The sequence below is a fragment of the Procambarus clarkii genome, chromosome 22 (assembly GCF_040958095.1).
Source record: "Procambarus clarkii isolate CNS0578487 chromosome 22, FALCON_Pclarkii_2.0, whole genome shotgun sequence".
In the NCBI taxonomy this organism is placed as follows: Eukaryota; Metazoa; Arthropoda; class Malacostraca; order Decapoda; family Cambaridae; genus Procambarus; species Procambarus clarkii.
Window position 1 is genome coordinate 5,782,571 of NC_091171.1, and position 72,089 is coordinate 5,854,659.

General features: G+C 48.2%; 3 protein-coding genes across 3 annotated transcripts; 2 read left to right on the top strand and 1 right to left on the bottom strand.

Moving 5' to 3' along the window:
* The first annotated feature begins 3,949 nt into the window (after positions 1-3,949).
* Positions 3,950-14,008, top strand: LOC138367635 (nascent polypeptide-associated complex subunit alpha, muscle-specific form-like). The gene is made up of 4 exons (XM_069329360.1): positions 3,950-5,123; positions 6,119-6,405; positions 11,773-11,981; positions 13,906-14,008. The coding sequence occupies exons 1-4, from the start codon at positions 3,950-3,952 to the stop codon at positions 14,006-14,008; spliced, it is 1,773 nt and encodes a 590-aa protein (XP_069185461.1).
* Positions 14,009-15,670: 1,662 nt separating this feature from the next.
* Positions 15,671-33,245, top strand: LOC123756794 (mucin-17-like). Its single transcript, XM_069329362.1, has 4 exons — positions 15,671-15,767; positions 18,208-18,456; positions 18,750-18,980; positions 31,993-33,245. Exons 1-4 carry the CDS (start codon positions 15,671-15,673, stop codon positions 33,243-33,245), a joined length of 1,830 nt encoding a protein of 609 aa, XP_069185463.1.
* Positions 33,246-43,153: 9,908 nt separating this feature from the next.
* On the bottom strand, positions 43,154-43,936 carry LOC138367636 (putative uncharacterized protein FLJ46204). The gene has a single exon (XM_069329363.1). It carries the CDS (start codon positions 43,934-43,936, stop codon positions 43,154-43,156), a length of 783 nt encoding a protein of 260 aa, XP_069185464.1.
* Between the last annotated feature and the right edge of the window lie 28,153 nt (positions 43,937-72,089).

Below are 72,089 nucleotides of genomic sequence, written 5' to 3' on the forward strand. Positions count from 1 at the left end.
GTGTGTACATGTTGGACTTGTACACATATCCCTGTGTATGACACGTTGAGTGTGTACATGTTGGACTTGTACACATATCCCTGTGTATGACACGTTGAGTGTGTACATATTGGACTTGTACACATATCCCTGTGTATGACAGGTTGTGTGTACATGTTGGACTTGTACATATATCCCTGTGTATGACACGTTGAGTGTGTACATGTTGGACTTGTACACATATCCCTGTGTATGACAGGTTGTGTGTACATGTTGGACTTGTACATATATCCCTGTGTATGACACGTTGAGTGTGTACATGTTGGACTTATACAAATCTCCATAGCAACTTATCGACCAAAATCTAGCCCACAAAAGAGTGCAAAGCAACTTGCATATTAAATGGATTAGCACACACATTGTCCGGTTCAAAATAATTGAAAACACAGCAGTAGACGCCTTAACTACCTGACTCCTCTCCTCACTACCAGCATTAAATAGCTTGCAAGCAACTAACAATGTGCTTGTCTCCAAAGCCATAGACACAGACATATACCCATACACAGTAAGGGGGTGACATTAAAAATGCTGTGCATTCCCACTCACAGTTGACTGCAAGAACATGATAAGTTGACTCCCATAGTTAAGCTTGCACAAACTAATCACAATGTTGATCTTAATCTTAAGCTGTCAAATAGATGCCTTTAAAGGGTCGTAAAGACCAGAACTCTTGGATGATTCTGAAGAAAGTAGAACAGTGCAAACTGGAACTAGCAGGTCCATTGTTTATCACAATGAAATGAGTCAAGTAAAACACGTGTATGTGGCAAGTAAAACACGTGTATGTGGCAAGTAAAACACGTGTATGTGGCAAGTAAAACACGTGTATGTGGCAAGTAAAACACGTGTATGTGGCAAGTAACAACATAACCAGACTAACAGACGTTGTCACAGCTCGTATAAGACTTGGCTACAGTAACTTTGCCAGTTATGCTTGTTTAGGGCTCCAGATGACAGTGTTGACAAAGCCAGGGACACACACTCGAACACTACATCTTGGAGAGCAACACAAGAATCAGCCATTTAGACATAAATCTATACACAGGCTGCGTGCCTTGGCCAGCCATCTTATACAAATGAAAAAATATTATAAAATCCTTGCACTGTATCCTTGTCTCACTTCCGGTTGATGAATGACACACGCCAGATTAATGTATAAACTGTGTAGCGTGAATAATAATAATAATAATAATAATAATAATAATAATAATAATAACAACACAGCAGGTCTTCTATGATACCTTAATCTCCCATAACATTACATTTAATTTCACCAAAAAACTATATTTAATGTAGTAAACCCAAATATGCTGTGATGAGGCTTCGAACCTATGCGCTTAGTGTTCCCAAATGCAGACTCCAGACCACTACGCCACGTCATGGTCAAAAGAACTGTAACCTGGGGTACTACTGCACCCTCGAGGGATCCCGAGGCTCCCACTGAAGCCTAACCATAGTTTCACCCGCCCCCCCCATCCCTTCCATTCACTCTGGCTCTGTCGTCCAGTAGACGACCTCTGACGACCCTCCTCCAATACACACAGAAATCACGACATTCCTTTGACTGTGTCGTGGCGTACTGGTCTAGAGCGTGCATCTGGGATCACCCAACACATAGGTTCGAATCTGCATCACGGCTCCTGTGGATTTGCTCAATTGATCATGCGATTTACCTGTGAATATTTAATGGACAATAATTTATTTTCAATGTATACATATTTGTAATGTATACATATTTGTAATGTATACATATTTTTAATGTATACATATTTGTAATGTATACATATTTGTAATGTATACATATTTGTAATGTATACATATTTGTGATGCGCTGACTGTATGGATGTAATGTGCTCACCTAGTTGTGCTTGCAGGGGTTGAGCTTCGGCTCTTCGGCCCCGAGTGAGCGGCTTAGTGAATGCAGCTCAGATGAAGATATTAATGGAAAAATCACCACCGAGGCTTCACTAACCCCTTATGTGGCCTCTGTAACCCCTTATGTGCCCTCTGTAACCCCTTATGTGGCCTCTGTAACCCCTTATGTGGCCTCTGTAACCCCTTATGTGCCCTCTGTAACCCCTTATGTAGTCTCTGTAACCCCTTATGTGCCCTCTGTAACCCCTTATGTGCCCTCTGTAACCCCTTATGTGGCCTTTGTAACCCCTTATGTGGCCTCTGTAACCCCTTATGTGCCCTCTGTAACCCCTTATGTGCCCTCTGTAACCCCTTATGTGCCCTCTGTAACCCCTTATGTGCCCTCTGTAACCCCTTATGTGCCCTCTGTAACCCCTTATGTGCCCTCTGTAACCCCTTATGTGCCCTCTGTAACCCCTTATGTGCCCTCTGTAACCCCTTATGTACCCTCTGTAACCCATTATGTGCCCTCTGTAACCCCTTATGTGCCCTCTGTAACCCCTTATGTGGCCTCTGTAACCCCTTATGTGGCCTCTGTAACCCCTTATGTGCCCTCTGTAACACCTTATGTGCCCTCCGTAACCCCTTATGTGGCCTCTGTAACCCCCTTATGTGGCCTTTGTAACCCCTTATGTGGCCTTTGTAACCCCTTATGTGCCCTCTGTAACCCCTTATGTGGCCTCTGTAACCCCTTATGTGCCCTCTGTAACCCCTTATGTGCCCTCTGTAACCCCTTATGTGCCCTCTGTAACCCCTTATGTGGCCTCTGTAACCCCCTTATGTGGCCTTTGTAACCCCTTATGTGGCCTTTGTAACCCCTTATGTGCCCTCTGTAACCCCTTATGTGGCCTCTGTAACCCCTTATGTGCCCTCTGTAACCCCTTATGTGCCCTCTGTAACACCTTATGTGCCCTCTGTAACCCCTTATGTGCCCTCTGTAACACCTTATGTGCCCTCTGTAACCCCTTATGTGCCCTCTGTAACCCCTTATGTACCCTCTGTAACCCCTTATGTGGCCTTTGTAACCCCTTATGTGCCCTCTGTAACCCCTTATGTGGCCTCTGTAACCCCTTATGTGGCCTCTGTAACCCCTTATGTGGCCTTTGTAACCCCTTATGTGGCCTTTGTAACCCCTTATGTGGCCTTTGTAACCCCTTATGTGGCCTCTGTAACCCCTTATGTGGCCTCTGTAACCCCTTATGTGCCCTCTGTAACACCTTATGTGCCCTCTGTAACCCCTTATGTGCCCTCTGTAACCCCTTATGTGCCCTCTGTAACCCCTTATGTGCCCTCTGTAACCCCTTATGTGCCCTCTGTAACCCCTTATGTGGCCTTTGTAACCCCTTATGTGCCCTCTGTAACCCCTTATGTGGCCTCTGTAACCCCTTATGTGCCCTCTGTAACCCCTTATGTGCCCTCTGTAACCCCTTATGTGGCCTCTGTAACCCCTTATGTGGCCTTTGTAACCCCTTATGTGGCCTCTGTAACCCCTTATGTGCCCTCTGTAACCCCTTATGTGCCCTCTGTAACCCCTTATGTGGTCTCTGTAACCCCTTATGTGGCCTTTGTAACCCCTTATGTGCCCTCTGTAACCCCTTATGTGCCCTCTGTAACCCCTTATGTGCCCTCTGTAACCCCTTATGTGCCCTCTGTAACCCTTATGTGCCCTCTGTAACCCCTTATGTGGCCTTTGTAACCCCTTATGTGCCCTCTGTAACCCCTTATGTGCCCTCTGTAACCCCTTATGTGGCCTTTGTAACCCCTTATGTGCCCTCTGTAACCCCTTATGTGCCCTCTGTAACCCCTTATGTGCCCTCTGTAACCCCTTATGTGGCCTTTGTAACCCCTTATGTGCCCTCTGTAACCCCTTATGTGGCCTTTGTAACCCCTTATGTGCCCTCTGTAACCCCTTATGTGCCCTCTGTAACCCCTTATGTGCCCTCTGTAATCCCTTATGTGGCCTCTGTAACCCCTTATGTGCCCTCTGTAACCCCTTATGTGCCCTCTGTATGTAATCCCTTATGTGGCCTCTGTAACCCCTTATGTGCCCTCTGTAACCCCTTATGTGCCCTCTGTAACCCCTTATGTGCCCTCTGTAACCCCTTATGTGGCCTTTGTAACCCCTTATGTGCCCTCTGTAACCCCTTATGTGCCCTCTGTAACCCCTTATGTGGCCTCTGTAACCCCTTATGTGGCCTCTGTAACCCCTTATGTGGCCTTTGTAACCCCTTATGTGGCCTTTGTAACCCCTTATGTGGCCTCTGTAACCCCTTATGTGGCCTCTGTAACCCCTTATGTGCCCTCTGTAACACCTTATGTGCCCTCTGTAACACCTTATGTGCCCTCTGTAACCCCTTATGTGCCCTCTGTAACCCCTTATGTGCCCTCTGTAACCCCTTATGTGGCCTTTGTAACCCCTTATGTGCCCTCTGTAACCCCTTATGTGGCCTCTGTAACCCCTTATGTGCCCTCTGTAACCCCTTATGTGGCCTCTGTAACCCCTTATGTGGCCTTTGTAACCCCTTACGTGGCCTCTGTAACCCCTTATGTGCCCTTTGTAACCCCTTATGTGCCCTCTGTAACCCCTTATGTGGCCTCTGTGACCCCTTATGTGGCCTCTGTAACCCCTTATGTGCCCTCTGTAACCCCTTATGTGCCCTCTGTAACCCCTTATGTGCCCTCTGTAACCCCTTATGTGCCCTCTGTAACCCCTTATGTGGCCTTTGTAACCCCTTATGTGGCCTTTGTAACCCCTTATGTGCCCTCTGTAACCCCTTATGTGCCCTCTGTAACCCCTTATGTGGCCTTTGTAACCCCTTATGTGCCCTCTGTAACCCCTTATGTGCCCTCTGTAACCCCTTATGTGGCCTTTGTAACCCCTTATGTGCCCTCTGTAACCCCTTATGTGCCCTCTGTAACCCCTTATGTGCCCTCTGTAACCCCTTATGTGGCCTTTGTAACCCCTTATGTGCCCTCTGTAACCCCTTATGTGGCCTTTGTAACCCCTTATGTGCCCTCTGTAACCCCTTATGTGCCCTCTGTAACCCCTTATGTGCCCTCTGTAACCCCTTATGTGCCCTCTGTAATCCCTTATGTGGCCTCTGTAACCCCTTATGTGCCCTCTGTAACCCCTTATGTGCCCTCTGTATGTAATCCCTTATGTGGCCTCTGTAACCCCTTATGTGCCCTCTGTAACCCCTTATGTGCCCTCTGTAACCCCTTATGTGCCCTCTGTAACCCCTTATGTGCCCTCTGTAACCCCTTATGTGCCCTCTGTAATCCCTTATGTGCCCTCTGTAACCCCTTATGTGGCCTCTGTAACACCTTATGTGCCCTCTGTAACCCCTTATGTGCCCTCTGTAACCCGTTATGTGCCCTCTGTAACCCCTTATGTGCCCTCTGTAACCCCTTATGTGCCCTCTGTAACCCCTTATGTGCCCTCTGTAACCCCTTATGTGCCCTCTGTAACCCCTTATGTGCCATCTGTAACCCCTTATGTGCCCTCTGTAACCCCGCTCACAGGATGAGAATGGGGTGCAAAATAAACTACTGCAGGTAATCTTGGCCAGTACCCGCACGACCCCGCAGGTAGTCCTGGTCAGTACCCGCAGGTGGTCCTAGCCCGTACCCGCACGACTCCGCAGGTAGTCCTAGCCAGTACCCGCACGACCCCACAGGTGGTCCTGGCCAGTACCCGCAGGTAATCCTAGCCAGTACCCGCACGACCCCACATGAAGTCCTGGCCAGTTCCCACAGGTAGTTCTGACCAGTACCCGCACGACCCCGCAGGTGGTTCTGGCCAGTACCCGCAGGTAGTCCTGGCCAGTACCCGCACGACCCCACAGGTAGTCTTGGTCAGTACCCGCACGACCCTGCAGGTGGTTCTAGCCAGTACCCGCACGACCCCACAGGTAGTCCTGGCCAGAACCCGCACGACCCCACAGGTAGTCCTGGCCAGAACCCGCACGACCCCACAGGTAGTCCTGGCCAGAACCCGCACGACCTCGCAGGTAGTCCTGGCTAGAACCCGAACGACCCCGCAGGTAGTCCTGATCAGTACCCGCACGACCCCGCAGGTAGTCCTGATCAGTACCCGCACGACCCAACAGGTGGTCCTGGCCAGTACCCGCACGACCCGGCAGGTGATCCTGCCCAGTACCCGCAGGTAGTCCTAGCCAGTACCCGCACGACCCCGCAGGTGGTCTTAGCCAGTACCCGCACGACCCCGCAGATAGTCCTGGCCAGTACCCGCACGACCCCGCAGGTGGTCTTAGCCAGTACCCGCACGACCCCGCAGGAACTCCTGGCCAGTACCCGCACGACCCCGCAGGTAGTCCTAGCCAGTACCCGCACGACCCCGCAGGTGGTCCTAGCCAGTACCCGCACGACCCCGCAGGTGGTCCTGGCCAGTACCCGCATGACCCCGCAGGTGGTCCTGGCCAGTACCCGCAGGTAGTCCTGGCCAGTACCCGCACGAGCCCACAGGTAGTCTTGGCCAGTACCCGCACCACCCAGCAGGTGGTCTTTGTCAGTACCCGCACGACCCGCAGGTAGTCCTGGCCAGTACCCGCACGGGTTCTAGGCGGCACGGGCAGCGCAAGTGCCTACACGCGCCCTCCACCACATCCTCCTAAAAGCATTTACAAGTTGCCTGAGAGTCATCGTCTATCTGAAGCCTATGAGATTTTGGGACTCATTTTCGCGCGCGGCTGTTGTGCGATCCGCGAATCCGGGCTGCCATTTTTTGTTAGTTTACAGGTGCGTGGACGTGTCGGAGGGTCGCGGCCGGAACGGAGGGTCGCCGCCTGCTCCCCGCTTCTGTCAACACTACCCAGGGAAAAACTGGCCGATGCAGCGTCAAGGAACACAACAGTGTGTGTGGCGAGGCTGACGCCGTTTTCTCTGGTCGCCTCCATCTGTCCCCTGACCATCACCGGGGCCAGTCTGAGCTCCGTGTTCACTAGTCCTGTTTGATGGCTGAGGGCTATCCGGGCTAATCCCTGTCCTGCGTGATTGTAAATTTTTCTATGGCGCAATCTTTTCCCCGTCTTGCTGCGACATTGTTAAACCTCCTCCATCCTCCAGACGTCTTCAACTTTGGCCGGTCTACTACTGTAGTTCTCGAGTGCTACTTCCTTGTTTGTTTCGTCTAGATAAGTCTCCGCTGCATCATCTTCAGCTACCATTCTCCCGACTATTGACTCGTGATTTTCCTCTGTTTCCCCAGCTCACCTCGGTATGTTTCCTTTCACCTAATGCCTCTATCCATCTAGCAGAAAATAAGCATCCGTGAGTTAGGCAACTGTTGTGGGTTTGTGACCTGGAGAAGGTCAGTAGTTGTGTCAAGGTTCCCTCATGGTACAAGTTTGAACTGTTTACACACACAATTTTATATATATACTAGCAGTGCCCGGCCACGCGTTGCTGTGGCTCAGCACCGTGCAACCTTCCCTGTCCCTCCGTCCTCCCCATCATTCCCCCCTTCACCCGTCTCCTCGGCCTCCCAACCAATTCCCATTCCACCATCCCCTCTTCCTTCCCACCATACCCCACTCCGTTGTCCCTTTGTCCTCCCCACCATTCTCCATTCCCCCATCCCCTCGTCCCCACCATCCCAAACTCCCCCGTCCCCTCGTCCTTCCCCCACCATTACCCCCTCCCTTGTCCCCCCCGCCCCACCATCTCTCACTTCCGTCCCCTCGTCATCCCCACCATGTCTCACTTCCGTCCCCTCGTCATCCCCACCATGTCTCACTTCCGTCCCCTCGTCATCCCCACCATTCCCCACTCCCTCGTCCGATGCCTTCCCAAATGGTCTGATGTTCCCATCAGAAAATTGGGAACATGAAGTGATCTGATGTTCCCATCACTGAAATATAAGAAAAACAGTTAAAAAATGAAATGAAAATATAAAAAATAAAAACAAATAACTATACTCACAAAATGAATGGTATGGTAAACAACAAAGCTCAATTCCAATGCAATTCACACAAAATAATTAAATTAAAATGAAAATAAATCAAAATCTATGAAAATTCAATTTATCAATGGAATTGGAAAAATTTAAATGGAATTGTAACATATTTAGTTGCTCTTTAGTTGTTCTTGCTTGTTGCTCTTACATGCAACAGATGGCGCTGTTTTTCAAGAAAAACATAGTTTTACCTGTCACAGGTGTTGCATCTGTACTTATACTTACGAAATGAACGATATGGTAAACAACACAGCCTAATTCCAACACAATATCACACAAAATAATTAAAAAATAATAAAATATATCTAAATCGATGAAAATAAAATTTATCAATGCCATCGGAAACATTCAATTGGAATTCGTGACATATTTAGTATATCGTGCATGTCTCTATTATGTGCAACAGATGGCGCTGTTTTTCCAAAATGCATGTTTTTACCTGTCACAAGAGTGGCATCTATATAGTAGGAATATAAAAAGATGTTCCTATTCGAATGCAACGTTGTGTCAAAATTTCAAAGCAATTGGTAGAGTGTTTTCGAAGATGTCCCTCACATGAAAAACACAGTTTTTCAGAAAAAGCATTTTTTTTTTTTAGCATCACAGACGTGACATCTATATAGTATGTATATAAAAACCCGCTCGGATGCAAATGGAACGTTGTGTGAAAATTTCAAAGTAATCGGTGAACAACTTTCGGAAATTAGCAATTTTGAACAAACGAACATTTACATTTTTATTTATATAGATAGCATGTGTGTTCCTCTTACACGCAACAGATGGCGCTGTTTTTCAAGAAATGCATAATTTTACCTGTCACAGGTGTGGCATCTATACTAATACTTACGAATAAACAATATGGTAAATAACACAGCTCAATTCCAACACAATGTCACACAACATTATTCAATAAAAAATAAAATAAATCGAAATCTATGAAAATAAAATTTATTAATGCAATCGGAAACATTCAAATGGAATTCGTGACATATTTAGTGTAGCGTGCTTGTTGCTATTATGTGCAACAGATGGCGTTGTTTTTCAAAATCGCATGTTTTTACCTGTCACAGGGGTGGCATCTATATATTTTACATCTATATGGTAGGTATATAAAAAGACGCGCATATTCAAATGGAACGTTGTGTCAGAATTTCAAAGCAATCAGTGAAGAACTTTGGGAGATTACAGTGTGTGTTGCTCTTACATCCAACAGATGGCGAGGTTTTAAAAAAAAAAAAAAAAGTATGTTTTCTCCGGACACAGGTAAGACATGTATATAGTAAGTATATAGAAACACGGGCCTATTTGAATGCAATGTCGTGTCAAAATTTCAAAGAAATCGGTAAAGAAGTTTCGAAGATTTCTCTCATATGAAAAATACTTGAAAAACACAGTTTTTTTGTTTTTTTTTTTTAAAAAGCATGTTTTTTTCTGTCACAGACGTGACTTTTTTTTTATTAATGGTCTGACGCCTGAACGCGTTTCGTAATTTGTATTACATTTCAAAGACTTAATTTACACACAAATTCATCGTACTTATACTCTATTGGGTGAGGTGATATGATACAAAAGTTTTGGGTGAGGTGACAAATTTGAGACAAACACAAGACAGAACACGAAACAATGGGTATAACTTGGATATGAGAAAATAAGAATGGAAGTAACTGCAGAAGGCCTATTGGCCCATACTTCCTCTTGCTGCTTCCATATTGGTTCGGGGTCTTGAAGTGGGTAGAATATAGCTGTGCATTAATTGGCTGTTGAATGCTGGTGTTGACATTTTGATATGTAGTGCCTCGCTGATGTCGAGACGCCTGCTATCTCTGTACCTATTGATGATTTCTGTGTTGTTAAGATTTCCCTGGTGATGGTCTGGTTGTGAGAAGAGATTATATGTTTCTTGATGACGCCCTATTGCTTATGCATTGTTAGTAGCCTGGACAGAGACGTTGTTGTCTTGCCTATATACTGAGTTCTTTAGGGCTTAGTCTCCAAGTGGGCATTTAAAGGCATAGACGACGTTGGTCTCCTTCAAAGCATTCTGCTTGGTGTCTGGGGAGGTTTTCACGAGCAGATTGGCCATTTTTTTGGTTTTATAATAAATTATCAATTATATTTTCTGATTTTTGTCTGCAGGGATGACGTTTCTATCAACAATATCTTTCAAGACCCTTTCCTCTGTTTTATAAGCCGTCGAAAAGAAGTTCCTGTAAAATAGTCTAATTGGGGGTACAAGTGTTGTGTTGGTTGACTCTTCAGAGGTTGCATGGCGTTTCACCATTATTTGTATCATGTTTTCAACGAAACCGTTAGAGAAGCCGTTGTTGACTAGAACCTGCCTTACCCTACAGAGTTCTTCATCGACTTCTTTCCATCCTAAGCTGTGGCTGAGAGCACAGTCGACGTAAGCGTTGATAACACTCCTCTTGTACCTGTCTGGGCAGTCACTATTGGCATTGAGGCACATTCCTATGTTTGTTTCCTTCGTGTAGACTGTAGTATGGAAGCCTCCACTCCTTCCCATGACTTACATCCAGAAAGGGCAGCTTCCCATCCTTCTCCATCTCGTACGTGAAACTCAACACAGAATTCTGCTCGAATGCCTCCTTCAGCTGCTGCAGACATCTGGCATCAGGTACCTGTGTAAAAATGTCGTCAACATACCTGCAGTATATGGCGGGTCTGAAGTCCATGTCAACTAAGACCCTCCGCTCGATGGTGCCCATGTAGAAGTTCGCAAACAGGACACCTAGGGGAGAACCCATGGCGACCCCATCTACTTGCTAATATATGTGCCCATCTGGCCTCAAGAAGGGTGCCTCTTTAGTGCAGGCTTGAAGTAGTTTCAACATTATGCTTTCTGGCATGTCAAGAGGAGTTCAAGCCGGGTCACGATACACTCTGTCTGCTATCATCCCGATTGTTTCGTCCACAGGTACGTTGGTAAATAGTGACTTCACATCCAACGAGGCTCTTATCCCCGTGACCCGTGCTCTGCCCAGTAAGTCGACAAATTCCTTGGGAGACTTCAAGCTGAAAGCACAGGGTACATAAGGAGTCAGCAAGCAGTTGAGTCGCTTAGCCAGTCTGTATGTGGGTGTGGGTATCTGGCAGATGATTGGCCGAAGTGGGTTTCCAGGCTTGTTGGTCTTGACATTTCCATAGGCATACCCAGGTTTGTATTCCCCAACAACTTTTGGCAGGTGAAGTCTGGATTTCTTGGCGTTCACAGTTTCGATTAATCGAAACTGCTTTGATTGATAATAGGTGGTACCTATTGATGGGTTGATAATAGGTGGTACCTATTGATGGGTTGATAATAGGTGGTACCACCTCTGGTGCAAGTCTAGGGACCCACAGCCTCGAAGAAGAAAATAAGGAGAATTCAGAGAAGACCTTGTGGATTCTCACTGAGCACTTTAATCTTTTCTTCTCCTACTACCCCTATTCTTTTTGTATTTTGTTTTATTTTATTGCATTGCTACAGTTTACAGAGTACACACAGGCTCTCTAAGAGCCTCTCTGGATGTGGAGTTGCTGTTCACCAACATGCCTGAGGACGAAACAATCAGGATGATGATGATATAGTGTATCGTGATCCAGCTTATACTCCTCTGGACATACCAGAGAGCATACTAAGAAAGCTACTCCAAGCCTGCACTAAATAGGCACCCTTCTTGAGCCCAGATGGGCACATATATAAGCAAGTATATGGGGTCGCCATGGGTTCTCCCCTAGGTGTCCTGTTTGCCAACTTCTACATGGGCACCATCGAGCAGAGGGTCTTAGTTGACATGGACTTGAAACCCGCCATATACTGCAGGTACGTTGACATTTTTATCCAGGTACCTGATGTCAGACGTTTGCAGGAGCTGAAGGAGGCATTCGAGCAAAATTCGGTGTTAAGTTTTACTTTCGAGATGGAGAGTGATGGGAAGCTGCCCTTTTTAGATGTAACAGTCTTGGAAAGGAACGGAGTCTTCCATACTACAGTCTACACTAAGGAAACGAACATAGGAATATGCCTTAATGCCAATAGTGACTTCCCAGACAGGTATAAGAGGAGTGTTGTCAATGCTTACGTCGACCGATCTCTCACTCACAGCTCTCGTTGGAAGCAAGTCGATGAAGAACTCTGTAGAGTAAGGCAGGTCCTAGTCAACAACGGCTTCCCTAACGGTTGAAGACATCATTAAAAGAAAGGTGAAACGCCATGCAACCTCTGAAGAGTCAACTAACACAACACTTGTACCCCCTATTAGACTGTTTTACAGGAACTTCTTTTCGACGGCTCATAAAACAGAGAAAAGTGTCCTGAAAGATATTATTAATAGGAACGTTATCCCCACAGACACAAATCAGAAAATACAAATAACAATTTACTACAAAAACAAGAAAGCGGCCAACCTACTCATGAAGAACTCTCCAGACACCAAACAGAACGCCTTGAAGGACACCAACGTCGTCTATGCCTTCACATGTCCACTTGGGGACTGTCTGCCCCAAAGATCTCAGTATATAGGCAGGACAACAACGTCTCATTCTAGGCGATTAACAATGCACAAACAACAGGGCTCCATCAAGGAGCATATAATTTCCTCATACAACCAGACCATCACCACAGAAATCTTAACAAGCAACACAGAAATTATTGACAGATACAGCGACAACAGGAGGCTCGACATCAGCGAAGCACTACACATTAAAAAGTCAAAACCAGCAATCAACACCCAATTAACACATAACACGGGAGCTGGTCGGCCGAGCGGACAGTACACTGGTCTTGTGATCCTGTGGTCCCGGGTTCGATCCCGGGTGCCAGCGAGAAATGATGGGCAGAGTTTCCTTCACCCTATGCCCCTGTTACCTAGCAGTAAAATAGGTACCTGGGAGTTAGTCAGCTGTCACGGGCTGCTTCCTGGGGGTGGAGGCCTGGTCGAGGACCGGGCCGCGGGGACACTAAAGCCCCGAAATCATCTCAAGAAGAAGATACCCACTTCAAGACCCCGAACCAACACAGAAGAATGAAAATAAAACACGCAATATACCCATTGATTCATGGCCTATCACCTCACTCCCAAAAAATTAACAGAGTATATAAAATTGTCTTTGAAATGTACCCATTAATTCATGTCCTATCACCTCACCCAAAAACGAATATAAGCATTAACAGAGTATGTAAAATTGTCTTTGAAAACGTAAGAAGTGTCTTACGAAACGCTTCTAGGCGTCAGACCATAAATAAAAGGTGAAAATGAACTTTGGAGAGTTACACACACACACACACACATCCATTGCAACTACCAATGCAATTAACAATTACAAATTAGTGTTTTTTATCAAGATTCCTAGAGTCTACACTGATATAAAATTGTTTTAGTAATTTAGGAATTGAATTGAAATTATCAGGAAATAGCAGAACTATTGTGTTAATATTGACTTCCTTCTTTATCAAACCAAAGAAAGTGTTATGAACAATTTGGCTAACTTTATCAATAAATGACTTAGGGTATTGTAAATTGAACCCTAGACTATACATAGCAACGATTTCATCATGTATAGACTGAGGAGCACACACCCTTAGAGCCCTCAGAAACATGGAACAACACCCAGCTTGTTTTACTCTTGGATGATGAGTACAAGTGTACACAAGACCCAGTATTTGTTGGTTTTCTATATACAGAAAACTTGAAATTATTTTTACATTTATAATTATCACATTTAAGAATGGTAAAGTGTTGTCTTGTTCCATTTCCATTGTAAACGTAATAGATGGGGCTTAATTATTTAATTCTAACAGAATGCGTCCAGGTTTCTATTCTGAAGCGATAAGCAAAATACATCAAGATAACGAAACCATGTAACATTAGAAAACAACATTTTCCTCAATAGTAATTTTTCATAGAACTCCATATATATATAGATTGCTTTAAACTGGAGAAAGAAGGTTACCCTTAGCCATTATAAATTTTTGACAGCATTGTGAAAACAAAATTAGAGTTAAAACCAACAAAACACTCGGGTTTATCAATTTATCAGAGAGCGATAATTGAGTTTAGACAACATGAGAAAGTAATGTGAATAGATGAGCAAACATCAGCGCCCTAGGTAGTAAGGGACACGACCAAGAAAGTTATGGGGACTTAGGTATTCACCTCGGAGGTGAGAGATATGGGGCGACCAAGGCAACCGTCTCAAAGATTAACCCCAGATGTTCAGCGAAATCTTTATACATAAAGGGATCACCATAGAACGACAAAGAGGGAAGAAGATTGACATGTTTCCGAGTAAAAGTCACAGCGAGTCATCACCTTGACAGCTGATCGTCAACATATAGAGCTGATAAAATGCCAGAGGAAAGAAGACCATTGAGGGCAACCAGGAAAAGAGTAGTGCTCAGAACACTACCCTGGGGCACACCTTCGTACTGCCGAAAAGAGTCAGAGAGAGCGGGGTACCAAGCCTCACTCTAAAGGAACGACTAGAGGGGAAGCTTTACAGGCAGAGAAGGACATTAACACGAAGGCCAAAAGAACAGAGTTTTGGACAGAATATGGTATCACCAGGTGGTGTCATAAGCTAGGTCAAAAAAGGACAACAATGGAAGTCTTTGCATCAAAAGCAGTACGAATATAGACCTCCAAGTTCACTAATACATAAGTTGTGCCGTGACACTTGCGACTAACAACTTAAGAATGGGAAAAGTGGCGATAGTGTTCTAAGAACCACATCAGTCTGAGCAATGGGGCGGAAATCCTTAGAAGATGGACTTAGAGAACCTGGTTTCCAAATAGGAAGAACAAAAGCCTCGAGTCAGTCCTCGAGGATTGACTGAGACTGAATTCTCCCAGATACGGTCATTTGTACATTATTCAGTAAATCCTGAAATATGCATGGAGGGAGCTGAAGAAGCATCTTATAATTAATGCCATTTGAGCCCGCTGCCAAAGAACCTCAGAGGGTCAGAGCAGACAGGAGTTTCGAGAGAGAAAAGAGATCATTATAGGGAAGATGAAGACGGGTGCGAAAGTCTAAGGAACGAGATTCAAGAAAGGGCCAACGAGTAAGAAAATCGGGAGGACGGTGAGAACTGGAGCTAACGGTTGAAAAGTGCGAACACGGTTCGGATGTAATCAACACCAGATCACCACGACAGAACCATGGAGATAAAGGACTGGCTAGACGTCTGGAACAAACTTACCCACTATCTTACGGATTTTCTTCCGGATCTGGGGCAGAGGAGTGTCAACGGTAATGGTGGAGACATAAGATTTCCAACTCTCTCGCTGAGCCGTACGTATGGCCCTATGGGCCACGGCACTCGCCTTCCGAAACGAAATAAAAGAATCAGGAGTCTGTTGGCGTCGGTATTTTTTCCAGGCACATTCCCTGATGCACTTCCTGTGCATCAGAGAACGCACTTCCGCGTGCCCCGGGAGGTAGACCGAGGAACAGAGCGGAGGGCAGCGTTGAATATGGTGTCATGAAAAAGGAGGAGGGCTTGAGGGAGAGGCAGATCAGAGAGGTCGGAATGAGTAGCAGGTAAGGTGAAGAGGTTCCAGTCAGCCTTGGTAAACTGCCACCTAGAGAAGGAGAGGGGAGGGTGGAGAGAGAAACAGGTGACAAGGATGGGGAAACGGTCACTGTTATGGAGGTCATCAAGAACCCGCCACGTGAAATCTAAATAAAGAGAAGACGAGCAGAAAGATAAAGACAGGAGAGGGTCCGAGTGCGGGAGTCAAAATGAGTGGCTTCACCAGAATTCAGAAGAGACATAGAAGAGAGAACAAAAAGTTAAAGAAGGCAGCTATGGGTAATTGTCAGAGCATCACCCCAGAGGGTATGCCGACAGTTAAAATCATCCAACAGGAGAACGAGGCTCCGGTAAGGAGACCAACAGGTGTTTAAGATCAGCAAGAGAAAGCGGGACATTTGGGGGGAGATAAATGAAGCAGTATACCATTTATTCACAATGATACGAACATTAGAGGAATGAACACACGGCTGTAAAAGAAGGGGGACAAAGGGTATATCATTACAGATAAGAGAACAGCAAAGTTAAGGGTCGCAACAAAAGTTGGGGAGGGGGGGGGGAGGAGAGAAAGTAAACACCATGGAAGTGACCAAGACGAGCACCAAGCATCGCCTCCTGGAGACAGACACAAAGCGGTGAAAACCGTGTGATCAGAAGTTGGAGTTCGTGGAAGTTGGCATAAAAGCTACGAATATTCCACTGAAGAAAAAACAGTCAAAAACAGAAATAACAGAAACATGGAGAAGAAAAAACTAAGGCAAAGAAGAACACTGCATACTAGGGAGGATCACATGAAGAACACTGCATACTAGGGAGGATCACATGAAGAACACTGCATACTAGGGAGGATCACATGAAGAACACTGCATACTAGGGAGGATCACATGAAGAACACTGCATACTAGGGAGGATCACATGAAGAACACTGCATACTAGGGAGGATCACATGAAGAACACTGCATACTAGGGAGGATCACATGAAGAACACTACATACTAGGGAGGATCACATGAAGAAGAACACTACATACTAGGGAGGATCACATGAAGAACACTACATACTAGGGAGGATCACATGAAGAACACTACATACTAGGGAGGATCACATGAAGAACACTGCATACTAGGGAGGATCACATGAAGAACACTACATACTAGGGAGGATCACATGAAGAACAACACTGCATACTAGGGAGGATCACATGTAGTGGCACCAGGGTTATGGGGAACAGGTCAATGTTGCCAAGGTTATTGAGTACAAGGTGCAGTAGGATGGGCCACAGGCATACTGACACATTCTGAATTTAATATCCTCTTGGCAGTCTTTGAGGTTCCTTCTTGAGGTTATCTTGAGATGATTTCGGGGCTTAGCGTCCCTGCGGCCCGGTCCTCGACCAAACCTCCTCCTTGTTACAGACCCCCAGGAAGCAGCCCGTAGCAGCTGTCTAACTACCAGGTACCTATTTTACTGCTAGGTGAAGAGAGGCATCAGGGTGAAGGAAACTGTGCCCATTTGTTTTCGCCTCCACCGGAGATCGAACCCGAAACCTAATTACTACGAAACCAAAGCGCTGTCCACTCAGCTGCCAGGCCCCTGCCCTATCACCAGTCGTGACATAGTGCCGGAGAAGAACTGTGCCAGTGTTGGCACTTAACTGCGCATTTATGGAGATCCGAACTGGGATCTCACCAGTGCAAGACAACAAAGCCAGGCTGTTGACCACCTCTTCGGATGGGATGGCACCTACACATGTTCCAGTCTGGATGGGGTTAAAAGTGACAAAAATATCCACTGAATCAACTAGGTGGTTTATGGATGAATAAATCCTCAGGACGTGTACAAGCAATGTGACAAAAATCAAAACACTTAGTCCACTTAGCAGGATCAAACAAATCCTGAAACGTAGTAGATTGGAAAGGAATCATGCGCATGCGAGTGCAGAGGTGACGGCGCTGAGCACCCCTAGTAAGAGAGGGGGTAAAACACACTGTTGTTACAACGAGAGACATAGCCACTCCAGGGATGAGGTGGTCACCACTGGCGGCTTGGGGGGTCAATCCCACCACAGAGGTGGGAGGGAAGCAGAGAGAGAGGTAGTTGGGAAAGTGAGCAAAGTAGCTAAGTCTGGGCCCAATGTAATGGGGGATACAGCTGGGGGCCTTTCATCACAGTCAGATTCGGAGCCTCGTTACCCACCCTATGAGTTTGAAAAGTTAAATTAAGGTTAGAAGTGGGCACAGAACGATCAAGAAAAAATTTCATCCATGACTAAGCCACTAGACCCACCATGGAGCCACAATTAGATGACCGGGAACCCGACAAGACGGCCGCCCCCCCAGGGGTGCATCATGGATATAAAACCCCGCAATCGTCACTTCAGAACCATCAGTCGGTCGAGATCAGTTCAGTACCGAAGGTAAACTTTGACATACAAGCTTCCCCCTCGCTGGAACAAGTGAGGTACTCCAGTTCTATGGGCAGACGAGAGTGCCGTCTCAACTCGCCCTCCATCACACCATATGAAGCCAAACAACAAAAATAAAATATTTGAGATCAGAACCAAGTCATCAGGAAGCTGCATCTAGAAAGTAGAAGTGGAGAAGGAAAAAAAGAAATGAGGAAGAGATAAAGGTATTGAGTAAATATCTATTAGTAAAGAAGTATTAGTAAAGTATTGCTAGTAAAGTCTTAGAGTATTAGTAAAGAAGGTTACAGGAGCACAAGGCTCTCAGAACACATTCCACCAGCCGCCCACCAAGACCCTTCACACCCACCAAGATCCTTCACACCCACCAAGATCCTTCACACCCACCAAGATCCTTCACGCCCACCAAGATCCTTCACGCCCACCAAGATCCTTCACGCGCAGCAAGATCCTTCATGCCCACCAAGATCCTTCACGCGCACCAAGATCCTTCACGCCCACCAAGATCCTTCACGCCCACCAAGACCCTTCACGCCCACCAAGACCCTTCACACCCACAACGGGCTGGACAGCGAGACAATTTAATTTGAAAAAAAAAATGAAGTCAAAACCAAGAATACAATAGTTCTGCCATTTCATAAAAATTTCAATGAAATTCCTAAGTTACTAAAACAATTTAATGTCAATATCGCATTTAAGAATCTTGATATAATAAAAATATATATTACAAATTCCTCCCAGGTAAGTAAGTAATTATCAAAAGGCCCCAAGCCGGGAAGGCAATGTAGCTTCCTCCCAGGTAGTTACAATGGAGGTGTGTGTGTAAAGATCCATGTAATGATTGCAATATGTTTGGTCAAACAGGTAAACATCTTGGCCAGAGAATAAAAGAACATAAATATAGTATAAGAACAGGTCAAGAGTCCAATGCATTGTTTGTTGACTTAAGAGATTGTAATCATTCAATTGACTGGACTAATTCATGCAAGATTGTTGAGTGTAAATCAGTTACTGAAAGAAATATTATTGAATCTTCATTTATATCAAGTAGTGAATTACATAATATTAGAGTAAGTCCTGATAGCTTTATAATTGGTAAGAAATGTAATGGTTATAATATTACGTAAAGAATAATTATATGTAGTACATTCTAACAAATGGGGAATTCCCATTTAATCATCCCACCTTTTGTTTATGGCACTTAATGTACTCAGGTGTAGTGGGGGTATATAGTCTCAAACCCTCCTGGCTTCTCCATCTGTATTCCTTCATAATGTGTAAACACAAAAACCTTCAGAATTTTCATTTCATTTCCCTAGTTTGTACTTACCCTAAAGAGTATTCATGTCGGAGTAGTCATGATCACCTTACTTTAAAGAAACAAAAGAAGTTGCTGTGACGGTTGCAAGAATGATGACAGGTTGGATAACAAACTTCCGAAGAAGAGATGACACGCCAATGATGATACTTTAAGGCACTAGTGCTCTCTACAGTGGAATACTGTTGCACACTAACAGCCTCATTCAGAGCTGGAGAAATTGCTGACCTGCAAAGATCGTGCAAAGATCTTTTACTGCTAGAATCCACTGAACAAAACATGTAAATTATTGGGACTGTCTAAAACTCTCCCTAAATTTATATTCCCTAGATCGCAGGTAGGATAGATACATAATAATTTACACTTGGGAAATATTAGCGGGACTGGTTCCAAATCTGCCCACGGAAACACCACCACATGAGACCAGGAGGCATGGCAGGATGTGCACAACAGCCCCACTGAAGAGCAGAGGTGCAATTGGCACGCTGAGAGAGAACTCTATCACCATCAGAGGCCCCGACACTTTTCAATTCTTCCTGTACACATAACTGGCCGACCCCTCACAGTGTTCAAGAGCACCTTCGAAGGATACCTGATCAACCAGGCTGTGACTCATACGTCAGACTGCGAGCAGCCCCAACGAACAGTCTAGTTTATCACACCATCATCCTGAACGCATTGTCAGAGATCGGGCCGTGGGGACGTTGATCCTAGGAATCAACACATAGGGCATTGTGTGTAAAATTTATTGTTTTATATTGTTCAGTTGGAGAGGTTGTTGTGTGGTGTGAGTATTGTGTATCTTGCCCCATACATCTCCTGCTTTAATGGCACTGACGGCGGCTATGCTAGCAGTCATGTGCTTGTTTCTCTAATATTTTGTGCCCAGCTGTACTTACTTTAGCTGGGGTGTGTTGTGTGCCCAGCTGTACTAAGTTAGGGTGTGTTGTGTGCCCAGCTGTACTAAGTTAGGGTGTGTTGTGTGCCCAGCTGTACTTACTGAGTTAGGGTGTGTTGTGTGCCCAGCTGTACTTACTGAGTTAGGGTGTGTTGTGTGCCCAGCTGTACTAAGTTAGGGTGTGTTGTGTGCCTAGCTGTACTTACTAAGTTAGGGTGTGTTGTGTGCCCAGCTGTACTTACTTTAGCTGGGGTGTGTTGTGTGCCCAGCTGTACTAAGTTAGGGTGTGTTGTGTGCCCAGCTGTACTAAGTTAGGGTGTGTTGTGTGCCCAGCTGTACTTACTGAGTTAGGGTGTGTTGTGTGCCCAGCTGTACTTACTGAGTTAGGGTGTGTTGTGTGCCCAGCTGTACTTACTGAGTTAGGGTGTGTTGTGTGCCCAGCTGTACTAAGTTAGGGTGTGTTGTGTGCCCAGCTGTACTAAGTTAGGGTGTGTTGTGTGCCCAGCTGTACTAAGTTAGGGTGTGTTGTGTGCCCAGCTGTACTTACTAAGTTAGGGTGTGTTGTGTGCCCAGCTGTACTTACTGAGTTAGGGTGTGTTGTGTGCCCAGCTGTACTAAGTTAGGGTGTGTTGTGTGCCCAGCTGTACTAAGTTAGGGTGTGTTGTGTGCCCAGCTGTACTTACTAAGTTAGGGTGTGTTGTGTGCCCAGCTGTACTTACTGAGTTAGGGTGTGTTGTGTGCCCAGCTGTACTTACTGAGTTAGGGTGTGTTGTGTGCCCAGCTGTACTTACTGAGTTAGGGTGTGTTGTGTGCCCAGCTGTACTTACTTTAGCTGGGGTGTGTTGTGTGCCCAGCTGTACTAAGTTAGGGTGTGTTGTGTGCCCAGCTGTACTAAGTTAGGGTGTGTTGTGTGCCCAGCTGTACTTACTGAGTTAGGGTGTGTTGTGTGCCCAGCTGTACTTACTGAGTTAGGGTGTGTTGTGTGCCCAGCTGTACTTACTGAGTTAGGGTGTGTTGTGTGCCCAGCTGTACTAAGTTAGGGTGTGTTGTGTGCCCAGCTGTACTAAGTTAGGGTGTGTTGTGTGCCCAGCTGTACTAAGTTAGGGTGTGTTGTGTGCCCAGCTGTACTTACTAAGTTAGGGTGTGTTGTGTGCCCAGCTGTACTTACTGAGTTAGGGTGTGTTGTGTGCCCAGCTGTACTAAGTTAGGGTGTGTTGTGTGCCCAGCTGTACTAAGTTAGGGTGTGTTGTGTGCCCAGCTGTACTTACTAAGTTAGGGTGTGTTGTGTGCCCAGCTGTACTTACTGAGTTAGGGTGTGTTGTGTGCCCAGCTGTACTTACTGAGTTAGGGTGTGTTGTGTGCCCAGCTGTACTTACTGAGTTAGGGTGTGTTGTGTGCCCAGCTGTACTTACTGAGTTAGGGTGTGTTGTGTGCCCAGCTGTACTTACTGAGTTAGGGTGTGTTGTGTGCCCAGCTGTACTTACTAAGTTAGGGTGTGTTGTGTGCCCAGCTGTACTTACTGAGTTAGGGTGTGTTGTGTGCCCAGCTGTACTTACTGAGTTAGGGTGTGTTGTGTACCCAGCTGTACTTACTGAGTTAGGGTGTGTTGTGTGCCTAGCTGTACTTACTGAGTTAGGGTGTGTTGTGTGCCCAGCTGTATTTACTGAGTTAGGGTGTGTTGTGTGCCCAGCTGTACTTACTGAGTTAGGGTGTGTTGTGTACCCAGCTGTACTTACTGAGTTAGGGTGTGTTGTGTGCCTAGCTGTACTTACTGAGTTAGGGTGTGTTGTGTGCCTAGCTGTACTTACTAAGTTAGGGTGTGTTGTGTGCCTAGCTGTACTTACTGAGTTAGGGTGTGTTGTGTGCCTAGCTGTACTTACTGAGTTAGGGTGTGTTGTGTGCCTAGCTGTACTTACTGAGTTAGGGTGTGTTGTGTGCCCAGCTGTACTAAGTTAGGGTGTGTTGTGTGCCCAGCTGTACTTACTGAGTTAGGGTGTGTTGTGTGCCCAGCTGTACTAAGTTAGGGTGTGTTGTGTGCCTAGCTGTACTTACTAAGTTAGGGTGTGTTGTGTGCCTAGCTGTACTTACTGAGTTAGGGTGTGTTGTGTGCCTAGCTGTACTTACTGAGTTAGGGTGTGTTGTGTCCCCAGCTGTACTTACTGAGTTAGGGTGTGTTGTGTGCCTAGCTGTACTTACTGAGTTAGGGTGTGTTGTGTGCCTAGCTGTACTTACTGAGTTAGGGTGTGTTGTGTGCCCAGCTGTACTAAGTTAGGGTGTGTTGTGTGCCCAGCTGTACTTACTGAGTTAGGGTGTGTTGTGTGCCCAGCTGTACTAAGTTAGGGTGTGTTGTGTGCCTAGCTGTACTTACTAAGTTAGGGTGTGTTGTGTGCCTAGCTGTACTTACTGAGTTAGGGTGTGTTGTGTGCCTAGCTGTACTTACTGAGTTAGGGTGTGTTGTGTCCCCAGCTGTACTTACTGAGTTAGGGTGTGTTGTGTACCCAGCTGTACTTACTGAGTTAGGGTGTGTTGTGTGCCCAGCTGTACTTACTGAGTTAGGGTGTGTTGTGTGCCCAGCTGTACTTACTGAGTTAGGGTGTGTTGTGTGCCCAGCTGTACTTACTGAGTTAGGGTGTGTTGTGTGCCCAGCTGTACTTACTAAGTTAGGGTGTGTTGTGTGCCCAGCTGTACTAAGTTAGGGTGTGTTGTGTGCCTAGCTGTACTTACTAAGTTAGGGTGTGTTGTGTGCCTAGCTGTACTTACTGAGTTAGGGTGTGTTGTGTGCCCAGCTGTACTTACTGAGTTAGGGTGTGTTGTGTGCCCAGCTGTACTTACTGAGTTAGGGTGTGTTGTGTGCCCAGCTGTACTTACTGAGTTAGGGTGTGTTGTGTGCCCAGCTGTACTAAGTTAGGGTGTGTTGTGTGCCTAGCTGTACTTACTAAGTTAGGGTGTGTTGTGTGCCCAGCTGTACTTACTGAGTTAGGGTGTGTTGTGTGCCCAGCTGTACTTACTGAGTTAGGGTGTGTTGTGTGCCCAGCTGTACTAAGTTAGGGTGTGTTGTGTGCCTAGCTGTACTTACTAAGTTAGGGTGTGTTGTGTGCCCAGCTGTACTTACTAAGTTAGGGTGTGTTGTGTGCCTAGCTGCGTACTTAGCTACAATGTTGTGTAACTGCCAGTGTTCGTGTTTGTGTATGTAATTGTTGTGTGTTTTTGCTACACATTTTCATGTACTTTATTCGGACGTGTTTACTCCGGTGATTATAACGCTGCTAAAACTGTGTTGTGTTCCCGTTAAGGGGCTGTGTGATATATCTATCTATCTATCTATCTATCTATCTCTCTCTCTCTCTCTCTCTCTGGAACTATGTTGTGTAGTATTTCATTTGTAAATATTATTATTTTGTAAGCATATATAAGAAGATAGTTAATATGGGTTGGGAGTGTTCTGGAGAGGGGGGGGGGGGCAGGGGAAACGGGGGTTACAGGAAGGGCTTTGGGTAAGGGTGGGAAGGAGGGTTGGGACTGGGTGTGGTGGGGGGGTCAAGGAGTGCTTGGGGTAGGGAGGGTTTCAATGTGGGTGGAAGGAGCTCTGGGGTTTGCGGGACTGTTTGTGGAGGGTTGCCCACTCCCATCTAGGATTATTGGTTTTGGCAGCGAGGCTTCTTTTTTGGTCTTGTTCTTGAGTACAGTCTTCGTCAGTCGATCTCTGTTCTCGGGGTACCAGCCTAGCCTGTGTGTGTAATTACCTAAGTGTAATTACCTAAGTGTAGTTACAGGATGAGAGCTACGCTCGTGGTGTCCCGTCTTCCCAGCACTCTTTGTCATATAACGCTTTGAAACTACTGACGGTCTTGGCCTCCACCACCTTCTGTGTGTGTGTGTGTGTGTGTGTGTGTGTGTGTGCGTGTGTGTGTGTGTAATCACCTATTTGTGCTTGCGGGAGTTGAGCTCTGGCTCTTTGGTCCCGCCTCTCAACCGTCAATCAACAGGTGTACAGGTTTCTGAGCCTATTGGGCTCTATCATATCTACACTTGAAACTGTGTATGGAGTCAGCCTCCACCATATCACTTCCTAGTGCATTCCATTTGTCAACCACTCTGACACTAAAATAGTTCTTTCTAATATCTCTGTGGCTCATTTGGGCACTCAGTTTCCACCTGTGTCCCCTTGTGCGTGTGCCCCTTGTGTTAAATAGCATGCCCTTATCTATCCTATCAATTCCTTTAAGAATCTTGGATGTGGTGATCATATCCACCCTAACTCTTCTGTCTTTCAGCGACGTGAGGTGTAACACCCGTAGTCTCTCTTCGTAGCTCATACCTCTCAGCTCGGGTACTAGTCTGGTGGCAAACTTTTGAATCTTCTCCAGTTAAGTCTTATGCTTGACTAGATATGGATTCCCTGCTGGAGCTGCATACTCCAGGATTGGTCTGACATATGTGGTATACAAAGTTCTGAATGATTCCTTACACAAGTTTCTAAATGCCGTTCTTATGTTGGTCAACCTGACATATGCCGCTGATGTTATCCTCTTGATATGGGCTGCAGGGGAAAGGTCTGGCGTGATATCAACCCCCAGGTCTTTCTCTCTGACTCTTGAAGAATTTCATCTCCTAAATGATACCTTGTATCTGTTCTCTTGCTCCCTACACCTAACCTCATTACATTACATTTGCTGGGGTTAAACTCTAACAATCACTTGTTCGACTATTCCTTCAGTTTGTCTAAGTCTTCTTGAAGCCCCAAGCAGTCCTCCTCTGTCTTAATCCTTTTTATAATTTTGGCGTCGTCAGCAAACATTGAGAGAAATGAGTCTATACCCTCTGGGAGATCATTTACGTATATCAGAAACAAGATAGGACTCAGTACAGAGCCCTGTGGGACTCCACTGGTGACTTCACGCCAATCTGAGGTCTCACCCCTCACCGTAACTCTCTGCTTCCTATTGCTTAGGTACTCCCTTATCCACTGGAGCACCTTACCAGCTACACCTGCCTGTCTCTCCAGCTTATGTACCAGCCTCTTATGCGGTACTGTGTCAAAGGCTTTCCGACAGTCCAAGAGAATGCAGTCCGCCTTCTCTTTCTTGCTTAATCTTTGTCACCTGGTCGTAGAAGTCTATTAAGCCAGTCAGGCAAGAATTACCCTCCCTGAACCCATGTTGGCGATTTGTCACGAAGTCCCTTCTCTCCAGATGTGTTACCAGGTTTTTTCTCACGATCTTCTCCATCACCTTGCATGGTATACAAGTTAAGGACACTGGCCTGTAGTTCAGTGCCTCTTGTCTGTCACCTTTTTTGTATATTGGGACCACATTCGCCGTCTTCCATATTTCTGGTAGGTCTCCCGTCTCCAGTGACCTACTATACACTATGGAGAGTGGCAAGCAGAGTGCCTCTGCACACTCTTTCAATACCCCATGGTGAAATCCCGTCTAGACCAGCAGCCTCTCTCACATCCAGATCCAGCAGGTGTCTCTTGACCTCCTCTCTCGTAATTTCGAACCCTTCCAAGGCCGCCTGGTTTACTGCCCTCCTCTCCTAGCACAGTGACCCCACCTTGTTCTATTGTGAAGACCTCCTGGAACCTCTTGTTGAGTTCTTCCCACACCTCTTTGTCATTCTCTGTATACCTGTCTTCACCTGTTCTAAGTTTCAATGCCTGTTCTTTCACTGTTGTTTTCCTCCTGATGTGACTGTGGAGTAGTTTTGGTTCGGTCTTGGCTTTGCTTGCTATATCATTTTCATTAATTTTCTCTGCTTCTCTTCTCACACTGACATACTCATTCCTGGTTCTCTGGTATCTCTCTCTACTTTCTGGTGTTCTGTTATTCCGGAAGTTCCTCCACGCCCTTTTGTTCAGTACCTTTGCTTCCATACATGCCCTATTAAACCATAGATTTTTTATTTGCTTCTCGGATTTTTCCTTTTGTGCCGGAATGAACCTGTTTACTGCCTCCTGACACTTTTGGGTGACATAGTCCATCATGTCTTGTTCCGACTTAGCTCTGAGGTCTGTGTCCCATGGTATATCCCTTAGGAAACTTCTCATCTCCTCATAATTTCCCTCTCAGTATGCAAGCCGTTTTTTCCCTAGTTCTTTTTGGGGGAGATAATTCCTAGCTCTACCAGGTACTCAAAGATGAATACACTGTGATAATCATTCCCAAAGGCGCTTCCAACCTAACTTCCCTTCTCTTCCACTCATTTAGGGTAAATATCAGATCAAGCATTGCTGGTTCATCTTCCCCTCTCATTCTTGTCGGTCCATTGATGTGTTGACTTAGAAAGTTTCTTGTTGCCACGTCCAGCAGCTTAGCTCTCCATGTGTCCGGACCTCCATGTGAATCTCCGTTCTCCCAGTCTATCTTCCCATGGTTGAAGTCTCCCATGATTAGTAGTCTGGATTCACTCCTGCTAGCCACAGATGCTGCTCTGTTATGTTAATGGTGGCCATGTAGTTTCTATCATATTCAATTCCCATGTTTCTATCATGGGTCTTCTGTCATTTGGTGGTGGATTATATATGACTACTACTATAATTTTTTGTCCTCCAGTTGCTATGGTACCTGTTATGTACTCACTAAAAACTTCACAGCCCTGAATAACCATCTCAAAATCCCAGCCTTTTCTTACCAGCAGAGCTACACCACCACGTCCTCTTCCTTCTCTCTCTTTTTTCCATGGATTAGTAGTCTGGATAATAGTAGTCACACAGTAGTCACAGTAGGTGACTACTGTGTTAGTCACCTACTGTGGACTAACACAGTAGTCCTGTGTAAACACTGCATTTGTTATGGTTTTCGTTAGCTTTGTTTCTGTGAGTGCTATTATGTCTGGGTTTCTTCTAGTACCCATTCACCAAGTTCATTTGCTTTATTTGTAATCCCATCTATGTTAGTGTACATTGCCTTGAGGCTCACTTTCTTCTGTCCCTCATGTCCCCTTCTTGGTGAGTGTTCTGTTGATGGGGGGGGGGGGAATGTTCCATGGGTGTGAGGACTTGTGAGGTGGATAACAGGGTCTCAGAGGATACTGGGGTGAGGGGTCAAGTGAAGGGGGACAGGGAGGGTATGGGATGAAGTGGGAGGACAGCAAGGAAAAGGGGGGAGGGGGGAACATGGTGAGAGGAGGGGAGGGGTAGCTGGGTGGGAATGGGAGGAATCCAGTAACACCCCTCTGGTGTTACTGGAGTGATGGTTCTGGGTTCCCCCCTCACTTCTAAGGATGTGTTGGGGCTGTGTTTTCTTGGCTTTCTTCTCTGGCCCTGTGCTTCTTCATTGCTTCTACCGCCATGGCTGTGTGTGTGCGTGTGCGTGTGTGTGTGCGCGCGCGCGCGCATGCGAGCTGGCGACTAGAGCACTGGTTGGTGATGAGGTTCAGAAATTAGCATACCATCTCTCCAAGTTGTCTCTACTCATCTTTGAGTACCCGATAGAGCTAAGATTTATCTCCCCAAAAAAAGAACTACGGAAAAACAAGGCTGGCACACCGAAAGGGAAATTATGAGAAGAGAAAGAAGAGAAGTTTCCCAAGTGATATTCCATGGGACATAGAGCTACTAGCTAGCTATATATATATATATATATATATATATATATATATATATATATATATATATGTGTGTGTGTGTGTGTGTGTGTGTGTGTGTGTGTGTGTGTGTGTGTGTGTGTGTATTCACCTATTTGTGCTTGCGGGGGTTGAGCTCTGGCTCTTTGGTCCCGCCTCTCAACCGTCAATCAACAGGTGTACAGGTTCCTGAGCCTACTGGGCTCTATCATATCTACACTTGAAGCTGTGCATGGAGTCAGCCTCCACCACATCACTTCCTAGTGTGTGTATAACAAAAAATAAAATAAATAAATACTTTATATACCGCTGTGCTATATATAAAGTCCAATCCTTTGTCATCATTAACTTGTATGATGAATAACCATAATTTGAAGACTTTCTCCAATTACCCTTCAATTCATCCCCGGGGAACACACAGGATCCTCCCCCTTACACAAATTTCTATGGAAAGACATTCCAAAGAAACATTTTTATCTTGTAGAGTGGATTTAAATTTCAAATTGCAATATCCATAAATATTCTTGTGAGTTCCCGAGAGGATTATTAACTCGGGGAAGGTGTGGGTGGTGTTGGCCCGTATGGCCGGGCGCGGTAAGGGCGAGAGTCGTCAGCAAGGCGCCCGTGCGGCCTGCGCCTCTCTGGCCGTAACGGAATACGTCAGTGCCTGAGTGCTTGCGATGGCGGGAAAGGAAGCAATATTAGTTTTATTAATGTTTCTTGAGTTTTCTTGTTACTGGCGTCTTTGTTGCGTCCCCTCGCTCTTCTTCACTCACCCCCCCCCTTCCCCCCCTCCTCTCCTACCCTCTCCCCTCCCCAGCACACCCCCCCCTCCCCCCCTCCTCTCCTACCCTCTCCCCTCCCCAGCACCCCCCCCCCCTCCCACCATCTCTCCTGAAGACGATTCCCCTCTTTATATTCCCACACATCTTTCCCCCCAGACGCGCTAACACGCTGCTCGACTGTCTCTGTCTGTCTGTCTGTCTGTGTCTGTCTGTCATAGACGTAATGGGCAATTAGATATAATTTTGTACTACATTCACTTTATAATCCGACACAAAATAAAGCTATAATCGCGGACTAATATATAACATATATGTACTATAGTCGGCCTCAGATTGCATGTATTAGGCCAAAAATGGTTAGGCTTTATCAGCAACACACACAAAACCTTCCCCCTGTGTGGCCAAAACCTTCCCCCTGTGTGGCCAAAACCTTCCCCCTGTGTGGCCAAAACCTTCCCCCTGTGTGGCCAAAACCTTCCCCCTGTGTGGCCAAAACCTTCCCCCTGTGTGGCCAAAACCTTCCCCCTGTGTGGCCAAAACCTTCCCCCTGTGTGGCCAAAACCTTCCCCCTGTGTGGCCAAAACCTTCCCCCTGTGTGGCCAAAACCTTCCCCCTGTGTGGCCAAAACCTTCCCCCTGTGTGGCCAAAACCTTCCCCCGTGTGGCCAAAACCTTCCCCCTGTGTGGCCAAAAACCTTCCCCCGTGTGGCCAAAACCTTCCCCCGTGTGGCCAAAACCTTCCCCTGTGTGGCCAAAACCTTCCCCCTGTGTGGCCAAAACCTTCCCCCTGTGTGGCCAAAACCTTCCCCTGTGTGGCCAAAACCTTCCCCTGTGTGGCCAAAACCTTCCCCCTGTGTGGCCAAAACCTTCCCCTGTGTGGCCAAAACCTTCCCCCTGTGTGGCCAAAACCTTCCCCCTGTGTGGCCAAAACCTTCCCCCGTGTGGCCAAAACCTTCCCCCTGTGTGGCCAAAACCTTCCCCCGTGTGGCCAAAACCTTCCCCCGTGTGGCCAAAACCTTCCCCCGTGTGGCCAAAACCTTCCCCCGTGTGGCCAAAACCTTCCCCCGTGTGGCCAAAACCTTCCCCCGTGTGGCCAAAACCTTCCCCCTGTGTGGCCAAAACCTTCCCCCTGTGTGGCCAAAACCTTCCCCCGTGTGGCCAAAACCTTCCCCCTGTGTGGCCAAAACCTTCCCCCTGTGTGGCCAAAACCTTCCCCCTGTGTGGCCAAAACCTTCCCCCGTGTGGCCAAAACCTTCCCCCGTGTGGCCAAAACCTTCCCCCGTGTGGCCAAAACCTTCCCCCGTGTGGCCAAAACCTTCCCCCGTGTGGCCAAAACCTTCCCCCGTGTGGCCAAAACCTTCCCCCGTGTGGCCAAAACCTTCCCCCGTGTGGCCAAAACCTTCCCCTGTGTGGCCAAAACCTTCCCCTGTGTGGCCAAAACTCAATTGCACCAAATTTTACTTTCTGATTCTCCAGTACGTCGATATATGTACGATAGTGCACATCGTTACCACATGTACAGGAGGACGGGGTGTACAGTACGTGTACACCTCCCACGGACACGTACACCGGCCGGCACGTCCCGGGAACGCTGACCTGTACAGGAAAGTACAGTTCCATTTATTTCATGTCTACTAAACACCAGTTACTGTGAACGGTTGTATACCGGACACTCATATATGGATACTGTTAGTTTAACCGTTGAGTACAACGGTCACCTACACTGTGTACAACAGTCACCCACACTGTGTACAACAGTCACCTACACTGTGTACAACGGTCACCTACACTGTGTACAACGGTCACCTACACTGTGTACAACAGTCACCTACACTGTGTACAACAGTCACCTACACTGTGTACAACAGTCACCTACACTGTGTACAACAGTCACCCACACTGTGTACAACAGTCACCCACACTGTGTACAACAGTCACCTACACTGTGTACAACAGTCACCCACACTGTGTACAACAGTCACCTACACTGTGTACAACAGTCACCTACACTGTGTACAACAGTCACCTACACTGTGTACAACAGTCACCTACACTGTGTACAACAGTCACCTACACTGTGTACAACAGTCACCCACACTGTGTACAACAGTCACCCACACTGTGTACAACAGTCACCCACACTGTGTACAACAGTCACCCACACTGTGTACAACAGTCACCCACACTGTGTACAACAGTCACCCACACTGTGTACAACAGTCACCCACACTGTGTACAACAGTCACCCACACTGTGTACAACAGTCACCCACACTGTGTTAGGGGCGTCATCAACACAATAAATTTATAAGATGCAACGGAAGAGAGACTGGCCAACAGTCACACCTTGCAACACATACACCTCATGTCTCTCACCTCCACCCCCATACCCAAAGACAGGGTCCAGGAAGCCACCCCATACCCAAAGACAGGGTCCAGGAAGCCACCCCATACCCAAAGACAGGGTCCAGGAAGCCACCCCATACCCAAAGACAGGGTCCAGGAAGCCACCCCATACCCAAAGACAGGGTCCAGGAAGCCACCCCCATACCCTAAGACAGGGTCCTGGAAGCCACCTCCATACCCTAAGACAGCGTCCTGGAAGCCACCTCCATACCCCAAGACACCGTCCAGGAAGCCACCTCCATAACCTAAGACACCGTCCTGGAAGCCTCCTTCTTACCCCAAGACACCGTCCAGGAAGCCACCTCCATACCCCTAGACACCGTCCAGGAAGCCACCTCCATACCCTAAGACAACGTCCTGGAAGCCACCTCCATACCCTAAGACAACGTCCTGGAAGCCACCTCCATACCCTAAGACAACGTCCTGGAAGCCACCTCCATACCCCAAGACACCGTCCAGGAAGCCACCTCCATACCCCAAGACACCGTCCAGGAAGCCACCTCCATACCCAAAGACAGGGTCCAGGAAGCCACCCCATACCCAAAGACAGGGTCCAGGAAGCCACCCCCATACCCTAAGACAGGGTCCTGGAAGCCACCTCCATACCCTAAGACAGCGTCCTGGAAGCCACCTCCATACCCAAAGACAGGGTCCATGAAGCCACCCCATACCCAAAGACAGGGTCCATGAAGCCACCCCATACCCAAAGACAGGGTCCAGGAAGCCACCTCCATACCCAAAGACAGGGTCCAGGAAGCCACCCCATACCCAAAGACAGGGTCCAGGAAGCCACCCCCATACCCTAAGACAGGGTCCTGGAAGCCACCTCCATACCCTAAGACAGCGTCCTGGAAGCCACCTCCATACCCAAAGACAGGGTCCATGAAGCCACCCCATACCCAAAGACAGGGTCCAGGAAGCCACCCCCATACCCTAAGACAGGGTCCTGGAAGCCACCTCCATACCCTAAGACAGCGTCCAGGAAGCCACCTCCATAACCTAAGACACCGTCCTGGAAGCCTCCTTCTTACCCCAAGACACCGTCCTGGAAGCCACCTCCATACCCCAAGACACCGTTTAGGAAGCCACCTCCATACCCTAAGACAACGTCCTGGAAGCCACCTCTATACCCTAAGACAACGTCCAGGAAGCCACCTCCATACCCCAAGACACCGTCCAGGAAGCCACCTCCATACCCCAAGACACCGTCCAGGAAGCCACCTCCATACCCCAAGACAACGTCCAGGAAGCCACCTCCATACCCCAAGACACCGTCCTGGAAGCCACCTCCATACCCCAAGACAACGTCCAGGAAGCCACCTCCATACCCCAAGACACCGTCCAGGAAGCCACCTCCATACCCCAAGACAACGTCCAGGAAGCCACCTCCATACCCCAAGACACCGTCCAGGAAGCCACCTCCATACCCCAAGACACCGTCCAGGAAGCCACCTCCATACCCCAAGACACCGTCCAGGAAGCCACTTCCATACCCCAAGACACCGTCCAGGAAGCCACCTCCATACCCCAAGACACCGTCCAGGAAGCCACCTCCATACCCCAAGACACCGTCCAGGAAGCCACCTCCATACCCCAAGACACCGTCCAGGAAGCCACCTCCATACCCCAAGACACCGTCCAGGAAGCCACCTCCATACCCCAAGACACCGTCCAGGAAGCCACCTCCATACCCCAAGACACCGTCCAGGAAGCCACCTCCATACCCCAAGACACCGTCCAGGAAGCCACCTCCATACCCCAAGACACCGTCCAGGAAGCCACCTCCATACCCCAAGACACCGTCCAGGAAGCCACCTTCACACCCCTAGACACCGTCCTGGAAGCCACCTCCATACCCCAAGACACCGTCCTGGAAGCCACCTCCATACCCCAAGACACCGTCCAGGAAGCCACCTCCATACCCCAAGACACCGTCCAGGAAGCCACCTCCATACCCCAAGACACCGTCCAGGAAGCCACCTCCATACCCCAAGACACCGTCCAGGAAGCCACCTCCATACCCCTAGACACCGTCCTGGAAGCCACCTCCATACCCCAAGACACCGTCCTGGAAGCCACCTCCATACCCCTAGACACCGTCCTGGAAGCCACCTCCATACCCCAAGACACCGTCCTGGAAGCCACTTCCATACCCCAAGACACCGTCCAGGAAGCCACCTCCATACCCCAAGACACCGTCCAGGAAGCCACCTCCATACCCCAAGACACCGTCCAGGAAGCCACCTCCATACCCCAAGACACCGTCCAGGAAGCCACCTCCATACCCCAAGACACCGTCCTGGAAGCCACTTCCATACCCCAAGACACCGTCCAGGAAGCCACCTCCATACCCCAAGACACCGTCCAGGAAGCCACCTCCATACCCTAAGACACCGTCCAGGAAGCCACCTCCATACCCCAAGACACCGTCCAGGAAGCCACCTCCATACCCTAAGACAACGTCCAGGAAGCCACCTCCATACCCCAAGACACCGTCCAGGAAGCCACCTCCATACCCCAAGACACCGTCCAGGATTAAGCCACCTCCATACCCCAAGACACCGTCCAGGAAGCCACCTCCATACCCCAAGACACCGTCCAGGAAGCCACCTCCATACCCCAAGACACCGTCCAGGAAGCCACCTCCATACCCCAAGACACCGTCCAGGAAGCCACCTCCATACCCCAAGACACCGTCCAGGAAGCCACCTCCATACCCCAAGACACCGTCCAGGAAGCCACCTCCATACCCCAAGACACCGTCCAGGAAGCCACCTCCATACCCCAAGACACCGTCCAGGAAGCCACCTCCACCTGTATATTAACGCTACAGAAAAAGACAGTCAAGGGTAGGGCAGGCGGAGACCAGGAGCTTGTACACAACCGGAAACACTGCTATACCTGTCCTCTCAAATAACACATTTCATTTTTAACGTCATAATCCACAACAGACAAAATATGCTTGTAAATCACAGCGGCTAACATCACGTTTTCTATGTGCCAGTCGTCGGCCAGGCCAGGCTAGGCTTTAGGTTCGAGCAATTGAGTACATCATTTTTCTGACGTTGTGGCAACGCCAGATGACGCGTAGAGGACACACACACTAGGTACCAGTTAAAATATAGCTGAAAAGTCGGGTCCTAGAACTAGATCCCGCTCACTACAGACCTAGTTAAGCAAATCCAGTCAACTTAAACACCCACCAACAGACCGACCCACCTACCTACCCATCCACCCACCCCATACCCACCTACCTACCCATCCACCCACCCCATACCCACCTACCTACCCATCCACCCACCCCATACCCACCTACCTACCCATCCACCCACCCCATACCCACCTACCAACCCTACCCAACTAAACGTAACTTTTCATTGCACTTTATATAATTATGTAAACGCCGCCTGTAACTCAGCATTACCATATTAACAATCCTTATAGAATTTTTAGTTTTGACTTTACCCGCTAGTTATTACCGGCGCTTCCAGCACCCCCCCCCCCATGGCTGGGGTCCTGACGTCTGTTGTTACTGTGACGTCTGTTGTTCCTGTGACGTCTGTTGTTACTGTGACGTCTGTTGTTACTGTGACGTTTGTTGTTACTGTGACGTCTGTTGTTACTGTGACGTCTGTTGTTACTGTGACGTCTGTTGTTCCTGTGACGTCTGTTGTTCCTGTGACGTCTGTTGTTCCTGTGACGTCTGTTGTTCCTGTGACGTCTGTTGTTACTGTGACGTCTGTTGTTACTGTGACGTCTGTTGTTCCTGTGACGTCTGTTGTTACTGTGACGTCTGTTGTTCCTGTGACGTCTGTTGTTCCTGTGACGTCTATTGTTCCTGTGACGTCTGTTGTTCCTGTGACGTCTATTGTTCCTGTGACGTCTATTGTTCCTGTGACGTCTGTTGTTCCTGTGACGTCTGTTGTTCCTGTGACGTCTATTGTTCCTGTGACGTCTATTGTTCCTGTGACGTCTATTTGGTCCTGTATTAATGGTCATATTTGCCAAACGATCATTAATGGTCACTTGTCAATCTCCGTGGCGCAGTGTTAAGACACTCGCCCCGTGCTTCACGAGCAATTTGGCCAGAGCTCGTATCCTTGCTGGTGATAATTACCTGGGCGCCAATCTTTAACTAGCCCGTCCTCATAAACAAAGGTCAAAGTCCATTCCATGCACCCGCCAAACCCCCCTTCCCCCCCCCCCCCCCCCCCCCCCCGTTCATGAACGATAAAAGGTCTACCCAACCCGTCATTGGACCAAGTAAGTAAGTAATTATCAAAAGAAGGCACCAAACCGGGAAGGCTATGTAGCACCATCAAATGCGCAAAATAATCAGAGGGCGCTAAATATCACCAAGGATGCCAATACGAGAACAAAAACGCATAAGGCGAACGATATCAAAAGTATCAGAGTCACCAGAATTCTATTGAGGGACAGGTGACCGCGAGGGACGGTCGGAAAGCAAGACACACGCTCGTCCTGGAAGTCAGGACATTCAAGAAGGACATGCACGACCGTAAGAGGGACAATGCAACTAGGACAATAAGGAGCAGGGCGGCGCTCCATCAAGTGACCATGGGTTAAGCGAGTATGGCCAATACGCAACCTCGCCAGAGCTGTTTCCCACCGCCTGTTACGGTGGAAGGAGGACGGCCACGAGGAAACACAACATTTAAGAGTACGTAGTTTGTTACCAGTAACAGACAACCAAGAAGCCTGCCAACGGATAAGGACGGAGGAATGGATAACCGGGTAAAAGTCGGAATACGGAATACCTTTACGAGAGATGGGACAAGAGCGGACAGCTTCCTTGGCAGCAGCATCCGCACGCTCATTTAAAGACACACCAATATCGCAGGGAACCCAACAAAACTCAACCAACTTAAATTTACTGTGAACAAGAAACAGCCAATGCTGGATCTCGACAACTACTGGATGAACCGGATTAAAGGACTCGAGAGCCATGAGGGCACTACGAGAGTCAACAACAACTACAAAGGAAGACTGACAACGAGAAAGCAGGAGACGAAGAGCATAGAGAATAGCATAAAGCTCCGCTGTAAAGATGCTAGTCTCCGGAGGTAAGCGATACATATAAGTGCGATCAGGAAAAACAACACAGTAGCCAACACCTTCCGCAGACTTAGACCCATCGGTGAAGGCAGAAACGGAGCGGGAGTGAGAAGAAAAGTGCTCAAGGAAAAGGCGTTTTAGAACCGTAGGAGGGGTAAAAGCTTTAGTGATGCAGGTCAAGGATGTACAAAACTGCGGAAGGGGGACTCTCCATGGGGGCAAAGAAGGAATAACACGAGGAGAAACATTAGAAACATGAATGGAAAGAGAATCCTGTAAGCGAGATAACCGGACAGAAAGAGGGAGGTGGTGAAGAGGAACAGGACCCGCAGGAGGGGTAAAAGTTAAAGCATTCAGAGGCGAGAGGAAGGATGTTGTAAGGACCGCGCTAGATAGCGAAGACAGTAGCGATCACGGCAGTCCTGGAGAGACAGGAAGCCAGTGTCAACATACAAGCTAAGGACGGGAGTCGAACGAAAGGCACCAAAACTGAGGCGCAACCCAGTATGGTGCAAAGCATCATGACGGCGAAGAGTAGAAGGAGAAGCAGACGAGTAAGCAGGGCAACCATAATCGAGCTTAGACAAGACAAGAGAGGAATATAAAGCAACGAGAGTGCGCCTATCCGCTCCCCAAGAAGTATGGGACAATACCCGAAGGAGGGAAAGGGCCTTAGAGCACTCAACACGGAGGTAAGAGATATGGGGAGACCAAGACAAACGAATGTCAAGCAATAACCCCAAAAGCTTCGCAGAATCTTTGTACTCAATGGGATGACCATAAAGTGACATAGAGGGACGAAGAACGACCCGTTTTCGAGTAAAAGACATGGCGCATATCTTAGAAGTAGAGAACTTGAAGCCATGATTGGTGGCCCAAGACGACACGGCATCAATCGCAAGTTGAAGCCGGCGCTGAAGGAGAGGCGAATCATCACCCTGACAGCAAACGGTAAGATCATCGACATAAAGAGCGGATAAGACACCTGAAGGAAGAGAGGAAAGAAGACCATTGAGGGCAATCAGAAAAAGAGTAGTGCTCAGAACACTACCCTGGGGCACACCTTCGTATTGCTGAAAAGAGGCAGAGAGAGCGGTACCAAGCCGCACCCGAAAGGAAGCTGCGGAGAAAGAGAGGGAGATGACCACGAAGGCCAAAAGAATGAAGCTGGGATAGAATATGATATCGCCAAGTGGTGCCGTAAGCCTTTTCCAGGTCAAAAAGGACGGCAACAACAGGTCCTCGCAGCAAAAGCAGTACGAATATAGACCTCCAAGTTCACCAGGACATCTGTCGTGCTGCGGCACTTGCGGAAACATAATTGAGAAGGGGAGAGGAGGTGATGGTGTTCCAGGAACCACATCAGACGAACGTTAACCATACGTGCAAAGAGTTTGCAGACACAACTTGTGAGGGCAATAGGGCGAAAGTCCTTAGGAGAAGTTCCCAGAGACCCTGGTTTGCGAATAGGGAGGACAATGGCATCGAGCCAGTCCTCAGGGACTGACGACGAATCCCAGATCCGATTATACAGACTCAGTAAATACTGAGACGTGCACAGAGGGAGATGGCAAAGCATCTCGTAATGAATACCATCGGAGCCCGCCGCCATAGAACCGCAGAGGGCCAGGGCAGAACGAAGTTCAGAGACAGAGAAGGGATCGTTATAGGAAAGTCGAAGACGAGTGCAGAAATCTAAAGGACGAGACTCAAGGACAGGTTTACGAAGAAGGAAAGATTGGGGAAGATGGAGACCAGCGCTATCAGAAGAAAAGTGGGAACCCAGTTCGGTAGCGACCTGCAACGGGACATTCACAAGAGTACCACGGAGGTGAAGGACCGGTGAAACATCGGGAACGAACTTAACCGCTATCTTGCGAATACGCTTCCAGATTTGTGGCAGGGGAGTTTCGGAGGTAATTGTGGAGACATAAGATGCCCAACATTCACGTGTAGCCATACGGATGGCCCTACGGGCCACCGCACTCGCTCTCCAAAAGAAAAGAAAAGAATCGGCCGTCTGCCGACGGCGATGCCTCTGCCAGGCTGCACGCTTACAGCGGACAGCCCGAGCACAGTCCGCATTCCACCAGGGAACGCACTTCCGTGGACCCGAGAGGAAGAGCGAGGAATAGAGCGGAGGGCAGCGTCGAAGACAGTGTCATGAAAAAGGAGGAGAGCGCGATGGAGAGGCAGAAGGGAGAGGTCAGAGAGAGCAGCACTGAGGGTAAATAGGTTCCAGTCCGCTCTAGCAAACTGCCACCTAGGGAAGGAGAGGGAAGGTCGAAAAGAAAAAAAGGAAATAAGGATGGGGAAATGGTCACTTCCATGGAGGTCATCAAGAGCCTGACATGTGAAATCTAAGTAAAGAGAAGAAGAGCAGAGAGAAAGATCAAGACAGGAAAGGGTGCGAGTCCGAGAGTCCAAATGAGTGGGCTCACCAGAATTCAGAAGAGACAGGGAAGAAGAGAGGATAAACGGCTCAAGAAGGCGACCTCCGGTATTCGTCAGAACATCACCCCAAAGAGAATGACGACAATTGAAATCACCCAGCAGGAGCACACACTCCGGCAAGGAGTCCAGAGGTGTTTCAGATCAGGAAGAGAAAGCGGGACACTCTGGGGGAAGATAAATGGAACAAACTGTGTACCATTTCCCCACAAAGATACGAGCAGCAGAACAATGGAGAGGCGAAGGAAAAAGTAAAGGGACAAAGGGAACATCAGAGTGAATCAAGAGAGCAGAAGAATTAGGAGCCCCAGCAACAGCTGGGGGGGGGGGGAAGGAGAGAAAGGAATAGCCCCGAAAACAACCAGGACGAGCACCAAGCATCGGCTCCTGGAGACAGACACAAAGGGGCGAAAACCGCGAAATCAAAAGTGGGAGTTCGAGGAAATTGGTGTAATAACCTTGAACGTTCCATTGAAGAATAGACATCGACAAGAAGAGAAAGGACAACAACAGAGAACAAGGAAGAAACAAAGGCGAAAGAGCAACAGAGCACGTTAAAGAAGATCAAGGTCGGGATCAGGGTCAGCAAATTCAGGGTTAGGGGGCATGGGTAAACTGAGCAAAGATGGAGGAAAGGAAGCGGGAGAACAGACCAGAGGTGGGGCGGGCGGGGTCCGGAGGAGGAGGAGGAAGAGGAGACAACGGAGAGGAGCAGTCAAGGACAGCAGCAGGAAGAGGGGGAGTAGAAAGAGGGGAGCGCACCTCAACAAGGGCAGCAACCGATAGGGAAGCGGGGGCCAAAGAAACCTCCATAGCAGGAACAGGGGGCACAACCATCGAAATGGGAGGGGAAGAAGCGATAGAGGCAGAAGTAGGGGCCGAGGAAGAAAGCAAAACCTTCTTACCCGCCGGGGAGGAGGAAGGACAGGAGTCAGGCTTACGCTTCTGACTTAAAGAGACAGGTGTCCCAGCAACTACGTACTGGGCAACGGATTCTAGCATCTCAACAGAAGCTGAACGAGAGCACACACGACGGCCGTTTGGAGAGCGATGGACATCAGCCCGCACCGACAGGCGGCGGGGAGAGTCAAGAGACGGAGGGGAAGGATGGGAAGGGGGAAGGATGGGAAGGAGGAACGGAGAGAGACGAGGAAGAAGACACAGGAGACAAGACAGACTGGGTAGAAAGAAGGGGAACCCCAGACAGAGGACCAGGAGGTGGATCCTTCAGGACAGAACTCAAAGGAACAGAGGAGGGGGCAGTGGGCATATCAGGGTCCAAGGCTCGGAAACGGTGGCAAGTCTGAGGAAGGTGGGAAGGATGAGAAGAGGAAGAGCGCAACACGCGAGCATAAGAGACAAGAGACTTTAGCATAAGGCGGGAGCCGGCGAACCTGGCGGCTTGCCTCAGGAAAAGATAATCGCTCCCGGTGCTTCAAGTTGAGGACGGCTGCCTCAAGCTTGTAATGGACACACGCACGGGAGAAGGTAGGATGGGCCTCACCACAGTTGAGGCAACGAGCCCAGGGAGAAGTGCACTCCGACTTAGAGTGACCTTCGCCCCCACACAAAGGACAGAGAGAGACAGTACCAGAGCAGCGGAGGGCACCATGCCCAAACCTCCAGCACTTGTTACAGAGCCTAGGGGAAGGAATGTACTCCTGGACAGAGCACCTGGCACCAGCAAGAATGACAGAGGGTGGAAGGGTCCTACCATCAAAGGTAATCTTCACAACCCGAAGGGGTTGACGGCGACTACCACGAGGGGGACGAGTAAACGTGTCCACCTGGAGAATAGAATGGCCCTGGGCATCAAGGATATGTCGAATATCGTCGTGGTAGTCTCGCAGATCCCGAACACCGGTCGCAACATGGGGCGGGAGGAGAATAGTGCCAACACTGGCGTTTAACTGAGCGTTCTTTGAGACCCAAACAGGGGTCTCGCCAAGGCAGGATAAGGCAGCCAAGCAGGAAGCTGCATCCTGAGAAGGAGCAGCAACGACACGTGTACGAGACGAGTGGGGTTGAAAGTAATGGAGGCATCCACGGAATCAACGAGATGTCGATGGAGGGAGAAATCGTCAGGAGGCGCAGAATCAAGAGGGAGGAGATCAAAATATTTGGCCCATGAAGCGGGACCAAACAAGGCTTTATAGGTATCAGAACGGGAAGGAATCGAGTGAGGGCGGCTGTGACGAGGACGGCGTTGAGAACCCCCAGAGAGAGAGGGGTTAAAAGGCGCAGTAGTTACAACTAGAGTTGGAGCCGCGTAAGGGGGCGAGGTAGTCACCACTGGGGGCTTGGGGCTCGAGCCAACCACAGAGGAGGGAGGCGAGCCGAGGGGAAGGAGTCAGAGAGGCCAAAGGAGGAGGAAGGTCGGGGCCCAATGCAGCGAAGGCTACAGAGCCCGGTCTTCCAACACAGACTGACTCGGGGGGCTTAGTCGCCCACCTCACAAGCCTAAGAAGGTAAAGGAAAAACAGTAGAAACAGTATACATCATCGCTACAAAAAAGAAACATTCATTCACGAATGTGCCCCCACACCCACCATGGAGCCACAATTAGAGGCAGGACACCCAACAAGAAGCTATCGCAAATCATGCCGGAGCCCCCTAGGGGTGCGTCGTGAGTATACGCCCCACAAATGCCACCTTAAGAACCGACAGTCCGTCGAGATCGGGTTCAGTGACGAAAGGGGGATTGACAATAAAAGGTTCCCCTCGCTCTCAACGTTGGGTACTACAGTTCTACGGGTGCAAGAGTATGCCTCCTCAAGCACCCGGGCGTCAAAATAGAAGAAATCCAAAGGAATAACCAAAACAAGCAAAAGGTCGGCAGAAAACGGCAAGCAGATAGGAGAAGAGGGGGGGACAGAAAAACGAAACAGAAGGAAAAGGAAAAGTTGCTCAGCACAATTGGAGAGGACGGCAGCAGGAGCACAAGGCTACTAAAGGACAGAGGACTGTCCCAAGGAGCATCACACTCCGACAGCCGCCTACTAAGCCTCCCTCATGGCATCAACGAGCTGAGTGGGGAGGGGGGTGCTACTTGGGTAGGCTCATCCTCTTGTGGGGTAGTTGCCAGGGATTCAGGGGGAGGTGGAGTGGGGGATGGGGGGCTTAGGTCTTGCCTGGGCCTGTCTGGAACAGGAAGAAGACCAGGGGATGGGAAGGCAGGGGATACTCAGGATAAGGGGGGAGGGAGGATTTGGGTGATATGGTGGACATTGTGCAGGGGCAAGGAAGGATTTGAGCTGGGAATGGGGGGGGCCAATGGGGAGGTGGACTAGGGTGTTGCAGTCCCCTCTGGGGTTCCCAAATTACTGGGTTGGGGTTCCCCACTCCCCTCTGGGAGTGCTGGGATGGAGGCTGATCCCTGGCTCCCTTCCCTCTCCCTGCGCCTTTTCCTTGCAACTGCTGCCCTTATTATCTCGACCTTGGTCATGTCCCTCTGAAGGTATACCTCTGTAATTCCTTGCATATTTCAGTTTGTTCTTCTTTACTAATATGTCCTCTTTGGTGCCTTCGTTCCTGAATACTACCTTGATCAATCTCTGTCTTTTTTGTACTGGCCAATCCGGAAAGACTGTTCTATGTCTCGTTCAGCCCCTTCCATTCCTATCTCCTTTAGTATGCCTCACACTGCAGTTGTTGTTGTTGTTGTTAAAGATTCGCTACCTGGAACAAGAGTGCGCCCACTCGCCTGTCCCTCACTGTGGGTGGAAGAGTGCGCCCGCCCCTCACACTGCAGCTTTGTCCTTAGTCCTCCATTCTTCGCTTGTGGAACCCTTTTGTCCTTAATACCTATCGCTACTACAGCTCTTTCCCTTTCCAGTAGCTGTCTTGGGGAATCTAGCTGCCTCCTGTGAGGGTTCATTACAACTTCCTTGACTGTGGACATGGCATCTGGGCTCTTCAGCAAAGGTTGCACTAAGTGTAGGGGTCCCTGCCATTGCTACATCTCCCTGATATCTGGGGGCTGGTTGCCTGGGCCAGAGTCTGAGGAGGGCTTGTTTTTTAAGTTTGTTATCTTCTCTTGCGCTGCACTTAATTCTACCTGCAGCTTACTTATAGTTTCCCCTCAGGTCCTCAATTCCCCACTGATTTCCTTCCATGCCTTAGTAATCATCTCCATGTGTGACTCGTCCTGTTCCTCTCCAACTTTCTTCTGTTGTCTTACCATCCCCTTGACCTGTGTGTGTGTTTGTGTTTATAGGTGTGTGTGTGTGTGTGTGTGTGTGTAATTACCTAAGTGTAGTTACAGGATGAGAGCTACGCTCGTGGTGTCCCGTCTTCCCAGCAACGTGTACAAAACAAAGCACTCCGCTTTGCGGCGGCGACCCTGTCGCTGGCGGACAAGGGTATGGACGGACCAGATCCACCGAGCCCTCAACATGATGTCAATGAATATCAGGCTCAGCTACTTGGCCAGAAAGCAGCTGTATCGTATGAAACACGTTCCAGAAAATGAGGAACCCCACGAAGTGTGTGTGTGTGTGTGTGTGTGTGTGTGTGTGTGTGTGTGTGTGTGTGTGTGTGTGTGTGTGTGTGTGTGTGTGTGTGTGTGAAAAATAGTAGTAACAGTTGATTGACAGTCGACAGGCAGGCCGAAAGGGCAGAGCTCAACCCCGGCAAGCACGACTGGGTAAATACACACACAGGTGGGCGCCATTCAGCATGTTGTCGTTAGCGTCATACAACCATTAATGTCTCGCAAAAAACAACTAACCACAATATCACTACAATTTAAAATTCTTTGATGTGCTGATATTAATTTGTGCGGAATAGGTGGAGCATTGATGGAAGAGTGCGCCCGTCCGTCCCTCGCTGAGGGTGGAGAAGTGCGCCCGCCCGTCCCTCACTGTGGGTGGAAAAGTGCGCCCGCCACCCCGGCCCTCGCTGTAAGTGGAAGAGTGCACCCGCCCGCCCCTCGCTGTGGGTGGAAGAGTGCGCCCGCCCCTCGCTGTGGGTGGAAGAGTGCGCCCGCCCCTCGCTGTGGGTGGAAGAGTGCGCCCGCCCCTCGCTGTGGGTGGAAGAGTGCGCCCGCCCCTCGCTGTGGGTGGAAGAGTGCGCCCGCCCCTCGCTGTGGGTGGAAGAGTGCGCCCGCCCCTCGCTGTGGGTGGAAGAGTGCGCCCGCCCCTCGCTGTGGGTGGAAGAGTGCGCCCGCCCCTCGCTGTGGGTGGAAGAGTGCGCCCGCCCCTCGCTGTGGGTGGAAGAGTGCGCCCGCCCCTCGCTGTGGGTGGAAGAGTGCGCCCGCCCCTCGCTGTGGGTGGAAGAGTGCACCCGCCTGTCCCTCACTGTGGGTGGAAATGTGCGCCTGCCCGCACGCCGTTCACTGTGGGTCGAAGAGTGCGCCCGCCCGCCCGTCCGTCCCTCACTGTGGGTGGAAGAGTGCGCTCCCCCGCCTCTCACTGTGGGTGGAAGAGTGCGCCCGCCCGCCCGTCCCTCACTGTGGGTGGAGGAGTGCGCCCGCACGCCCTTCGTTGTGGGTGGAAGAGTGCGCCCGCCCGTCCCTCGCTGTGGGTGGAAGAGTGCGTCCGCATGCCCGTCCATCACTGTGGGTGGAAGAGTGCCATCTCTGTGGGTGGAAGAGTGCGCCCGCCCGCCCGTCCATCACTGTGGGTGGAAGAGTGCGCCCGCCCGCCCGTCCATCACTGTGGGTGGAAGAGTGCCATCTCTGTGGGTGGAAGAGTGCGCCCGCCCGCCCCTTACTGTGGGTGGAAGAGTGCACCAGCCCGCCCCTCACTGTGGGTGGAAGAGTGCGCCCGCCCGCCCCTTACTGTGGATGGAAGAGTGCACCCGCCCCCCCCCTCACTGTGGGTGGAAGAGTGCACCCGCCCACCCCTCACTGTGGGTGGAAGAGTGCGCCCGCCCACCCCTCACTGTGGGTGGAAGAGTGCGCCCGCCCACCCCTCACTGTGGGTGGAAGAGTGCACCCGCCCCCCCCCCCCTCACTGTGGGTGGAAGAGTGCGCCCGCCCACCCCTCACTGTGGGTGGAAGAGTGCGCCCGCCCGCCCCTTACTGTGGATGGAAGAGTGCACCCGCCCCCCCCCTCCCTCACTGTGGGTGGAAGAGTGCGCCCGCCCACCCCTCACTGTGGGTGGAAGAGTGCGCCCGCCCGCCCCTTACTGTGGATGGAAGAGTGCACCCGCCCCCCCCCCCTCACTGTGGGTGGAAGAGTGCACCAGCCCGCCCCTCACTGTGGGTGGAAGAGTGCGCCCGCCCGCCCCTTACTGTGGATGGAAGAGTGCACCCGCCCCCCCCCCTCACTGTGGGTGGAAGAGTGCACCCGCCCCCCCCCCCTCACTGTGGGTGGAAGAGTGCGCCCGCCCACCCCTCACTGTGGGTGGAAGAGTGCACCCCCCCCCTCACTGTGGGTGGAAGAGTGCGCCCGCCCACCCCTCACTGTGGGTGGAAGAGTGCACCCGCCCACCCCTCACTGTGGGTGGAAGAGTGCGCCCGCCCACCCCTCACTGTGGGTGGAAGAGTGCACCCCCCCCCCTCACTGTGGGTGGAAGAGTGCGCCCGCCCACCCCTCACTGTGGGTGGAAGAGTGCGCCCGCCCATCCCCCGCTGTGGGTGGAAGAGTGCACCCCCCCCCCCTCACTGTGGGTGGAAGAGTGCGCCCGCCCACCCCTCACTGTGGGTGGAAGAGTGCGCCCGCCCATCCCCCGCTGTGGATGGAAGAGTGCACCCCCCCCCCTCACTGTGGGTGGAAGAGTGCGCCCGCCCACCCCTCACTGTGGTGGAAGAGTGCGCCCGCCCACCCCTCACTGTGGTGGAAGAGTGCGCCCGCCCATCCCCCGCTGTGGGTGGAAGAGTGGGAGAGAGAGAGTATTAACTCTTCAAAATTCATTCTTTACATTTTTTTTTTTTGGTCTGACGCCTGAACGCGTTTCGTAAGCTTCTTACATTTTCAAGGCCTAGTTTACACATGTTGTTATTGTTGTTTTAGATTTAGCTACTCGGAACGAAATGTTATTCGCGATAACCTTGTTACTCTGATATTTGGGTCAAAGTTTTAATTGGAGGTGGGGTTTCCTCCTTTTTCCCCGTTTCTTTTTCGCTTCTGTTTTAGTCGTGTTTTAATAACATTATCTTGCTGGCGGATGTAGGTGCAGAATGTTCACTAGTGAGTCCCATTCTTTAACGGTTTTTCTAATCATTGTAGTCGCGGTGGAATGTGCATCTTATGCAGCTGCTGTCGTTGGATTAATGTTGAGTTTGATGAGCAGGGGTTCAGTAGCTTCACATTCCAGTAAGTAGTGCAATAGTGGCGCCTCTGCTTCTGTTCCACAGATGTGACACTCTTTTAACTATTGGGTTTATTACCTCCCAGCAGCACTTGTAACCAAGTCTGTGTATGGCTACTGCAATGTCTCTGGATATCTTTTTACCAGGCTTGAAAGAGGAGTAACCAGTGGCTTGTTCGTACCATATCACAGTGGATCTTCCTTCCGCTACTTTGGCTCTGTGGCGACTTTTGATTGTTGAGAATATTTTCTTCTTGATATCTGTGAGAAACTTGGAGGTATTTGAACCTGTACAACAGGTAGAGCAGTGGCAGTTTTTGCTAGTGAGTCTGCCTTTTCATTACCATCTATGCCAATATGACTTGGTATCCAAGTTAGGGTGATTGACAGCCCTATATTATGGGCTTCTTTTCCTGTATGTTGGATTTCTGTGAGAAGTTGTATATTATCTCTGTGCTGGCTGGATAACAATGCCTGGAGCGAAGATTTAGAGTCGATATGAATGATGACATCATGTAAATTATTCTCAATTGTATAGTTTATGTCCTGCTTCAGGGCATATAATTATATTTGCAATGTTGAGCACCCACTATTCATACTCCAGTAAGCTTCATGGTTGGTAGTGTAAACTGCTGCCCCACCAGAACCTCTTTCTTGATCAACTGATCCGTCTGTGAAGATGTGAGTCGTTGTGGGTCTTGAGATGGTTTCCATTTGTTGCTCTATGACTGCTTTGAGCCTCTGTGAGTCACATTCTGGTTTTTTAACTGGTAGTCCTTCAATTATTATCTTTAAACTTTAGATGCAGGCTACCAAAAGGTACTTGAAAAATTAGCTCTCCAAAATTCATTCTTTACATTTTTATTTTTGGTCTGACGCTTGAACGCGTTTCATAAGCTTCTTACATTTTCAAAGACTAGTTTACACATTACATACATCATACTTATACTCGTTTTGGGTGAAGTGCTATGGCTTCTTAAACCTTGCTGGAATCAACCTCACTGAGGACAAAATCACACTCTTAAATCTGGGTATAAACTGTAACGTTATGTCCAGACCAAGTGAGATGGCCCGGAAAGTGGAGTTGGAGATCCTATTGGACGATATATTTGACCTCGAGACACAAAAGAAGGTCACCACTAAAGACACCTTGCAAGTAGAACTTATTGCAGAAGGAGGAAAGTTTCGAGGTAGCTACAGAAGCACCATACTGTCCCCCGAGCTCAAAGCGGCAGCTAAGAGCCTTCGTGACAACAAGGAGATAGTCGTCAGGAGAGGTGACAAGTCGCCAATATACGTTATTCTTAAAAAAAAGAATATCTGGCAAAAATGAACCTCATACTCTCTGACCAAACTAAATTCCAAAGGGTAAGTAAGTAATTATCAAAAGAAGGCACCAAACCGGGAAGGCTATGTAGCACCATCAAATACGCAAAATAATCAGAGGGCGCTAAATATCACCAAGGATGCCAATACGAGAACAAAAACGCATAAGGCGAACGATATCAAAAGTATCCGAGTCACCAAGAATTCTATCGAGGGACAGGTGACCGCGAGGGGCGGTCGGAAAGCAAGACACACGCTCGTCCTGGAAGTCAGGACATTCAAGAAGGACATGCACGACCGTAAGAGGGACAATGCAACTAGGACAATAAGGAGCAGGGCGGTGCTCCATCAAGTGACCATGGGTTAAGCGAGTATGGCCAATACGCAACCTCGCCAGAGCTGTTTCCCACCGCCGGTTACGGTGGAAGGAGGACGGCCACGAGGAAACACAACATTTAAGAGTACGTAGCTTGTTACCAGTAACAGACAACCAAGAAGCCTGCCATTCCAAAGGGTAACTAAGGACACTACAGCCGAATTGAAAACGAAGGTAAACAGATTGATCGAAACTGTGAACGCCAAGAAATCCGGACTCCACCTGCCAAAAGTTGTTGAGGAATACAAACCTGGTTATGCGTATGGGAATGTCAAGACCCACAAGCCTGGAAACCCACTTCGGCCAATCATCAGCCAGATACCCACACCCACATACAGACTGGCTAAGCGACTCAACTGCTTGCTGACTCATGCACCTTGTGCTTTCAGCCTGAAGTCTCCCAAGGAATTCGTTGATTTACTGTGGGGAGCACGGACTACGGGGATAAGAGCCTCGTTGAATGTAGAGTCACTGTTTACCAACGTTCCTGTGGATGAAACAATCGGAATGATAGTGGATAGTGTGTATCGTGATCCGGCTTGTACTCCTCTTGACATACCAGAAAACATACCAAGATACTCCAAAACTGCACTAAAGAGGCACCCTTCTTGAGTCCAGATGGGCACATGTATAAGCAAGTAGATGGGGTCGCCATGGGTTCTCCCCTAGGTGTCCTGTTTGCGAACTTCTACATGGGCACCATCGAGCAGAGGGTCTTAGTTGACATGGACTTGAAACCCGCCATATACTGCAGGCATGTTGACGACATTTTTATGCTGGTACTTGATGTTAGACGTTTACAGCAGCTGAAGCAGGCATTCGAGCAGAATTCTGTGTTAAGTTTCACTTACGAGATGGAGAATGATGGGAAGGTGCCCTTTCTAGATGTAACAGTCACGGAAAGGAACGGAGGCTTCCACACTGCAGTCTACACTAAGGAAACAAAGGAATGTGCCTCTATGCCAATAGTGACTGCCCAGACAGGTACAAGAGGAGTGTTGTCAACGCTTATGTCGACCGGGCTCTCGGCCACAGCTCATGATGGAAGCAAGTCGATGTCCTTGGTGGTGACCTCCTTGTGTGTCTCGAGGTCGAATATGTCGTCCGACGACATATTCGACCTCGAGACACAAAAGAAGGTCACCACCAAGGACACCTTACAAGCAGAACTTATTGCAGAAGGAGGAAAGAATCGAGGCAACTACAGAAGCACCATACTGTCCCCCGAGCTCAAAGCAGCAGCTAAGAGCCTTCGTGACAACAAGGAGATAGTCGTCAGGAGAGGTGACAAGTCGCCAATATACGTCATTCTTAAAAAAGACGAATATCTGGCGAAAATGAACCTCATACTCTCTGGCCAAACTAAATTCCAAAGGGTAACGAAGGACACTACAGCCGAACTGAAAGCAAAGGTCAACAAATTGATCGAAACTGTGAACGCCAACAAATCCGGACTCCACCTGCCAAAGATTATTGGGGAATACAAACCTGGATACACGTATGGAAATGTCAAGACACACAAACCTGGAAACCCACTTCGACCAATCATCAGCCAGATACCGACACCCACGTACAGATTGGCGAAGCGACTCAACGGCTTGCTGACTCCTTATGTCCCTTGCGCCTTTAGCCTGAAGTCTCCAAAGGAATTTGTCGACTTACTGCGGGGAACACGGGCCACAGGGATAAGAGCCTCGTTGGACGTAGAATCACTGTTTACCAACGTACCTGTGGATGAAACAATCGGGATGATAGCGGACAGAGTGTATCGTGATCCGGCCTGTACTCCTCTTGACATACCAGAAAACATTGTAAGGAAACTACTCCAAGCTTGTACTAAAGAGGCACCCTTCTTGAGCCCGGATGGGCACATGTATAAGCAAGTAGATGGGGTCGCCATGGGTTCTCCCCTAGGTGTCCTGTTTGCGAACTTCTACATGGGTACCATCGAACAAAAGGTCTTAGTCGACATGAACTTGAAACCGGCCATATACTGCAGGTATGTTGACGACATTTTTACAAAGGTACCTGAAGTCAGACATCTGCAGGAGCTGAAGGAGGCATTTCAGTGGAATTCTGTGTTGCATTTCACTTACGAGATGGAGAAGGATGGGAAGCTGCCCTTTCTAGATGTAGCAGTCATGGAAAGGAGCAGAGGTTTCCACACTGCAGTCTACACTAAGGAAACAAACATAGGAATGTGCCTAAATGCCAACAGTGACTGCCCAGACTGGTAAAAGAGGAGTGTTGTTAACGCTTATGTCGACCGTGCTCTCAGCCACAGCTCAGGATGGAAGCAAGTCGATGAAAAACTCTGTAGGGTAAGGCAGGTCCTAGTCAACAACGGCTTCTCCAATGGTTTCGTCGAAGACATCATAAGAAGGAAAGTGAAACGCCATGCAACCTCTGAAGAGACAACTAACACAACACCTATACCCCCTATTAGACTATTTTACAGGAACTTCCTTTCCACAGCTCATAAAATGGAGGAAAGGGTCCTGAAAGATATTGTTAATAGAAACGTTATCCCTACAGACAAAAATCAGAATATACAATTGACGATTTACTATAAAACCAAGAAAACGGCCAACCTACTCATGAGAAACTCTCCAGACACAAAGCAGAACGCTTTAAAAGAGACCAACGTCGTCTATGCCTTCAAACGCAGACTTGGGGACTGTAAGCCTCAAAGAACTCAGTATATAGGCAAGACAACAACATCTCTTTCCAGGCGATTAACGATGCATAAGCAACAGGCCTCCATTAAGGAACATATAATCTCTTCCCACAACCAGACCATCACCAGAGAAGTCTTAACAAAAAACACGGAAATCATCGATAGATACAGCGATAGCAGGCGGCTTGATATCTGCAAGGCACTACACATTAAGAAGTCAACACCAGCAATCAACAGCCAATTAATGCACAACTATATTCTACCCACTTCAAAAGACTGCACCAATATAGAAGCATCAAGAAATATGGGCCAATAGGCCCTTTGCAGTTACTTCCATTCTTCCCTTTAACTTACCCAATATTATACCCATTGTTTCGTGTTCTGTCTTGTGTTGAAAGTTTGTTTTCACCTCATCCAAAACTGTTGTAACATATCACCTCACCCAAATGCAGGTATAAAATCGAAGCTGTTTAAACTCTGTTTAGTTATAGTTGTGTGTGTGTAAATTAAAGTCTTTGAAAATGTAATAAGTTATTACGAAACGCGTTCAAGTGTTGCGTCAGACTAGAAATAAAAATGAATTTTGGAGAATTGATTTTTCAATTATCATCAACAGTGAAAAGAAATATAAGAAATATTGAGAAAATTCGTGTTAGAATTATTAATCTTACTTTTTCGGTCATATTTAATAATATATGCAGACTAGCCTATACCACTAGCTGAAGTTTATAACTTTTTGTTTATAACTTTTTGTGGATTGAGTGTCTTAAAAGTTTATATATATATATATATATATATATATATATATATATATATATATACATATATATATATATATATATATATATATATATATATATATATATATATTGTATTTCACACGGCCTGAAAGTTCCTCTCACTGGTGACCACCCAAACCCTCAATGATAGACAGTAGATGAATGGATGCATGGATTAATCGCTAGATGGATGGATGGATATAGAGATGTACAGACGGGAAAGTTAGACCCGGGCACCGCCGGGTCGCAGTATATACAAACATACAAGATAAGGTTGTAGGGAGTGATGACCACGGAACACACACTACCGTACTCGAGCCTCACCAAGCACAAATTATATACACAAAAACTCTTCATTTAAAATTTATAAAATTTTCCAGGAACAAATTAGGCTACTTGATCAGGTGACTTAAAAAGTTGCTTAAATTAGCCAAATTTAAATCTAACAATATATTTCTAAGTACAAAGATTTTACATTTTAATGTTTGCGTCAGCGGTATACCAAGCGAATGAAGTTTTAATGTTTGTCTCGGCCAAAAGTAGTATACCAAGCCTACAACCTTTTATTACGTTAATCATTATGATTTATTTATTTTATTCTATTACACTTTGTTCAGTAATCTTTTTACAAAGAGTTCAACTCTTTCGCCCTTTTTCGAGTCGACTATCTTCCCATCAACCACTTCCCCCCCCCCCTTCTCTTCAACCACTTCCCCGCCCCTCATCTCCTTTACTTTACTCCCATTTCCATCTCATCCTTTCAACCCCCCTTCCCTTTCCCCTACCTTCAATCTCTCCCATTCAACCCCTCAAGGTAGGAAATTCTGCAGTAAATTGGAGACTTTCAAACGGGTGTTCAACGTTACAGAGATGCTAGCCATTCAAAAGGCTTTGGATCATGTTCTTGCTGAACACCGACAACATGTTATCATACAGAGTCGAGAACTGCCATTGAAACCTTGCAACAAGAACACATATGTGATAACATCCATCTGATCACAAATGTCTTATCATTAATGCAAACACTCAAGCGTCAAGGCCGTCGGGTACTTATCAACTGGGTGCCAAGTCATGTGGGAATAATAGGAAATGACATTGCAGATGAAGCTGAAAAACTTGCAACTAAGAGAAAAAATGCATCTTGCAACATTTACATACCACAGAGTCTATCACAGATTAAGAAAGTAATTAGAAACAGAACAATGCAAAAGATGTACAGTGACCACAACACAGCAGTTGCAACATCAGGATCTGCGGGTTGGTACAAGAATTCAACCAACTACGAACCACTTAGTTTGATGAAAGGGAGCAGTAGAGCAACAGAAGTACACTTACATCGCATCAGGCTTGGATACCCATGTGCATGGGAAATAGGCTTACAGGTTCCGGAAGATGAGAGGAAATGTCAGCACTGTGGAGAAATGCCCGACAGACCACTGGAACATTATCTAACACAGTGCACAGTTACAAACCCATTAAGATTTCAACTTAGATTCAACAGAGCAGAAGTTGTTAAACACATTGGGCAAAATCTTACTGAAGCGACCATACGAGTCATAAATACTCACACTCCGCCCAAGTAAAACAGAAACAAGCAACACTTAGTGGGCCAGCCAGAGGCTTAGGGCCCGTGCAGGAATATCACCCCCTCCCCTTCCCCCTTTCCTTACACACTCACCCCTCACAGTTACTCTTCCGACAACATCGTCTACCACGAGTCTCCTCCCCCTCTGGTGACACCCTGCCCCCCCCTCTGGTGACACCCTGCCCCTCTTAAATTAGCCCCCCTTCCCCCCGCCTCCCTGACGGCGGCCACAATAGTAGTGTAATATGTAAATGATGTAAGGCGGGAGAATGAGCAGCTGGACATCCCCCAAACCCACCGTAATGGCAGACTTACCACAGTTTTTGTGAGCGGGTATTAGCGTGAGGGAGTCATTGATGGCGTGACACTCCCTCCCTGGCCTCATAGTCCTCATGTCAACACACGGGCGCGCGCGCGCACACAGAGTTTCAAATGTAGATATGATAGAGCCCAGTAGGCTCAGGAATCTATACATCAGTTGATTGACGGTTGAGAAGAGGGACCAAAGAGCCAGAGCTCAACCCTCGCAAGCACAACAGGGCGAGTACACAGTGACAACTAGGTGAATACACACGCAAACAAACACACTAAGAGAAGAGAGTATGAAAATGAAATAGCAAACAAAGCTAAGACCGAACCAAAGCTACTCCGCAGTTACATCAGGAGGAAAACAACAGTGAAAGAACAGGTGATGAGACTGAGACCAGGTGCACAGAGAATGACAAAGAGGTGTGAAGAACTCAAGAGATTCCAGGAGGTCTTCATAAAAGAACGAGGTGAAGTCCTTGAGTTAAGAGAAGGGGCAGTAAACCAGGCGACCTTTGAAGGGCTCGAAATTACAAGAGATGAGGTCAAGAGTCATCTGCTTGAGCTGGATGTGAGAAAGGCTGTTGGTCCAGACGGGATCTCACCATAGGTATTGAAAGAGTGTGCAGGAGCACTTTGCTTGCCACTCTCCATAGTGTATAGTAGGTTACTGGAGACGGGAGACCTACCAGAAATATGGAAGACGGCTAATGTGGTCCCAATATACAAAAAGGGCGACAGGCAAGAGGCACTGAACTACAGGCCAGTGTCCTTAATTTGTATACCATGCAAGGTGATGGAGAAGATCGTGAGAAAAAACTTGGTAGCACATCTGGAGAGAAGGGACTTCGTGACACCCCCATCAACATGGGTTCAGGGATGGTAAATCTTTCCTCACAGTTTTAATAGAACTCTAAGATCAGGTGACAAAGATTAAGCAAGAAAGATAAAATTGGGCAGATTGTATTTTCCTGGACAGTCAGAAAGCCTTTAACACAGTACCCCATAAAAGGTTGATGCATAAGCTGGAGAAACAGGCAGGAGTAACTGGTAGGTCGCTCCAGTGGATAAGGGAGTACCTAAGCAATAGGAAGCAAAGAGTTACAGTGAGGGAGTGAGACTTCAGATTGGCGTGAAGTCACCAGTGGAGTCCCACAGGGCTCTGTACTTGGACCTATCCTGTTTCTGATATAGGTAAATGATCTCCCAGAGGGTATAGACTCATTCCTCTCAATGTTTGCTGACGACGCCAAAATTATGAGAAGGATTAAGACAGAGGAGGACAGCTTGAGGCTTCAAGAAGACCTGGACAAGCTGCAGAATGATCCAACAAATGGTTGTTAGAGTTTAACCCCAGCAAATATAATGTAATGAAGATAGGTGTAGGGAGCAGGAGACCAGATACAAGGTGTCATTTTGGAGATGATGTTCTTCAAGAATCAGAGAGAGAGAGAGATAAACACCTGGGGGGGGGATATCACGCCAGACCTGTTCCTGGAAGCTCACATCAAGAAAATATCATCAGCGGCATATGCCAGGTAGACCAACATAAGAACCGTCTTTAGAAACTTGTGTAAAGAATCATTAAGATCTTTATATACCACATATGTCAGACCAATCCTGGAGTATGTTGCTCCAGCATGGAATTAGAATCTCGTCAAGCTCAAAACTAAATTGGAGAAGGTTTAGAGGTATGCCACCAGACTAGTACCCGAGCTGAGGGGCATGAGTTACGAGGAGAGACTACGGGAAGGGAATTATCATGGAAAAGGGCCAAGCCGGAATTGGGATGAGACCGGGGGGATTGGAAGGAATGGTGCCCTGCCATTTGAACGGTCGGGGATTGAACGCCGACCTGCATGAAGTGAGACTGCCGCTCTACCGTTCAGTCCAAGGGGACTACGGGAACTAAACCTCACGTCGCTGGAAGACACATGAGTTAGGGGAGACATGATCACCACATACAAGATCCTCAGAGGAATTGGTAGGGTAGATAAAGACAATTTATTTAACACAGTGGAACGTACACTAGGGGACACAGGTGGAAACTGAGTAATCAGATGAGCCATAGACATATTATAAATACCTTTTGTAGTGTCAGAGTAGTTAACAGATGGAATGCACTAGGCAGTGATGTAGTGGAGGCTGACTCCATACAGAGATTCAAATGTAGATATGATAGAGCCCAATAGGCTCAGGAATCTGCACACCAGTTGATTAACAGTTGAGAGGCGGGACCAAAGAACCGAAGCTCAGAGGAAAGACGGTTCAAGACATGATGGACTACATCACACAGAAGTGTAAGGAAGCAGCAGACAAGTTCGTCCCAGTCCAAAAGGGAAAAAATGAAATGGAGATGAGAAACCCATGGTTTAATCAGAGGTGTAAACTAGCAAAGCAAGTAAAAGGACGTGGAGAAACTATAGAAACAACAGAACACAAGAAAGCAGAGAAAGATACCAGAGTGCCAGGAATGAATACGTCAGGGTGAGAAGAGAGGTAGATAGGCAATATGAAAATGACAGCGAGCAAGGCAAAGACTCAACCCAAACTGCTGCATAGCCACATCAGGAGGAAAACAACAGTGAAGGAACAGGTAATGAAACTGAGGATAGGGGCAGAAAGATTCTCTTCAAACGACAAGGAAGTGTGAGAGGAACTCAATAAGAAATTCCAGGAGGTCTTCACCTCAGATCAAGAAGTCGAAGAGATAAGGGAGGGAATATCAAACCGGACACCACTAGAAAAGTTTGTGATTACCAGTGGGGAGGTGAGGAAGCATTTGCTAGATTTGGACTTGACAAAGGCAATAGGCCCGGATGGAATCTCACCATGGATCCTTAAGGTGCAGAAGCCCTGTGCCTGCCACTCTCCATAGTGTACAACAAATCACTGGTAACAGGTGAACTGCCAAAAATTTGGAAGAAGGCCAATGTAGTCCCAATATACAAGAATGGTGATAGGCAGGAGGCACTGAACTACAGGCCAGTGTCCCTAACTTGCATTCCATGCAAGGTGGTGGAAAAGATTGTGCGAAAAGAGCTAGTGGAACATCTGGAGCGAAGGAACTTTGTAACACATCATCAACATGGGTTCAGAGATGGCAAATCATGCCTAACAGGATTAATTGAGTTCTATGACCAGGCAACAAAAATCAGGCAAGAGAGAGGGGTGGGCAGACTGCATATTTCTGGACTGCCAGAAAGCTTTTGACACAGTACCACATAAGAGACTAGAGCACAAACTAGAGATGCAGGCAGGAGTGAAAGGGAAGGTACTCCACTGGAAGAGAGTACCTAAGCAACAGGACACAGCGAGTCACCATGAGAGGTGAGGTCTCGGAGTTGCGGGGAGTCACCACTGGAGTCCCACAGGGGTCAGTCCTTGGACCTATACTGTTTCTGATACACGTAAATAATCTCCCAGAAGGATTTGACTCGTTCCTCTCGATGTTTGCTGATTATGCAAAAATTATGAGGAGGATCACGACAAAGGAAGATAATATAAGGCTACAAGAAGACGTAGACAAACTGAAGGAATGGTCCGACAAATGGCTTCTAAAGTTCAACCCAAGTAAATGTAAGGTAACAAAACTAGGAGGAGGAACTAGGAGGCCAGTCACTGGATACCGAATGGGATATGAGGTCCTACACGAAACGGACAGAGAGAAAGATCTAGAAGTTGATATTAAGCCAAACCTGTCTCCTGAAGCCATATAAAATGAATAACATCAGCGGCCTATGCGAGGCTGGCTAACATCAGAACTGCTTTCAGAAACCTGTGTAAGGAATCCTTCAGAACCCTGTATACCACATATGTAAGACCACTCCTGGAGTATGCAGCCCCAGCATGGAGCCCGTATCTAATCAAGCACAAGAAGAAGCTGGAAAAAGTTCTGAGATATGCCACTAGGCTAGTCCAAGAACTAAGAGGCATGAGTTATGAGGACAGACTACGTGAATTGCACCTCACGTCGCTGGAAGACAGAAGAGCTAGGGGAGACATGATCACCACATACAAAATTCTCAGGGGAATTGACAGGGTGGACAATGATGGATTATTTAACATGGGTGGCACACGCACAAGGGGGACACAGGTGGAAGCTGAGTACCCAAATAAACCACAGAGACACTAGAAAGAACTTTTTCAGTGTTTTTTTGAGTAGTTAGTAAATGGAATGCATTAGGCAGTGATGTGGTGGAGGCTGACTCCATACACAGTTTCAAATGTAGATATGATAGAGCCCAGTAGGCTCAGGAATCTGTACACCAGTTGATTGACGGTTGAGAGGCGGGACCAAAGAGCCAGAGCTCAACCCCCACAAGACCAAATAGGTGTGTACAATTAGGTGAGTACGCACGCGCACGCACGCGCATGCACGCACACACACAGGACTACACCACAGGAGGGAGTGCCCTCACCCCAAGCACTCCCCTCCTCCCTCCCCCCCCACCCTCAGGACTTCTTCCTGCCCCAAGCAGGCCTGAGCAAGACCTAAGCCCTCCACCCCCCACTCCACCTTCCCCTGAACCCCTGGCAACTTCCCTACAGGAGGAGGAGCCTACCCAAGTAGCCCTGCCCATGGAACAGCTTCCTACACTCGTAGGGAGGGAGGTTGAAAATGGATATAGGAAAGAGCTTCAAGGTAATGTACTCAAACATCGATGGAATTACCAATAAAGTAAGTGAACTGGCAGAAAGGGTGCAGGAAGAAAACCCTGATGTAATAGGACTCACGGAAACAAAATTTTCAGGAGTCATAACAGATGCTGTGTTTCCAAAAGACTACTTTATAGTAAGGAAAGAGAGGGAAGGGAGAGGAGGTGGAGGAGTGGCCCTGCTGATAAGGAAGGACTGGAGTTTTGATGAGATAGAAATTCCGTTGTGTGACGGATTTAGAGATTACATAACAGGGACCAAGACAATTGGTGGACCGAAGATAATAGTGGCAGTCATTTACAACCCTCCCCTAAATGACAGAAGACCTAGACAGGAGTTTGATAAGAACAACATGGCAACCAATAATATAATAGAGAGAGCAGCTTCAGTTGCCTGCAGGAATGGCTCAAGACTCTTAATCATGGGCGATTTCAACCATGGGAAGATAGACTGGGAGAATGGGGACCCACATGGTGGTGCAGATACGTGGAGAGCTAAACTCTTAGAAGTGGCAACAAGGAACTTTCTGAGCCAGCATGTCAGGGAACCCACAAGAGTGAGAGGCAATGATGAACCAGCTGGACTCGACTTGATATTCACCCTGAATGAGTCAGAAATAAGGGAAGTCAAATTTGAGGCCCTCATAGGAATGAGTGACCACAGTGTATTGACATTTGAGTACTTGGTGGAGGAAGGAATAACCTCTCTAAGGATGGGACTGGAAGGAAAAAGATTAAATTACCGAAAGGAAAAATATGACGAGATGTGTTACTTCCTAAGGAAAATATCATGGGAAACAGAACTTAGAGAGAAGACTACAGGATATGATGGATTATGTCACCCAGAAATACCAGGAAGCTGCTGATAGGTTTATCCCGGTCCAAAAGGAGAAAAGCAGAAAGCAACAGAAGAATCCATGGTTCAACCAGGAATGTAAGGTAGCGAAACTATTGAGTGAAAGAACATGGAGAAACTACAGGAACAACAGAACACCAGAGAGCAGGGAGAGATACCAGAGGGCCAGGAATGAGTACATCAGAGTGAGGAGAGAAGAAGAGAGACAGTTTGAAAATGACATCGCGAGTAAAGCCAAGACCCAACCAAAGCTGCTCCACAGCCACATCAGGAGGAAAACAGCAGTGAAGGAACAAGTGATGAAACTGAGAAAAGGGGAGAACAGATACACAAAGAATGACAAGGAGGCGTGTGAAGAACTCAACAAGAGATTCCAGGAGGTCTTCACAATAGAACAAGGAGCAGCCCCCTGCACTAAATGAGGAGGTAAACCAAGCAACCTTGGAGGAGTTTGATCTCACCAGTGATGAGGTCAAAAGAATTGTCAGACAATCTTGTCTGTATAGTTATGTCAGACAGGATTGGTCTGACATAAGTGGTATACAGGGTCCCGAACGATTCCTTACACAAGTTTCCAAAGGCAGTTTTTATGTTGGCCAGTCTAGCATATGCCGCTGATGATATCCTTTTGATGTGGGCCTCTGGGGACAGGTTCGGTGTGATATCAACCCCCAGATCTTTCTCTCTATTTGACTCTTGCAGGATTTCACCTCCCAGGTGGCGCCTTGTATTCAGCCTTCTGCTCCCTTCGCCTAATTTCATTACTTTGCACTTTCCTGAGTTGAACTTTAATAGCCATTTTCTAGACCATTCCTCCAGTTTGTCCAGGTCGTCCTGTAGTCTCTGTCTATCTTCATCTGTCTTGATTCTTCTCATAATTTTTGCATCATCAGCAAAATTGAGAGGAATGAGTCTATACCCTCAGGAAGATCGTTTACATATATTAGAAACAGGATGGGTCCAAGTACTGAGCCCTGTGGGACTCCGCTGGTGACATCTCGCCACTCTGATGCCTTCCCCCTCACCGTTACTCGCTGTTTCCTATTGCTTAAGTACTCCCTTATCCACTGGAGCACCTTCCCTTTTACTCCTGCCTGCTGCTCCAACTTTTATACCAGCCTTTTATGGGGTACTGTGTCAAAGGCTTTCTGTCAGTCCAAGAAAATGCAGTCTGCCCACCCTTCTCTTTCTTGCCTAATATTTGTTGTTTGGTCAAAGAATTATATTAAACCTATGAGGCACGATTTACCATCTCTGAACCCATGCTGGTGGTGTGTCACAAATCTATTTCCCTCCAGATGCTCTACGAGCCTTTTCCTCACCATCTTCTCCATCACCTTGCATGGTATACAAGTTAAGGAAACTGGCCTATAGTTACAGTGCCTCTTGCCTGTCACCCTTCTTGTATATTGGGACTACATTTGCTGTCTTCCAACTTTCTGGTAAGTCTCCTGTTTCCAGTGACCTGTTATACACCATAGAGAGTGGCACACTTAGTGCTTCTGCACCTTCCTTTAGTATCCATGGTGAGATTCTATCAGGCCCAACAGCCTTTGTCACATCCAGCTCCAGCAGACACCTTTTGACCTCATCACTGGTGAGGTCAAATTCCTCCAAGGTTGCTTGGTTTGCCGCCTCCTCATTTAGTGCAGGGGCTTCTCCTTCTATTGTGAAGACCTGGAATCTCTTGTTATGTTCTTCACACACCACCTTGTCATTCTCTGTGTATCTGTTCTCCCCCTTTCCTCAGTTTCATCACTTGTTCCTTCACTGCCGTTTTCTTCCTGATGTGGCTGTGGAGCAGTGTTGGTTGGGTCTAAGCTTTACTGGTAATGTAATTTTCATATTGTGTCTCTGTTCTCTCCTCACTCTGAGGTACTCATTTCTTGCCGTCTGGTATCTCTCCCTGTGTGTGTGTGTCTGTCTGTGTGTGTGTGTGTGTGTGTACTCACCTATTTGTGCCTGCTGGATCTAGCATTGACTTCTGGATCACGTCTTTCGAGCCATCGGTTGTTTACAGCAATGACTCCGGTCCTATTTCACTATCATTTCTAGTTTTAGAATTATGAATAGAGTTTACTTCCAACCTGTTCCTTGGAGGCCTGGTCGACGACCGGGCCGCGGGGACGCTAAGCCCCGGAAGCACCTCAAGGTTAAGTGCATTCCATTTTCTCACTACTCTCACGCTAAAATAAAACTTCCTAACATCTGTGACTCATCTGAGTTTCCAGCTTCCACCCATGTCCCCTCGTTCTGTTACTATTACGTGTGAACATTTCGTCCATTTCCACTCTGTCAATTCCCCCTGAGTATTTTTATATGTTCCTATCATTTCCCCCCCATCTCCCATTTTTTTTCTAGTGTCGTAAGGTTCAGTTCCTTCAGGCGCTCTTCATAACCCATCCCTCGTAACTCTGGAACGAGCCTCGTCGCAAACTTCAGAAACTTTTTCAGTTTCCTCCATGATGGCGCGGCATACTCTCACGTAGCCTCACGTGATGCAGTGTAAAGCGCCCTAAATGCCTCCTCACTTTGGTTTCTGAATGATGATCTAACTTTTGCCAGTGTAGAGTACGCTGCTGTCGATATGCTGTGTGTGTGTGTGTGTACTCACCTAGTTCTCACCTAGTTGTGTTTGCGGGGGTTGAGCTTTGGCTCTTTGGTCCCGCCTCTCAACCGTCAATCAACAGGTGTACAGATTCCTGAGCCTATTGGGCTCTATCATATCTACACTTGAAACTGTGTATGGAGTCAGCCTCCACCACATCGCTTCCTAATGCATTCCATTTGTCAACCACTCTGACACTAAAAATGTTCTTTCTAATATCTCTGTGCCTCATTTGGGCACTCAGTTTCCACTTGTGTCCCCTTGTGCGTATGCCCCTTGTGTTAAATAGCCTGTCTTTATCTACCCTATCAATTCCCTTCAGAATCTTGAATGTGGTGATCATGTCCCCCCTAACTCTTCTGTCTTCCAACGAAGTGAGGTTTAATTCCCGTAGTCTCTCCTCGTAGCTCATACCTCTCAGCTCGGGTACTAGTCTGGTAGCAAACCTTTGAACCTTTGTGTGTGTGTGTGTGTGTGTGTGTGTGTGTGTGTGTGTGTATTCACCTATTTATGCTTGCGGAGGTTGAGCGCTGGCTCTTTGGTCCCGCCTCTCAACTGTCAATCAACTGGTGTACAGATTCCTGAGCCTACTGGACTCTGTCATATATACATTTGAAACTGTGTATGGAGTCAGCCTCCACCACATCACTGCCTAATGCATTCCACCTGTTAACTACTCTGACACTGAAAAAGTTCTTTCTAACGTCCCTGTGGCTCATGTGGGTAGTCAGTTTCCACCTGTGTCCCCTTGTTCGCGTCCCACCAGTGTTGAATAGGTTATCCTTGTCTACCCTTTCAATTCCCCTGAGGATTTTGGAGGTAGTGATCATGTCTCCCCTCACTCTTCTGTCTTCCAGTGTCGTAAGGTGTATTTCCCGCAGCCTTTCCTCGTAACTTATGTCTCTTAGTTCTGGGCCTAGTCTAGTGGCATACCTTTGGACTTTTTCCAGCTTCGTCTTGTGCTTGACAAGGTACGGGCTCCATGCTGGGGCCGCATACTCCAGGATTGGTCTTACGACCAATTATTGTGTGTGTGTGTGTGTGTGTACTCACCTATATGTACTCACCTATATGTGCTTGCAGGATCGAGCATTGACTCTTGGATCCCGCCTTTCGAGCATCGGTTGTTTACAGCAATGACTCCTGTCCCATTTCCCTATCATACCTGGTTTTAAAATTATGAATAGTATTTGCTTCCACAACCTGTTCCTGAAGTGCATTCCATTTCCCCACTACTCTCACGCTAAAAGAAAACTTCCTAACATCTCTGTGACTCATCTGAGTTTCAAGCTTCCATCCATGTCCTCTCGTTCTGTTACTATTCCGTGTGAACATTTCATCTATGTCCACTCTGTCAATTCCTCTGAGTATCTTATACGTTCCTATCATGTCCCCCCTCTCCCTTCTTCTTTCTAGTGTCGTAAGGCACAGTTCCCTCAGGCGCTCTTCATACCCCATCCCTCGTAGCTCTGGGACGAGTCTCGTTGCAAACCTCTGAACCTTTTCCAGTTTCATTATATGCTTCTTCAGATGGGGACTCCATGATGAGGCGGCATACTCTAAGACTGGCCTTACGTAGGCAGTGTAAAGCGCCCTAAATGCCTCCTTACTTAGGTTTCTGAATGATGTTCTAACTTTTGCCAGTGTAGAGTACGCTGCTGTCGTTATCCTATTAATATGTGCCTCAGGAGATAGATTAGGTGTTACGTCCACCCCCAGGTCTCTTTCACGCGTCGTTACAGGTAGGCTGTTCCCCTTCATTGTGTACTGTCCCTTTGGTCTCCTATCTCCTAGTCCCATTTCCATAACTTTACATTTGCTCGTGTTGAATTCTAGTAGCCATTTCTCTGACCATCTCTGCAATCTGTTCAGGTCCTCTTGGAGGATCCTGCAATCCTCATCTGTCACAACTCTTCTCATCAACTTTGCATCATCCGCAAACATCGACATGTAGGACTCTACGCCTGTAAACATGTCGTTAACATATACAAGAAATAGAATTGGTCCCAGCACCGATCCTTGTGGTACTCCACTTGTTACTGTTCGCCAGTCCGACTTCTCGCCCCTTACCGTAACTCTTTGGCTCCTTCCTGTTAGGTAGTTCCTTATCCATTCTAGGACCTTTCCCCCCACCCCCGCCTGCCTCTCGAGCTTGAACAGCAGTCTCATGTGCGGTACTGTATCAAAGGCTTTTTGGCAGTCCAGAAATATGCAGTCTGCCCAACCATCTCTGTCCTGTCTTATCCTCGTTATTTTATCATAGAATTCCAGAAGGTTTGTTAGGCACGATTTCCCTGTCCAGAACCCATGTTGATGTTTGTTCACAAACCTATGTGTGTGTGTGTGTGTGTGTGTACTCACCTAGTTGTACTCATCTAGTTGTGCTTGCGGGGGTTGAGCTCTGGCTCTTTGGTCCCGCCTCTCAACCGTCAATCAACAGGTGTACAGATTCCTGAGCCTATTGGGCTCTATCATATCTACATTTGAAACTGTGTGTGTGTGTGTGTGTGTGTGTGTGTGTGTGTGTGTGTGTGTGTGTACTCACCTAGTTGTACTCACCTAGTTGTGTTTGCGGGGGTAGAGCTTTGCTCTTTCGGCCCGCCTCTCAACTGTCAATCAACTGTTTACTAAGTACCTTTTTTTTCCCACACACACACACACACCCCAGGAAGCAGCCCGTGACAGCTGACTAACTCCCAGGTACCTATTTACTGCTAGGTAACAGGGGCATTCAGGGTGAAAGAATCTTTGCCCATTTGTTTCTGCCTCGTGCGGGAATCGAACCCGCGCCACAGAATTACGAGTCGTACGCGCTATCCACCAGGTCCCCCTGTGTGTGTGTGTGTGTGTGTGTGTGTGTGTGTGTGTGTGTGTGTGTGCGTGCGTGTGTGTGTGTGTGTGTGCGTGCGCGTATATTGTCTTTTGCCTTAGCGAGTGTATATTTCGTGCTGTATTTGTAAATTTGTCAATATATTCATGGGCTCCAAATAATCGCATACAAACCCACAATGAAGTGTATAAGTTAATGTGGTAAGTATTCACCCTTTCACCCACCCATCTATACATCCATCCATACATCTACACACCCACCCATCTATACACCCATCCATACAACTATCTACACACCCACCCATCTATACACCCATCCATACAACTATCTACACACCCACCCATCTATACACCCATCCATACAACTATCTACACACCCACCCATCTATACACCCATCCATACAACTATCTACACACCCACCCATCTATACATCCATCCATACAACTATCTACACACCCACCCATCTATACACCCATCCATACAACTATCTACACACCCACCCATCTATACACCCATCCATACAACTATCTACACACCCACCCATCTATACACCCATCCATACAACTATCTACACACCCACCCATCTATACACCCATCCATACAACTATCTACACACCCACCCATCTATACATCCATCCATACAACTATCTACACACCCACCCATCTATACACCCATCCATACAACTATCTACACACCCACCCATCTATACACCCATCCATACAACTATCTACACACCCACCCATCTATACACCCATCCATACAACTATCTACACACCCACCCATCTATACACCCATCCATACAACTATCTACACACCCACCCATCTATACATCCATCCATACAACTATCTACACACCCACCCATCTATACACCCATCCATACAACTATCTACACACCCACCCATCTATACACCCATCCATACAACTATCTACACACCCACCCATCTATACACCCATCCATACAACTATCTACACACCCACCCATCTATACACCCATCCATACAACTATCTACACACCCACACATGCACCTACCCCCCCCCCCCCGCCTCCCATTCATCCATCGACCCCCTACCCATATATCCACCCATGAATCATCCACCCGTCAACCCGTCTCCTCGTAAGGCCTGAACAAGCATCAAGTAATTAGCGTCAAAACCATTAGAGTTCTTTACGTCCACTTGTACGTCTAATGTTCATTAAGAAACTAAGTTGTTTAAGCTACAAGTTTCAATCGCGCAATATTGCCTGTAAACCCATTTGTCGATACGGCCAAACTATTATTACGAAAAACCTATTATAAGTTGCGATCAAAGTTTTTGAGTTAAAGTTTGCCACACTTGTTTGGCAATTTGTTGTTTTGTACTCACTTATTACCACACGCGCGCGCGCACGCTGCTCTACTCACCTAATTGTGCTTGCGGGGGTTGAGCTTTGGCTCTTTGGTCCCGCCTCTCAACTGGTGCTGTGTGTGTGTGTGTGTGTGTGTGTGTGTGTGTGTGTGTGTGTGTGTGTGTGTGTGTGTGTGTGTGTGTGTGTGTGTGTGTGTGTGTGCGCGTGCTGTGAGTGTGTGGTGTGTCCAGCTGTACTGGGAAGACGGAACACCACGAGCGTAGTTCATCCAGTAACAACACTTGGGTAATTACACTTAATTACACACATCAAGACCAACAACATGTCAACTCATCCTCCGAATTGAGAGTACTGTTAAATACTATGTGTAATAAGTACATTTCCTTACTGTCATACTTAGTACACAATTGCACTTATGGGGCTCTTACATTTACCTCCCCATATAATTCTCCTCGTTTTCTATTAAGACACTCAGAATTTAGGGAGGAAGTTTTCGACTTCAAATTTCTATTCACAAGTTTTAAATATCAGGAATTTCTTTTTCAGTTTTATTAAACAATAGAGATTTTATACAAAACTTGAAAATGTCCTGAGTTACTTTATAATTTATTGATATATATTAGTTTTGTTTTAATAGTTTTATAAAACTGTAATATCAATATAGTTATAGATCAAGTACTAATTGTAATTAAGAAGCAATAAAATGCTTATTTTCAAACACTAAGGTTAGGTTAGGTCGGGGTTTTGTATTCAGCTTTTCAGGTAAACTCAAATATTCACAATATATTTGACAGTACAGTTTAATACTAAGTGAAACTAAGTACAATTCCTGACTGCTATGAATAGTACATAATTGCACTTACTTGTGGTGTTACATTTACGTGCCCATGTTTAGGGGACGGGCTGCAACATTACTGCCCATGTTTAGGGGACGGGCTGCAACATTACTGACCATGTTTAGGGGACGGGCTGCAACATTACTGACCATGTTTAGGGGACGGGCTGCAACATTACTGACCATGTTTAGGGGACGGGCTGCAACATTACCTGGCCATGTTTAGGGGACGGGCTGCAACATTACCTGGCCATGTTTAGGGGACGGGCTGCAACATTACCTGACCATGTTTAGGGGACGGGCTGCAACATTACTGCCCATGTTTAGGGGACGGGCTGCAACATTACTGCCCATGTTTAGGGGACGGGCTGCAACATTACTGACCATGTTTAGGGGACGGGCTGCAACATTACTGACCATGTTTAGGGGACGGGCTGCAACATTACCTGGCCATGTTTAGGGGACGGGCTGCAACATTACCTGACCATGTTTAGGGGACGGGCTGCAACATTACTGCCCATGTTTAGGGGACGGGCTGCAACATTACTGCCCATGTTTAGGGGACGGGCTGCAACATTACTGACCATGTTTAGGGGACGGGCTGCAACATTACTGCCCATGTTTAGGGGACGGGCTGCAACATTACTGCCATGTTTAGGGGACGGGCTGCAACATTACTGCCATGTTTAGGGGACGGGCTGCAACATTACTGCCATGTTTAGGGGACGGGCTGCAACATTACTGCCATGTTTAGGGGACGGGCTGCAACATTACTGCCATGTTTAGGGGACGGGCTGCAACATTACTGCCATGTTTAGGGGACGGGCTGCAACATTACTGACCATGTTTAGGGGACGGGCTGCAACATTACTGCCATGTTTAGGGGACGGGCTGCAACATTACTGACCATGTTTAGGGGACGGGCTGCAACATTACTGCCCATGTTTAGGGGACGGGCTGCAACATTACTGACCATGTTTAGGGGACGGGCTGCAACATTACTGCCATGTTTAGGGGACGGCTGCAACATTACCTGACCATGTTTAGGGGACGGGCTGCAACATTACTGCCCATGTTTAGGGGACGGCTGCAACATTACTGCCCATGTTTAGGGGACGGGCTGCAACATTACCTGGCCATGTTTAGGGGACGGCTGCAACATTACTGCCCATGTTTAGGGGACGGGCTGCAACATTACCTGACCATGTTTAGGGGACGGGCTGCAACATTACCTGGCCATGTTTAGGGGACGGCTGCAAAATTACTGCCCATGTTTAGGGGACGGGCTGCAACATTACTGCCCATGTTTAGGGGACGGGCTGCAACATTACCTGACCATGTTTAGGGGATGGGCTGCAACATTACCTGGCCATGTTTAGGGGACGGGCTGCAACATTACCTGACCATGTTTAGGGGACGGGCTGCAACATTACCTGGCCATGTTTATCGGACGGGCTGCAACATTACCTGACCATGTTTAGGGGACGGGCTGCAACATTACCTGGCCATGTTTAGGGGACGGGCTGCAACATTACTGCCCATGTTTAGGGGACGGGCTGCAACATTACCTGGCCATGGTTAGGGGACGGGCTGCAACATTACTGCCATGTTTAGGGGACGGGCTGCAACATTACTGCCATGTTTAGGGGACGGGCTGCAACATTACTGCCATGTTTAGGGGACGGGCTGCAACATTACTGCCATGTTTAGGGGACGGGCTGCAACATTACTGCCATGTTTAGGGGACGGGCTGCAACATTACTGCCATGTTTAGGGGACGGGCTGCAACATTACTGCCATGTTTAGGGGACGGGCTGCAACATTACTGCCATGTTTAGGGGATGGGCTGCAACATTACCTGACCATGTTTAGGGGACGGGCTGCAACATTACCTGACCATGTTTAGGGGACGGGCTGCAACATTACCTGGCCATGTTTATCGGACGGGCTGCAACATTACCTGACCATGTTTAGGGGACGGGCTGCAACATTACTGCCCATGTTTAGGGGACGGGCTGCAACATTACTGCCCATGTTTAAGGGACGGGCTGAAACATTACCTGACCATGTTTAGGGATGGGCTGCAACATTACCTGGCCATGTTTAGGGGACGGGCTGCAACATTACCTGACCATGTTTAGGGGACGGGCTGCAACATTACTGCCCATGTTTAGGGGACGGGCTGCAACATTACTGCCCATGTTTAGGGGACGGGCTGCAACATTACTGCCATGTTTAGGGGACGGGCTGCAACATTACTGCCATGTTTAGGGGACGGGCTGCAACATTACTGCCATGTTTAGGGGACGGGCTGCAACATTACTGCCATGTTTAGGGGACGGGCTGCAACATTACTGCCATGTTTAGGGGACGGGCTGCAACATTACTGCCATGTTTAGGGGACGGGCTGCAACATTACTGACCATGTTTAGGGGACGGGCTGCAACATTACTGCCATGTTTAGGGGACGGGCTGCAACATTACTGACCATGTTTAGGGGACGGCTGCAACATTACTGCCCATGTTTAGGGGACGGGCTGCAACATTACCTGACCATGTTTAGGGGACGGGCTGCAACATTACCTGCCATGTTTAGGGGACGGCTGCAACATTACTGCCCATGTTTAGGGGACGGGCTGCAACATTACTGCCCATGTTTAGGGGACGGGCTGCAACATTACTGCCATGTTTAGGGGACGGCTGCAACATTACCTGACCATGTTTAGGGGACGGGCTGCAACATTACTGCCCATGTTTAGGGGACGGCTGCAACATTACCTGGCCATGTTTAGGGGACGGCTGCAACATTACTGCCCATGTTTAGGGGACGGGCTGCAACATTACTGCCCATGTTTAGGGGACGGGCTGCAACATTACCTGACCATGTTTAGGGGATGGGCTGCAACATTACCTGGCCATGTTTAGGGGACGGGCTGCAACATTACCTGACCATGTTTAGGGGACGGGCTGCAAACATTACCTGGCCATGTTTAGGGGACGGGCTGCAACATTACCTGACCATGTTTAGGGGACGGGCTGCAACATTACCTGGCCATGTTTAGGGGACGGGCTGCAACATTACTGCCCATGTTTAGGGGACGGGCTGCAACATTACCTGGCCATGGTTAGGGGACGGGCTGCAACATTACTGCCATGTTTAGGGGACGGGCTGCAACATTACTGCCATGTTTAGGGGACGGGCTGCAACATTACTGCCATGTTTAGGGGACGGGCTGCAACATTACTGCCATGTTTAGGGGACGGGCTCCAACATTACTGCCATGTTTAGGGGACGGGCTGCAACATTACTGACCATGTTTAGGGGACGGGCTGCAACATTACTGCCATGTTTAGGGGACGGGCTGCAACATTACTGACCATGTTTAGGGGACGGGCTGCAACATTACTGCCCATGTTTAGGGGACGGGCTGCAACATTACTGCCCATGTTTAAGGGACGGGCTGAAACATTACCTGACCATGTTTAGGGGACGGGCTGCAACATTACCTGGCCATGTTTAGGGGACGGCTGCAACATTACTGCCCATGTTTAGGGGACGGGCTGCAACATTACTGCCCATGTTTAGGGGACGGGCTGCAACATTACCTGACCATGTTTAGGGGATGAGCTGCAACATTACCTGGCCATGTTTAGGGGACGGGCTGCAACATTACCTGACCGTGTTTAGGGGACGGGCTGCAACATTACCTGGCCATGTTTAGGGGACGGGCTGCAACATTACCTGACCATGTTTAGGGGACGGGCTGCAACATTACCTGGCCATGTTTAGGGGACGGGCTGCAACATTACCTGACCATGTTTAGGGGACGGGCTGCTACATTACCTGACCATGTTTAGGGGACGGGCTGCAACATTACCTGACCATGTTTAGGGGACGGGCTGCAACATTACCTGACCATATTTAGGGGACGGCTGCAAAATTGCCTGGCCATGTTTAGGGGACGGGCTGCAACATTACCTGACCATGTTTAGGGGACGGACTGCAACATTACTGCCATGTTTAGGAGACGGGCTGCAACATTACTGCCCATGTTTAGGGGACGGCTGCAACATTACCTGACCATGTTTAGAGGACGGGCTGCAACATTACTGACCATGTTTAGGGGACGGGCTGCAACATTACTGCCCATGTTTAGGGGACGGCTGCAACATTACCTGGCCATGTTTAGGGGACGGGCTGCAACATTACTGCCCGTGTTTAGGGGACGGCTGCAACATTACCTGGCCATGTTTAGGGGACGCGCTGCAACATTACCTGGCCATGTTTAGGGGACGGGTTGCAACATTACTGCCCATGTTTAGGGGACGGACTGCAACATTACTGGCCATGTTTAGGGGACGGCTGCAACATTACATGGACATGTTTAGGGGACGGGCTGCAACATTACTGACCATGTTTAGGGGACGGGCTGCAACATTACTGGACATGTTTAGGGGACGGCTGCAACATTACCTGACCATGTTTAGGGGACGGGCTGCAACATTACTGCCCATGTTTAGGGGACGGGCTGCAACATTACTGACCATGTTTAGGGGACGGGCTGCAACATTACCTGCCCATGTTTAGGGGAAGGGCTGCAACATTACTGCCCATGTTTAGGGGACGGGCTGCAACATTACTGGTCATGTTTAGGGGACGGGCTGCAACATTACTGACCATGTTTAGGGGAGGGGCTGCAACATTACTGACCATGTTTAGGGGACGGGCTGCAACATTACTGGTCATGTTTAGGGGACGGGCTGCAACATTACTGACCATGTTTAGGGGACGGGCTGCAACATTACTGGTCATGTTTAGGGGACGGGCTGCAACATTACTGACCATGTTTAGGAGACGGGCTGCAACATTACTGGTCATGTTTAGGGGACGGGCTGCAACATTACTGACCATGTTTAGGGGACGGGCTGCAACATTACTGACCATGTTTAGGGGACGGGCTGCAACATTACCTGACCATGTTTAGGGGACGGGCTGCAACATTACCTGACCATGTTTAGGGGACGGGCTGCAACATTACTGGTCATGTTTAGGGGACGGGCTGCAACATTACTGACCATGTTTAGGGGACGGGCTGCAACATTACTGGTCATGTTTAAGGGACGGGCTGCAACATTACTGACCATGTTTAGGGGACGGGCTGCAACATTACTGACCATGTTTAGGGGACGGGCTGCAACATTACTGGTCATGTTTAGGGGACGGGCTGCAACATTACTGACCATGTTTAGGGGACGGGCTGCAACATTACTGACCATGTTTAGGGGACGGGCTGCAACATTACTGCCCATGTTTAGGGGACGGGCTGCAACATTACTGCCCATGTTTAGGGGACGGGCTGCAACATTACTGCCCATGTTTAGGGGACGGGCTGCAACATTACTGACCATGTTTAGGGGACGGGCTGCAATATTACCTGGTCATGTTTAGGGGACGGGCTGCAACATTACTGCCCATGTTTAGGGGACGGGCTGCAACATTACTGACCATGTTTAGGGGAAGGGCTGCAACATTACCTGGTCATGTTTAGGGGACGGGCTGCAACATTACCTGGTCATGTTTAGGGGACGGCTGCAACAATACTGCCCATGTTTAGGGGACGGGCTGCAACATTACCTGACCATGTTTAGGGGACGGGCTGCAACATTACCTGGCCATGTTTAGGGGACGGGCTGCAACATTACTGCCCATGTTTAGGGGACGGGCTGCAACATTACTGACCATGTTTAGGGGACGGGCTGCAACATTACCTGTCCATGTTTAGGGGACGGCTGCAACATTACCTGGCCATGTTTAGGGGACGGGCTGCAACATTACTGACCATGTTTAGGGGACGGGCTGCAACATTACTGCCCATGTTTAGGGGACGGGCTGCAACATTACCTGGCCATGTTTAGGGGACGGCTGCAACATTACCTAGCCATGTTTAGGGGACGGGCTGCAACATTACTGCCCATGTTTAGGGGACGGGCTGCAACATTACTGCCCATGTTTAGGGGACGGGCTGCAACATTACTGCCCATGTTTAGGGGACGGGCTGCAACATTACTGACCATGTTTAGGGGACGGGCTGCAACATTACTGACCATGTTTAGGCGACGGGCTGCAACATTACTGACCATGTTTAGGCGACGGGCTGCAACATTACCTGACCATGTTTAGGGGACGGGCTGCAACATTACTGACCATGTTTAGGGGACGGGCTGCAACATTACCTGACCATGTTTAGGGGACGGGCTGCAACATT

Bases quoted from the DNA above. Each gene is read 5' to 3' on its own strand.
- LOC138367635 (XM_069329360.1), top strand. From the start codon at position 3,950: ATGTGCCCTCTGTATGTAATCCCTTATGTGGCCTCTGTAACCCCTTAT. The intron at 5,124-6,118 runs GTAACCCCTTAT...CAGTACCCGCAG, and splicing joins TAATCCCTTATGTGGCCTCT to GTAGTCCTAGCCAGTACCCG. The intron at 6,406-11,772 runs GTAGTCCTGGCC...ATTTTTATCCAG, and splicing joins GTCCTGGCCAGTACCCGCAG to GTACCTGATGTCAGACGTTT.
- LOC123756794 (XM_069329362.1), top strand. From the start codon at position 15,671: ATGAGTGGCTTCACCAGAATTCAGAAGAGACATAGAAGAGAGAACAAA. The intron at 15,768-18,207 runs GTATGCCGACAG...ACATTCCACCAG, and splicing joins TCAGAGCATCACCCCAGAGG to CCGCCCACCAAGACCCTTCA. The intron at 18,457-18,749 runs GCGAGACAATTT...TTGGTCAAACAG, and splicing joins CACCCACAACGGGCTGGACA to GTAAACATCTTGGCCAGAGA.
- LOC138367636 (XM_069329363.1), bottom strand. From the start codon at position 43,936: ATGGACGGGCATGCGGACGCACTCTTCCACCCACAGCGAGGGACGGGC.